This window comes from Ricinus communis, chromosome 4 (genome assembly GCF_019578655.1).
Source record: "Ricinus communis isolate WT05 ecotype wild-type chromosome 4, ASM1957865v1, whole genome shotgun sequence".
Taxonomy (NCBI): Eukaryota; Viridiplantae; Streptophyta; class Magnoliopsida; order Malpighiales; family Euphorbiaceae; genus Ricinus; species Ricinus communis.
In genome coordinates this window covers 23,105,409-23,177,497 of record NC_063259.1, presented here as the reverse complement: position 1 = coordinate 23,177,497, position 72,089 = coordinate 23,105,409, and the positions used below count along the sequence as shown (strand labels likewise).

At 28.6% G+C, this 72,089-nt stretch overlaps 6 protein-coding genes and 1 long non-coding RNA gene across 7 annotated transcripts in view; 1 reads left to right on the top strand and 6 right to left on the bottom strand.

The window, feature by feature from the left end:
* LOC8269689 (ACD11 homolog protein) overlaps positions 1-1,543 on the bottom strand; it is a 1,766-nt gene extending 223 nt beyond the window's left edge. Inside the window, exons 1-4 of the mRNA XM_002529074.4 lie at positions 912-1,543; positions 638-810; positions 380-525; positions 1-96 (exon numbers count right to left, since the gene is read on the bottom strand). The exon at positions 1-96 is cut by the window's left edge and continues 223 nt beyond it. Of these exons, the coding sequence (XP_002529120.2) occupies positions 1-96; positions 380-525; positions 638-810; positions 912-1,208 (712 nt within the window). The 5' untranslated portion in view covers positions 1,209-1,543. The remainder of the gene's footprint in view (positions 97-379; positions 526-637; positions 811-911) is intronic.
* On the top strand, positions 91-680 carry LOC125369787. The gene is made up of 2 exons (XR_007215512.1): positions 91-245; positions 329-680. It is a non-coding gene; the product is annotated as an uncharacterized LOC125369787 (long non-coding RNA).
* A 3,075-nt stretch (positions 1,544-4,618) lies between the features above and the next one.
* On the bottom strand, positions 4,619-11,317 carry LOC8269687 (protein NRT1/ PTR FAMILY 3.1). Its single transcript, XM_048372963.1, has 5 exons — positions 11,291-11,317; positions 8,444-8,565; positions 8,135-8,352; positions 7,178-7,740; positions 4,619-5,775 (listed from the first exon to the last, which is right to left on the bottom strand). The coding sequence occupies exons 1-5, from the start codon at positions 11,293-11,295 to the stop codon at positions 4,881-4,883; spliced, it is 1,803 nt and encodes a 600-aa protein (XP_048228920.1). The 5' UTR covers positions 11,296-11,317; the 3' UTR covers positions 4,619-4,880.
* A 20,849-nt stretch (positions 11,318-32,166) lies between these two features.
* On the bottom strand, positions 32,167-36,716 carry LOC8260406 (ubiquitin receptor RAD23d). Its single transcript, XM_002529069.3, has 12 exons — positions 36,374-36,716; positions 35,408-35,569; positions 35,212-35,265; positions 34,738-34,799; positions 34,505-34,642; positions 34,226-34,403; positions 33,543-33,695; positions 33,346-33,432; positions 33,210-33,257; positions 33,019-33,128; positions 32,857-32,935; positions 32,167-32,601 (listed from the first exon to the last, which is right to left on the bottom strand). Exons 1-12 carry the CDS (start codon positions 36,437-36,439, stop codon positions 32,485-32,487), a joined length of 1,254 nt encoding a protein of 417 aa, XP_002529115.2. The 5' UTR covers positions 36,440-36,716; the 3' UTR covers positions 32,167-32,484.
* Positions 36,717-43,707: 6,991 nt separating this feature from the next.
* Positions 43,708-44,753, bottom strand: LOC107262050. Its single transcript, XM_015725361.3, has 2 exons — positions 44,603-44,753; positions 43,708-44,572 (listed from the first exon to the last, which is right to left on the bottom strand). Exon 2 carries the CDS (start codon positions 44,563-44,565, stop codon positions 44,014-44,016), a length of 552 nt encoding a protein of 183 aa, XP_015580847.1. The 5' UTR covers positions 44,566-44,572; positions 44,603-44,753; the 3' UTR covers positions 43,708-44,013.
* Positions 44,754-51,428: 6,675 nt separating this feature from the next.
* LOC125369864 lies at positions 51,429-53,539 on the bottom strand. Its single transcript, XM_048373133.1, has 4 exons — positions 53,377-53,539; positions 51,975-52,346; positions 51,782-51,917; positions 51,429-51,657 (listed from the first exon to the last, which is right to left on the bottom strand). Exons 1-4 carry the CDS (start codon positions 53,537-53,539, stop codon positions 51,429-51,431), a joined length of 900 nt encoding a protein of 299 aa, XP_048229090.1.
* Positions 53,540-70,482: 16,943 nt separating this feature from the next.
* On the bottom strand, positions 70,483-71,221 carry LOC8285793. The gene has a single exon (XM_015726886.3). It carries the CDS (start codon positions 71,096-71,098, stop codon positions 70,772-70,774), a length of 327 nt encoding a protein of 108 aa, XP_015582372.1. The 5' UTR covers positions 71,099-71,221; the 3' UTR covers positions 70,483-70,771.
* Between the last annotated feature and the right edge of the window lie 868 nt (positions 71,222-72,089).

Sequence of the window (72,089 nt, the reverse complement as noted above, 5' to 3'; positions counted from 1 at the left end):
AGCTGATATTCCTGGAAATATAAAGGTTATCAATGTATTTTATAACTGGAAGTGAGGCATTGATGTATCTCCTCATTTTCTTCCCTGCAGATTGATCTGCAACAGTGTTGAGAATACAAAGTTAGAGGTCTAGAGCAGACTAATTCCAATTTTAACTCTGAACAACTTTGTCTCTGTTGAAAATCCACAGAAACGCAAGAGCACAAGCTCTTTATGTTCATTCAGTTTTCATACTAGATATACAGGTTCATGCAATCGTTTACAGCTTTAGTTGTAAATTCTAACATGCAGTAAACAGTTTAAACTTGATAAATCCATTTCATAACAGGTATTCTGCAGAAGAAAGACATATTATGTGCAACTATTGACCAAAACTCACCAGTTTCGTTGAGCCTTATCAGAAGCTGATCTCTTGAAGGGAGAGTATACATTCCGGCATAAACGGCGGTCCTGACCGCCCATGTATGGAATGGTGCACAAACTTGAGAATAAGCTGTTGTAGCTGCGTCTTTTAAAGAGTAATCACTGAAAAGAACAAATTGCAGAATATTATTAGATTGTGCAACCACAGAAATGCAATGCAAATTCAGTTAACGGATTGGTTTTTAATGTATAGGAGGTAAAGGGAGGAACATACTCAGTTGATACAAATTGTTCGAATAGAGCTCTGATGAGATCAAGACCCTGTCTGACTCTGCGTAGATTACGGGAATGGCTTCCCGGTGTTCTAACGGTGCCATTTTCAACATCCAAATCGAGCACATTTTTTAAACTATTATGCCTTTTTGATGCATCCACAAGATTGCACACCTGAAAACCCCAAACCATTGTTGAATTGTTTTATATCTTTCTTAAAGATCTATATATTACGTAATAACAGAAGACAAATCAGAAGAGAAAAGAAAATGAACCTTTGCAACATACTCAGATTCAGCAAATCTAAAAGCAAGACCAAGGCAACTAAAAAGGACAGAAACCAAAGAACATGCATCACAAAAAGTATCCAATCTAAGCTCTTCCAGGTCACCATCTCTAACACATTTTAAACCCTTTGCTAGGTCCTCAAACGCCTCTACAACCGCCGACAAGGGCGGTTGCCCTCTTGCCTCTGCTGGAGTCATGGCAGTTTCTTCGGGAACTTCTTGATGTTGCTGTGGGAATTGTGGTTCTTGATCTTGGTTGGTGGTGTTAAAGAAATACCTCTTCATTACGGGTTTGATATTCGATACCCGGAATTGTCAAATAATTGAAAAAAAAATCTGTTCCTGCTGTTCTTGAAAAGACGAAAGAAATCTGGAACAAAGAATAATAAGATGATAAAAAGGTTAATTAGCGCGTGTATTCTTGATTGTTTCTTGCGTTTCCATGTGTCAAGTGGGAGAAAAGGCAACAGAAAGGAAAAGAAAAAGAAGAAGAAAAAAGCGTTATTAGATTCAAAATTGGGAAGGTTCGCTAAAGTTGCGGTCTGCCTAAAGAACACAAATCATTTTTTGTGACTGAAACCAATGTGGATGATCCATGTTCAGGTCATTTTAAGTGTTTTTAGTTTTTTGGGAAAAGCACTTATATACGAAGCTCCTGCTATAGAATTTTGTTTCTACGGTAAAAAATATTTGATTTTTGTTTATACTAATCCTAAATTTTTAGCTCATTCCTACTAAAAATTACGTTTTCTTTCCAACACCATTGCTCTTACAAAATAAGAAATAAAATCAATAACTCTGAACAACTGACATATCCAAACTGAAATAGAAGCACAAAATTAAAAAAAAAAAAACATATTAATCTAATAACTTCACTGCAACTATCGAATTGAACAATAAAAAAGAAAATATGTTTAAATAGAAGTGGATTTAGTTTTGAACATCCAAATCAAATTACATCTCATAAGTCAGTAATAATGCAAGTATTTTTGGAGCTCAAATAATAATATTTTGAAAGAAATTTCAACATAATATATTAAAGTTGAGGTAAATACAAAACTTCAATTGAAGGTCATTATATTTGAAAATAACAAAAATATACTTTTTAATTATGAAAAAGGAACTATTATATATAACATTATAATGAAATATTGAAGAAATTCCATGCAATACTGTTTTATTTTAACTTTTAATTTTAATTTTAAAATATCACGCATCAATATATATTTTAAAATTTTATAACATTATAAGATATATTAACGATATCTTTCTAATATCTTATTCTTTGCATATTCACAATAAGGAGCACAAAGTATATCAAAAGTACCTCTTTTACATCAAAATATGTATTAACAAATAATGTTATATATATTAAATTATAATATAAAATTATGTGAAATATGTAGTAAGAAAATATATTTTAAATATCTTTATTGTACGTATTTATATAACTGAGTAATAATTTCATATATAACAACTTAATTAAAACAATCATAAATATACAACTAATAATATATCAGCAGTATTTTATTGGTACAGTGTAGTTGATTTTATTTTTATTTTTTTCAAAAATGGAAAAAATACCAATATTGCTCCAACTCAACAGAGAATGGGATGAAAATATGGAATTTATTAACTTTAAAGTTTATGGTATTTATAATTCCAAAAGAATTCAAGATTCCCTATATTAATGGATATTCTGTTAAAAACTACCAAAAAAAGTATAAAAAAATTAAATGAGAACTATATATTGTCCATGAAAATGTAGGTATAATTTAAATATATATGTATATATAGTATATCAATACTATACTTCAAATATCTTGTTACAGAAAAACAGAAATAAAATATATTTCAATAATTTATACAATGATTTTTGATATATTTGTCATATCTAAATAGTAGCTTTTTAAAATCATTATATAAAAAATACTTACTTTTAATTGTATTTATTACAATTTAAAAAACAAAATAATTTAGCTTATATAATATTTGCAGGTGAAACCATACAGTGATCAAGCGTATGATCAAGCGTATGATGTGATAAAAAATGGATTAAAAATTCAAATTGATATAGCAAAGCGAATATGCAAATGCAACATATTCCAAATTATTAAGAAACCATGTCATCATATATAAACATCAGTCATTCCAAGTTAATCTAGATGTATATGAATATTATTCACACTACTATACTGAAAAGATAATGCTAGTTGCATACGAAACAAATATTTTTATAATTGAGAATGAAAACACGTGAAATATACTAGATTAAAATCAATAAAGTACGTTTAATCAAAATTAACAATTAAAGAAACACTAAGAAAATGGAAGAAAAGAGCACAAAATAAAGAGTTTCAGTCAACAAAATGAATAACAATATACAAAAAGACAGTATAAAAAATTAAAACCGTATAAATGCAAAAATATAAAACCAACTTTGGCGCGTGTTTCGGGGTTTATAGTTGGGCTGGGCTCTTTCAAGTCCTAGAATACGGGTGGCTGACTGGCTGAACGCACCATCTACTGACAGTAACGCCTCTATTATAATTCTATTTGGGAAAATCTTACCCATACGTCCCACTTATATATATATTTATTAATTTTAAATAATAAAATATATTAATTTTTAATATAAAATATAAATCATTTTTATGTATATTATTTTTTTATTTATTATTACATGCACATGTAGAAGAAATTTTATTTCAAGATATTTCCATATTCGAAATGAATTTAGGATCTAATTAATTTTTTAATTCTTCAATGGGTTTGAACATATTAATATTATTTTATTAGTAGCACAGTTTACCATTAAATTTCTCTATCTTTATTACGTTAAAAGGTGAATTGAAGGAACTTCGTTTATACTTTAAGCCTAGAATTGGAATGCTTGAAACATGTTGACAAGTATAACCACAGCCAGCCAGGGAAACACTTGCCTGGACTATGTCTTCCAGGCTTTGAAAGACCTGGTCCAAGCAAGATTTTTCCCATAACCACATGTTAAAAACATTTTTCTTTACTATTATATTTTCATTTGTACATCCTTTACATCTACGGGGAAAAAGAAGTTTCGTTATTCTTTTCAAAGTAATGAAGACATAATTAACTTTTCTTTTTTTGTAAGTAAAGAGATTAATTTATAAATAAAAGACAAATGTAATTAAAAGAATATTCAAAAGTAATCACTCTAGATAATATGACATTATTCATCAATACAATGCAATTCATTTTTATTGAATTTGACTATGAAATTTACGTGTTCAACTATCCAAAGAAAGTCTCTTTTATATATATATATATATATATATATAGTACGCCTCTTTCTCTGTATATATATTGATTCAAACAGAAAGAAGGTTACTTGCACGAATGGGTCATGAAGAATCATGGAAGGAGCTTGTGGTATATCAGTTTGTGGCTACTGGCTCATGCTTTTTCCTTTTCTTTTTTTCTCTAGAAAAGGCAGTATTCATTTTCTCGTCTATGATGCTTCTTCTGCTTTTGACTACCAAATTTAGGCCACAAATTAACAGAATATATATGTTAATATCTTCAGAGAATTTAAAAGAAAACATAAATTATAGTCTCTTCCTTTTGGGTTTTATATCTCTATATTTCCACTCCAACTGGCCGACCACTGGACAGGACGTTCACATGCTATATAAAAGAGACAAAATAACATAAGCAGATAGGAATAATTACTTTAATTTTTGTCAAGATTTTCTCTTTAGTTGGAATAATACTTCATCTGTTAGAGGTAAGATATTTTACAGAAGAAGGGGCTTTGATTCTACATCATTATACATACCCAGTATTTGATTTATTTAGAATATCAGCTTTTCTCTGTGTGTCTATAGCTACAAGCTAATTAAGCTTCCTCACCTGGGCTGGGAAGAACCCCAACTGACAAGCCGACTAAACTATGTAAACCTAGACGGCAACTGGCTATAGCTAAACCTTGTTTGCAGTAAGCTCTACACCATCATCTTCAGGTTCACTATTTCCTTTACTATGGATCTGAATAGGCTTGAATGTGTACATCTTTGCACAAACCAAGTAGTAAACAAGATTAACAGCTTGCATCAAAGTGATCAACCAGTAAAAGTACTCCAGTTTCCCTTTATTCAAGTTATCATCAGGAAGCCAGTTTGATCCGTCAGGGCCAGCACTGAACTTGTGGACTAAAGTAACCAGCAGTGTGCTCATGTAATTCCCAACAGAAATCGCAGTCCAAAATAGTGCCATAGCTGAGCTTCTCATGCTTTCAGGAGCTTGATCATAGAAGAATTCCAAATGCCCAATTGACATGAATGCTTCTGCTATCCCATGAAGACAATACTGTGGCGCAAGCCAGAAAACTGAGATAGGAATTGGATGATGAGAATTTAGCAACCCATTTTCTGCAGCTACTTGTTTTCGCTTAATTTCTACAAATCCTGCAACTAGAGTAGCTAAGATCGATATGACAAAGCCAACTCCCATCCTATGCAAGAAGCTAATGCCGCGATCGAGCCCTGTAAATCTACGAACAAAAGGAACAAGGAGACGATCGTATATAGCTATTGTTGTGAGCATGGAGGTCATGGTGAAGACAGACATTGAACCAGCAGGTATTTGAAAGGATTTTGAGAGATGTCTGTTCATGGACTTGGCTTGTTGAAGAGAAAATGTGCTTTGTTGGGCATAGGCTGTGATTAAGAGAATTCCTGCCGCCCATATAGGTCCCATTCTGATTACAGATTTCAGTTCTTCTACTCTGTGTACAGTATTTAGTCTCCACAGATTTGGTATCTGGCCTTGTTTCAGATTGTCTTCTTCTGTTACAATCGCAGCCTTGTCAAGAAACCTGCAACATTTTTGGTAATGCATTAGCAAAAAACGAACTCATATTTTGTATTTTTGGGTTCATTCACCGGGAATCTCAACCGTAAAAACCAAATTGTAGATCGACCAGAATTTTTGCAAGCATCGAAGATTTTTCTGATTAAATTAAAGCACATCGATATCCATTGATAGACCTAAAAACATAAAGTTTAACAAACCAAATAAGCCACTCTATACACCTGTTAAATTTTACAAGAACATCAGTAAATAGTTGAAAGCCACTCCTTCATATCCCTACAATAATTCAGGACACACAACATCAAGTCATCTGCGGTCGTGTATTAACCCAACTACATAGAGCTAATCAATGGATATTTGTCTGATGAGGTTAACATTTTAATTTCTTGGATAATTAAAAGAAAAAGAGGTCTTTGTTGAGACAGGAATCGGCCCAGTTCGGCTTGGACCTAACTGATCATAGTAATGGCTTAAAAGAATTGAGTTTTGGAAGACAAAACCGGCCCGGATCTGGCTAGACGCTCATTATGATCAGTTGTAGTTAGGACATAGGTGAGCTGGGCATGCGCTGGCTTTTGTTGTTTAGCTGAAGAGATTAAACCTCAGTACTATGTACACTGCCAAATGATTATCTCATCAGTCTCCTACTTGGAAACCATGATTGCCCTCCACAGAGTCATGACGGTTGCCAGATTTTATGATCTCTATCCACTCGGAGAAAAGAAGTAACCTAGCTAGTCTGAACAAAGTTATAATACTATCCGGGGAAATTAGACTAATGATCTTGAAATTTTTATATTTAGTGTTAATTTTATTACTGAAATTCAGTTTATCTCATTTTAATTATTTAATTTTGATCAATTTAGTAGATCCCTACTCTGTCACATATTTTGCTATTTGAATGAGATGGAAGATGATGCGGTGGAGGTGATTAATATTTTATTAATATTAAATTGAATAATTAAAATAAATTAAATTAAATTAAATTGAATATTCAAAAACTATGATGAGATTAACCCTAATAAACATATATGTATTCTAGCTATATTATTATTATGGGCGGAGGAAATTATATATGAAAATTGATTTAAAATGAAGAAGATAATAGACACTAGTTTGATTAGATATAAAGACAAGATAACACTAGTTAGTGATTTTGTATTCGGCTATAAAGTAACAATAATGGCATATTCATATATTCGGATTAAAAAATAAATGCATTTTTTATAAGTTTAATCTGCTAATAGATATATGCCGATAATCTAATAATAGTATATATATTTTATTTTTATTAAAAATATAAATTCGAATTCTATTGCAATTTAATTTTATAAAATAAAAACGAAAAAAGAAGAAAAGAAAAGAAAAGATAGATATATATGCAAGAAAGGAGGAAAGAGAGTTACTTCATATGCTTGGTGTGGACAAGGTTTTCACCAATAGAAATAGGAGCATCGAGTTCATCATTCTGGTACAGTAACTTAGGATCCGAAACCACGGACAGCTTCCTCTTCTTAAAAGCAGCTACACACACTTGTAACAACCGGGTAAAAGGACTCCCAGCCGGATCCAAGTTGCGGTAAAGTGGGTATCCAACAATAAAAGCAATAATTGAGAGAAACATAGCAATGGTTGGTATTCCAAGGCCCCATCCCCATCCAATATTGTCTTGTACATAGACAAGCACTGTCACAGCCAGTAATATGGACACCCCCATCACAAAATAATACCAATTGAAGTACCTCCATGTCTTTGTTGTCTGCTTTGGGTCCGTCTCGTCGAACTGATCCGCCCCGAATGCCACCACACAGGGTCGGATGCCCCCTGATCCTAAAGCTCCTAGTAGAAGAGATACGTACAGAATTGCTAGTTGACCTGCATCTGCTTCTTGGCAAACTTCATCACCTAATTTACATGGCGGTGGCCTTAAATTTGGAAGCACTGCTGATAGTGTTAAGCTTGTCATGCCCTGAGTAGAAAATAAAGAAAGAAAGTTGAAAAAGATAACAAAATTTTCAGGTTCCCAACTTGACTAGAATCTCAGATTCTAATGGCATATCTACTACGTTATTCTTCTCATGCATATTTATGAGCTATACTAAAATCATCATGAGTAGGCTTTATATCTTATTTCTGCTTTTATAAAATATTTGTTAATTAATTATAACATGTCATCTTACATAATCTCAAGGGAAGCTTCTTAATGTTTTTTAATTGTGTTCCCAATAACTTTAATTTATGAATTATGAGTAGTCTTGTTTTCTAAAACACTGAAAACACTAAAAAGAGGTAATGGTCCTTAAGAACATTCTTGGTAGTAAGAGAGAGAGAGAGAGAGGGAGAGAGAGGAACTGGGTGATTACGAGTTGATAGATAATGGAAGCAACAGTGATGGTCCAGAAGCGGCCGGCGTAGGAGTCGGCGAGGAAGGCACCGAGGAGAGGAGTCAAGCTTGAAGTGCCACTGAAGTTGGTGAGAGTATTAGCTGCTTTAGTTAATGGCATGTGAAGCTGCGTTGTTAAGTAGCTAATCATATTGGTGTTAAATCCCACCACTGCAAGCTTCTCACAGGCCTCATTTGCTGCAAAAACAAAAGATCGAAACAGTGAATATATATATGTATAAATCATCACTGAACCATGCAAAAATGGAAAAAGAAAAAAACATTTTACCAAATATAAAGGGCATTGTAATCATTCCACCCTTTTGCCCTTTGGCATCAAAACCTTTCTCCTCCATCTTCTCCATTGTCTGATGATGTTTTAATGGCCTTCCGTCGATTCTATTTATAGACCTGTGATTGTAAGGTTCTTATCTCAGGAATAATCCCTGTTGTTTTTATTTATTTATTTCGTTTTTTTAGAAGGCCGCTTAAGCTGCCGAATACATCATTATGTCCAAATCAATTATAATAACGTAGTTATTCTTGTTAATTTTAATATTAATTTCAAGATTTCTTCACATTATTATTGAAACTGTTTTAACTAATAATAATATTTATAGAAAGACTATAAATTGAAGCGTGACAGGTATGGACAAGGAGATTTTGTAAGTTTCAGCTTTAGTTTCGGTAGTATGTGAAGTGCTTTTGTTTTGGTGATATTGGATTTTTCTTCATAATTATATATAGGGTAAGCCTTACCCTATTATATTCATTTACTTTAGATTATTACTTTTTTCTATATGATCTTCATTTACAGAATTGAACTCCTAAAAACTCTATTAGACACTCACCGGTTTGAATAATAATAGGTATTATGTCCCAAGTTTCCTTTCTCTTATTTGTAATTAAAAAATATATATGAGTAGTTAACTAGTTTTATTTAAATGCTTTACATAGCTAATGAGTTTATATACTTTTTTCTTTTCTCTTTTATCTTAACTATTTAATTTTTTTTAATATTTACCCTATACTTGCATAGATCATAGAAACTAAGAAAATAGTTCATGTATTATATATACATATACGTAAAATGTTACAGAAATACAACAAATAAAAGTGAAACAACAACAAATGGTGGGACATATAACCAATCTGTACCAAAACTCACCTCATATATAGTTGAATTTATCTTTGTTTTAACTATACAAATGAAAATGGATGGAGCTTAGAAATTTACTATATTTTTAAATTAAAAATTAAAAATAATAAGTATAATTTTTTTAATTATCACAAAAAATCCATTAAAACTATTAAAATCAACTCGTACCGCCACCTTTCAACCACTACCACCAATATCTTTTTAAGTTAAAAATCACCAACATTATCACCATAAAATAATAAAAATTTACAATCTAATACCACCATCGTTACTTCTTATCTCTACCCATTAATTAAAAAAGAAATGCACAATCACCATCAACACTCACAAATACATCAATCATTTACTATAAAAGAAGGAATACAATCTAAGAAATTAAAGTCATTCCACACATCAACACTAAAATTATACCACCATCAACTTCTTTATGTGCTTAACCATCTAATTAAAATTTTAAATATATAAAAATTAAATATATAAGTTCAAATAGATAATTAAATAAGCATAATTAAATCATAATTGATCATATGATCAAATTGACTCTAGCAAGAAACTGAGTGGCGGAATTGGGTTCTATAGCGCCTGCAAATCACTTTTTCGAAAAAAATAAAAAAATTAAACTAACTGTAGTGCGAAATTGAGGATGAATATAAAGTTTAGAGGCTAAATTGAATTTTATTGCGATAATATTTGTCAAACTAAAGAGAACGGTGTCGACTTTTGATATTTTATAATAAAAAAAAACTTCATAAAATCGGAAAAGAAAACACATGAAAACAGGTGCAAGTGTGAAATCAGCTTCTGCATTAGCATTAGTAAACAGACAAACAAAACACTTTAGTACAATGAACACAACCACATCCTCATCCTGAACCTATTGATAAAAGATTCCCATGATTGAGGAAAGGATGAAACTTATTCAGAGCAATTAAATATAAGCAAAATCATTACTCTGGAGAACAGAACTTGAGACAGCTGTTTCAAAATCAAGCTGAAAATTAATTAAGCTTAGAACCATAAAGGGAAAGGAGTGATGGGATTTATAAAGTCGTTATAATCAAATGTCTATACAAATCATAGGGAATTAACCAAAATTCATGAATTTAAATTTTATAAATTTTTAAAATTTTATCATTTAAATTAAATATAAAAACGATAGATTTTTTATTTAAAATTAAGGATGATTTTGGAATAAGATAAATTTAATAGGAACACTATTGAAATAAAAAAATTATAATAATCTATTATTGTTTAAAATGGTGAATTTTGTACTTTTCCACCTCCTGAGTAGCAATTAAAATTTAAAAAATGAAAGATTTTGGAAGATGAAGGATTTTTTCATATCCATGAACTTAGATTACTTTTTTACTTGTAAAATAATAGATTTAAGTTAAATCCTTAAATCTTATAAAATCTTTCATCTAAAATTTTTCAATTCAAACGACTCTTTAAGAAATTGGAGTATTTGACATCGTTAGTATTATTATATGAGTTTGTTTTACAAAATAAATGTATAATTATTTTTGATTGGGCTCCAATTAGAATTTGAATATAAAATTTTAAAATTTTGAAAATGATTCTAATATTACTAATTATTACGATCTCAATAAAACAAATTGAGTCAAATTTTGGCTAGTCTAAACTTAAATCATTATTATTGTACCTAGCTTGAACAAAATTCATCATATAAATTTATAGTTCACGAGTTTAAATAAATTTAATCCAGTTTAAACAAGCTTAATAAATATAAATTATAAATATGGTCAATATATAGCTATATATAATTTATAATAAATATATTAAAATTTATGATTTAATGCTAACAGATAAGTTTGAATATATATATATTTGAGGTCCAGCTTAAATAACAAGAGCGATCACTCTTGTGAGTGAGAGAAATCCTAAGTTTGAGTTATCTCTTTTGTATTAAATAAAATAAATTTTTGTCTTTAATACTGAGTGTAAGAGATTGACTACCTCATGTTATGTATTGTACGACCCGCATACCCTCTCATAAATAAAACAAATTGAATAGATATTTCTATCCATAAGAAATAACAACATGAAAATTATAAATTAGATTATCAATGCTATATTTCATTATTTAATTCAAAAATATATTAATAAATTAGCTAACAAGTCTAATGAATCAACTATTATCTAACTTCAACTTGATTCGTTTATTAAATAGTCTTATTAACCAAGAGCACGTAGATGATACAGTAACAGTTTTTTTTAATTTAGTTATAATTTTAAATTCGAACTTTAGATATGTAACTGTGTTAAAACTCTTAAAATAATATTTTGTCATACATAAGGATTCTATCCGACACGTTTTAGATTAATTCTAAATATATGTAGTTAAATAAACTCATTTGAGCTTTTATCAAAATCAGCTCTAAGTAATTTATCACCAAAGGCTTAATTAATTAGCTGGTTTTTACAAGACTTGTAACCATAACTTATGGGTAAGTTCTATCTCCATTTTCTTTGTACCAACCTTTCATTAGAACATTACTAAAAAAATTTGAATTAATGGAATTATGACAAAATAAAGAAGGGTTTTGAAAAAATAGTAAATTATAAATAAATTAGATTTATTTAAATATGTATATTTTTATAATTTTTCTTTTAATTTATGAAAAGATAAATATGCAATAATAAAAAAAAATTACACTTAGCATAAAATTTCTCACTATTAAAAACAAATACTGTTGGTATTTGAACTAGGCGTCAAAGTGTTATTGCCATAGTTACAGACCTAACCTAGTTCATATATATACGTTACAACAATTATCACTATCCACCCACTGTCGCCATTCTCCATAGCCCAGCTTCTTTGCTACTCCACTTTTTCTCGGCCATCTCTCCTCATTTCTAACTGTCTTTAATGTCCCCAACACAGCTATACGATGTCACCATTTCATTGTTATTCAGAGCATCTAGATATATATCATTGTTTTCCCACCATTGTTGACTAGAAATGACCTCCTACTACTACTACCACTACCAAATCAGTGACGGCATTATCTTACTGTCATCACAATTTTATTCTTAAAAAATTGTGTTTGATTTGTATAAATTTTAATAAGTTTTTACAGTAATTATTTGCAAATTTGTACTTTATGTATTTGATAGAAATAAAAGTTTATTTGGTTCCATTTTATTAAATATTGAAATTGAGTATATCAATTTTTAAATGAATTTTATTTTTATTTACACAATACACCAAATAAAAGATTCATTTCTAAATAAATTAATTTATTTGTTAGGATTTGAACTAAAAAAACAAGAGAAGGTTAATTTCATTTGTTTGATTTGATGATATATGTCACGATTAAAAAGGAGTGAACGTACATTAGCTACAATTTCATACCATTTAGCGTCCTGTATACCTACGCCACTTTCATCGCTATATGTTACTCGTAATCATTATCATCAACTTGGCACGTAGGATTTATGGACTTCCTACAATACTTATGCTATACAGCATAATTTTATGATACCTTATATTAGTTGGTACATAATTAACATTGATAAAATGTAATTAAAAACCCATCAACAGATTATAAGAGATAACATTTGTTAATAATTTTAATTGAAAATCCGAGACAAATTTGACTTATCTAAGAAGTTTTCACAAATATAAATTGTAAAAAAAAAAAAAGCTACCAATCTATTAATTTTATGTTTAATTTAAATAGTAAAATATTTAAAACCAGTGAATCTCACAATTTTATGAATTTAGATCTCATGAACATTGACTAAATCAGAAATCTCAGAATATTCCAATGTATCTGAACCAGGTTTGGGTGCAAGTTGATGGTCCGACTAACCTTTTTTTTTAAAAAAAACTAAATGAATTTGATTAATTTTTTCTGAAAATGAAGAAAAACATGATATGGAGATGCACTACCAAGCCGATTGACTTACCATTTTTGTATCCAATATACTAAGCAAACCTATATGATGTGAAAAGAAATTCCATGACCTCAAGAACAATCAGTGATTGAACGAAAGATGAGAATAATAACTGAAAAGAAAAAACAAAAAGATGGTCTGAGTTAACATAAATCACGTCCTTTATATCATAAGAACACATCATGCTCCCACTAATCATATAAATTCGAGATCCTAAACATATAAGTAGAGAGAAATAGTATTAAAATCAATATAGGTTGCTGAGTAAGAAAGAAAAAGCATATGTTTAGAACATTGTTTGCATATATTTATATAGATTTAATTTTTTTAAAAATAAAATAAAAATTTATTATTTTATTATATATTTTAAAAGAGCAATATGTATAATAAAATTAATATTAGTTTTTCTTTAAATATTTAAATGAGGTTATATTAGTCCGTTAAATTATATTTAACTATAAAAATTCACATAATATCTTTAAGTTACTTTTCCTATACAAGGAAAGTTGAGTTGACTACCTTTTTTGAAAGTTATTTTGATTGTAAGTAACACTTAGTGAGAAATAGAAATTTTAGTTGTATATGAAATGCATAATCAAAAGAACTCCCGAAAAAATATTCAACTCAATTTTCTTATTATAGAAAAAGTAACTTAAAGAGGCTAGGTGAATTTTTTTAGTTAAATATAACTCAACAGACTAATATAACTTCATTTAAATATCTAAAAAAAACTAATATTAATTTTATAATACATATTGCTCTTTAAAATATACAATAAAATATAATTTTTTTATCTTTATATATATATATATATATATGAAGTAATATTCTAAACATATATTTTTTCTTTATCCAACAGCCTATATTGATTTTAATACTATTTCTCTTAATTGTTATATACTAATTTTTAATTTCTAAAAGACAATTTCCTTAAAAACTCAGCTTTTTATAAAATACATTTCTTGAAAAGTACACTATTTATACCAAACGAGAGGCAGTGATACTAGCGAGAGAATAATTATTTGACGTTATGTTAAAAAATCTAAATTGCACATATATTTGTCTTTATTAATCTGTAAATGAAACTGGCAAACAATAACATGAGGCCACCTAAAATAAAAATAAAAAATAAAAAAGAAATTGCACCTGCACCAGATATATCATATAAATATTAAATTCAAGCTCAAGGTTATAACTCATTATTTGAGGCCCCATAATTTGACTAACATTGAAGTGATTCCAACGATGTTTGAAAATAATTTATTAATGTAAATACAATTGGCAATCAAAAGAAGCAAATGTGGCCATAAATATTAAATAACCAAAAATACCAACAAACACAAAACAACAAAATAATACCAAAATGATTGAAGTTACCTAAAAGATTCAATTATCAAGCGATACAAGAAGAAGATTCAATTTTGATTTTCTTTTTCTCTTTTAAATTCTTATTTTGTTTTTTTCTTGAGATGGCTAATCTCTTGGCTTTGGGTTGGCGCATGCTTCTCTTTTTGCTTATCCCTTGCCCACTTTATAGGCTTTTGACGCCAGAGATGATGCAAGCAATGGTAGAGATGTTAACTAGAATAAAAGAAAACAGTATAATTTCGATTTAGTACTTAAATTTATATTTTGTGAAAAAAAATAATAAAATAATTTTTAAATAAAATAATTTTTCACTTTCAAACCAATAATTTTAATTTTAATTTTCTCTGAATTTAAAATGCACATAGAATAAATATTACATTAGTAAAAAATAAGACCAATTGCATATTTATATTTTTCAACTTTGACAATTTAGTAAGTTTAACATCTAATTTTTTATTTAACTTAATAAATATTAATTTTTTTTTAATATTTTAATATTTTTAACATATTATTTCAATTAATACGTCATATATATTATATAAAAGTATAAGTAAACTATTTTTTCTATTTTAAATTTTTATATATTTTTTTTTTTAGCTATTTTTTTAAGCACGTAATTTGAGAATCGTGGATTCTTTAATTATATTTCTTTATTTAAATCAATTCATAAATCTCATCAAACAACTAATCATTGGATATTTCTTTCAGTAATCATCAAGAAAACAGCATCAATTAAGAAAAGAGAGACAACAAAATTGATCTTTATCTTTAAAGGGTTGCAATAACCTTACGTTCATTCTCTATTTTTTTTTTTTTTTCTTTTCCTTGTGAAATCCACAAATAAAAATGCTGGCTTAGTAACATACCCAACAGATGATTGTAGACAGAAATTGGAATTCATGATGATAATGATGAAGAAGCAGTTGATTCTTTCTCAGTTCCCAATGAAAGATAATAAAGAAAAGCCAAAGAAAGATGTTTTAATGTCCTTACGACACCTCCAGTTTCAAAATATGTAGAGCGCTCTCTCTTTTAAGATCCCAATAAATCTATAATTAGTTTTACATCTAAGAAAAAATTAAAAGGAAAATATAAAACATAATTAATGGCTTTGATCTAATATTTTATGGTGTTGTCTCTAAATATACTTCTTCTTTTTCATTGTCGCTCTTATAACTATTTTCATCTTCTCACCTTTTTTATAGTAAATTTAAAATAAAAAATATATAAAAAGAAGAAGTTAAGAAAGAAGAAAAAGATATTCATGGGTTAGAGCATTGTATTTTGGGGATTGTGGATCATTAAATATAGTGTATGAAAATTATTATTTTAAGTTATTTATTGATAAGGAAAAGAAGCCTAAAACTTTGAAAGTCAGATTTATTTAAAATTAAAATAAAACAATGTTTTCATATACTAACTAACAAAAATAACGCCTATATATGATAGGCAATGTATATACTTATCAATTTTTAATTAAATTTTAGACTTAAATTTAGCAAAAATAACAATGAGGGGTTTATTTATTAAAAAATTATTAATTTTACTTTTTTATTTCATTATATAAGTTGAGAGACTAAATTAACTCACAACATACTTAAATAATATATATTTAAATAGTATAACTGTAAATAAAGTTCATAAATTTTTTACGTATAATCTATATTAAAAATGTGAGATTGTAGATGAATTGAGTGTTAAAAAGTTAAATTTTTAATTTAATATATTAATTTTTTAAATTTTTTATAGACTATTTTTTTTAAGTTTATTTTTAAAGGAGCTCAATTTATTTATTTTTTATAAAATTAATTTTACAATTTTAAAAATAACATGACATTAAAATTGAGACAAGTAATTGAGTCACCTTCTATATGATGTCCACTCAATTTGAGGGTTGATTAAGCAGCCACTTGTCATAATATCATTAAGTCTTCCATGATTAGAATTTAATTTAGATCAGGTCATGAGTCTTTGAGTCAGGAGTGAAGACCTCCAAAGGAACTATAGCTTTCAGTGGAGCAAGTGGGTTGGTCATAGGTGGGACCATTCAGGGGACAAAGGTGGACCAAGTGGTCCTCAAGTTCAGAATCTCAGACCACGAGATGAGACCGACCCATGGATTATTTTGTCCTTGATTTTGCACCGTATTCTTGATTTTCTTTCTATAAAAAAAAAATAAATTCTTGATTTGTTTTTGAGATAATAAGAAGGCAATGTTATTTTCAAATCGCTTTTCTTATTATTTAAATAAAATCTATAACTTAAACGTACAATCCATTGAGATATGATAGTATTACACTAATTTTTTTATTATTTAATTTAATAAATATGTGTTCCATTTTTTTCTTTTTATATGTTAATATAAAAATACTATTGCAGTATTATTTTATAGTTAAAAGAAAATGTAATAATTGTAGCCAATTATATGGGAGGGAAATGCCCTTTATAAACAATAAATTAAAATATAATATATTTTTAGTTTCTTTTACTTGATGAATCTATTTTATCTATTTCTGAAGATGTTCTTTAAGATTTAGAGGTAGGTTTGATTTTTAGTTAGAGGATTATTTGGAAAGTGTTGTTTATGTAACTTGACAAATAAAATTTATTATTTTATTATATTATTTATCCATATATCATGCTTTTTGCTTCATGAGCATAACAAAATGGTACCAAAAACGACGTGCTTAGGCTTTGATAATATGATTCAATAATATATTTTATTGCATAATCAATACAATTATATTAATTTTGTGATAGAAAATCATATGTTTAGCTTTTATTTACTTTTATCTTTTCTGCTTATGTAGATTAATTAACACTATGAGAATTGCCTATTACAAATTATAAATTTGATAATTAAATGCTTAATTATAAAGGAAAATACAAGATTTGTTTTAATTCAATTGCGTTTTTCTTAAATATAGCAAGGTCATATACAATTTTTTTTGCAATTTGATTCATAAAGCTGAAATCGAGGGTATTGTTTATTAAGTATTATATTTACATTGGATAGTTTATATATATATATATATATATATATTAATTTCTGAAATATAAATTCTTTTGATATATATGTCTAATTTTTGACATATAAATTTTTTATTTTGACATGTGTACTCATTTTGACACATTAGATTTAAATTTATGTATAATTTTATGGTTTTTTATTAATTCATTGATTAATAAGTCATATTCTTAATTAAACACTTTTTCGATCATAAAAATATATTAATAATAAATTAGTTTCCTAATTAGATAATGATTAGTCTTCTAATTTAGATAATGATTATTTTAAAAATAACATATTAATTATATTTTAATATTATATTAACAAATAAATTAATTTTTAATTAAATAATAATTTTAATTATAAAAAATAATATTTTTAAATATTATATTAACTAATAAATTAATTTTTAATAATTCTTAATTCTAAAAGATAATAATATCAATTATATTGATAGTATTAATTTATACAATATTATAATTAATTAATATATATTTTTATATTTTAAAACTAGTTAGTTAGTTATTATTTTTTAAAATATTATAAATTAATATTAAATATTAAAAAATTTAATAAATTGTATCTTTAAATTTAATTTTTTTATAATCGAAATACTAATAATAGTTATACAACGCACGAATAAATGACCAGTTATTATTAATCACCAGTGACTAAAAAACAATCAACACAAATATAACAACTAATAGAACCACATCATACGTAAACTAAATTAATTGGATAGTGACATATGTATTATTTATTATGTATTATATTTATATCGATTATTTTATCTTTTACTATTAACCATTTATAATTGAACCAATAAATACAAATGCAATAACTAATAGATAATAATGTCACATATCACTATATAATTAATTTAATTTATAAAAGATATGATAGATCGAGTCTATTTAAGAATTATTCTTATACAATAAATGACCAAAATTCAGATTACTAAGTCATATAGGATCCAGGTCTTAAAAGTTGGTTTTCACTGCTGAAAGTTAAATTCATTATTTTACAAGAAAAACTAGACGTAACACATGTGGTATGTTAATTAATGGATTACTTGATTTTAGCACAAGTCTGCAAGAAAAAGTGAATACGAATCAGAATCATCATCCTAAAATGAAAACAATCACTAATCAAAATCTGAAATTGCTTTTGTTTTCTTTATTTATAATTCACAATTATAAATCAAAATCAAAACCCAAAAGAAATTGCTTTTGTTTTTTTTTTTTTATATAATAGAGGGATAAAACAAAGCTAAAACATAATAATTGAGTACAGAACAATGAAGCAAAGAACATGAATTCATTGACATAGAACAAATGCATCTCTGGAGATATCAAACACAACAACAGCTACGAAGTTATCCTAATTCCAAGCCTGCAATTGTTACCCTTAAAACTTCACGCAAAGCTTTTGAAATTGTTTTCATATGATAGTAGAATAGGTCACACTTGATCAATGCCTTCATTTACTTAACCTAAAATTGTTTCTTTGAGACCCATGTCCTTCTCTAAGTTGCTGCAGACCTCATATACGTTTCTCTAAGATTCATACATCACATCTTCTCTAAACCCTACTATTTAGGGAAAAGAAAGAAATGAAGGAAAAAGAATTATGTATTAAGCGGCTAGGGTTTTAAAGAAGATTAGAAACTCCTAGTTGTATTTTTTTCTTAAAATTTTCTTTTAAATTTGACGACATAAAATAATATGCTTATGTAAATTATTTTTAACCAATTAGAATTAACAATTCTAGTTACCAAATGTATTAAATGCAAAATTTGAATTGCGAAATATTACATCGTTAAAATTAAAAAAGATATAATAAATTATAAAAGTTTTTGTTTTTTTCACAATTAAACCTAGCTTAAAAGTAAAATTATGAAAACCAAACAAATTTAATTTGATTATATGCCATATGTGATTTTTATGATAAATTCTAAAAAGAAAAAATGACATCGAGAATTATGATTATATTTTAGCATACGCATGTACATTGGCATTTTCGTTAACATTTTAAAGAAAAAAGAGAAAAAGAAAGGTGCAGCACTGCCCATTTAATAAAATCAAAGTGTAAGATGGAGGGCATTTAAGACACGTGGAGTGTGAATCACCACATTTTAATAAAATTGGATTCTTCTTAGACGATAACACAAGGGACCTCAAAACAGTAGTACTCGACATCTTCCCCTGTGAAGGCCACGTATAAGTGCTTTAGGTCTGAGTTGTCTTGTATATAAAATGAAAATGCCTAACTAAAGTGAATCTGGTGTCTTCTCAGAAAAGAATGTAATCTTTTTGGATGTGATTCTCTTTGATTTTAGAAGAATCCCACCTATTTTAAATGTAACAAATAATACTTTTATACAATTATTTTTTAATGCATTGAGGCTAAAGGGCAGTTTTGTACAGATGTTATATCCCGCATCTCATATGTAAAAATCAAATTAAAAATATATAAATTATGTAATTTGAAAAATTTTAAAAAAATTTAAAGAATTCAATTTTGACTAGTTAATAATAATTTTTTTTTAAAAAAAATTAATATTAATTTGAAGAAATAAATATTGTTACTTTTCTTTTTCCTATTTTAAGTATATTACGTCCAAGAGTTGGATATATAGTACAGTTATGATAAGTGTAAAATTAAAAACAAAAATATCATTTATCTATTAAATTTTGTATTATTAATTCAATGAAGGAGTGAAAGGGATTGAGAATAGTTAGGTGATTCAAAAATAGAAGGGAAGGAGTATAAAACATATGCCATGAGTAGCTGTTTTTTCCCTTCTTCCTTTTCTCTTTTCCCTGATATAACAAATATATTCAATGGATTTATCAATACACATTTCCCACTTTCTCAATATATCATGAAAGCCTAATTTATGTTTTATCCATTGCATGTGTTTGGGTGTGTGATAAATCCCAGTTGCTTTCGCTGAGATTTTTATGAATAACATGTTTTTCTTTTACAGATTTAAAATCAATCTTGACGAAAAAAATTAAATTTTGGTTCAATTTAGTGGAACTTATTGCATTTTGAAAAATAAAAAAATTCATAACAGGAATAATATTATATTTAGTTTTATTTTGTTGGTCATGAAATTTTAATTTATTTTATTTTAATTTTAATTACGATTTAGTTTTTATATTAATAAAAATTCGACTCGTCACGTTTTTTTTTAATTACTCTTTTATCATTAGTTGTTTTTTTTCTATATATCAGTCTTTCATTTGTAAATTAATTAAATTAAAATTAAATAATTAAAATTAAATAAATTAAAATTTTATAATTAAAATAAAATTATATGTGACCATTTATTTCATTATCTCTTAATAAAATGTTGCATAATTAACTAAAAAAAAAAGTTTTTTTTGAAACAACAAAGGAAAAGGTTAAAAGATGAACAAAGACTCCAATTTTATAATGCTTTACAAAATCTAAAGTTGATACTATAACGTTTTAAAAATATTAATGAATTATGTTTGTTATAATCTCAAAGATAAACAAGGTAAGATCATTTTGGCGTTAAATTCAAACTTAATAAGCTAAAAAGAAAAAAAAGAATCATTTTAGGAGTCCGTTGAATTCAAACTCAATAAGCTAAAAAAAGTTGATTAGTCATCTGAAAAGAGTACACATCTTCATAAGCTAAAATCCATCCATAAAAGATCAGAAATGATCTTCATATTACCAGAATCAGACAATTTGTGAAAAAATTATGTAAACTATATTAGGTTGGGAGAACCCAAACTTTTGTACACAAGCCAGACAGTGTATATATATATGTAATGCTTGAGACAGAAAATTGATGGTCCCATGTGCTAAATATACCTGCACTAGCACTACTTAAGAACAAGAGAGCCGACAACAACAACAACAATAATAATAAGTTAAACGCATAAAAACACTGCACTATAACTTCTTTTTCACCTCTATGGTATAAAACTGTACGGCTTTGAAAGATTTTTGTTTTATTTATTTACCTATTGTTTTTATGTCTGATCTTATTGGTAATTTGTTTTATTTATTTAAGCAAATAATCCGTTTTATTATTAAAAACAAGTCATTTAACGGTCAATATTAATATTATAGAAAAATTTTAGTTAAATTTAATTCATTGCGTCATCTATAAATTAAATCAAATTGCATAGTAATATGTAATATTTTATTTATTATCATTAACCACTTACTCATAATTAAAAATTAATGAATATAAATATAAAATTTAATAAATAATATTATATATTATTATATAATTAATTTGTTCTAATATGTTAGACTAAATTATAAATTTTTTAATATTATAATCACTTTTATACAAAATATAAAAAAGAAAAAGAAAAGAAGAAGAAGAAGAAGAAGAAGAAGCAAAACATGTTGTAGGATGCCAAATAATCACGGATGAATAATGAGTGTTTCTTTTTGGAAGCTCACGGAAATTTTCACGTTGAAATGAATGAGTTTGGAGTCTGCAATTTGGATGGAATGGGCTTTGAGATAAATCAAAAAAATAAAAATTGAGCAATTGGAAGTAGCCACCCTTTTGTCTCTCATTCAAAAATCTAAGTTCGATAATTCCAAAACCAAACTATGTCTTCTTCCCCTTTGAGTTGAGGATTCCAATCTCAAAATCAAATTATATTTTAATTAATTTGTTGTTTTCAAGATGGTACATATGTTTGAAATTATGAGAGTGAATAAATGTTATTCATGCAGTAATCTTATTTATGGACTGAATGGTCCGAAGTCCATTTATTATGGACTGAAGTGTTGCAAGAGATTGTAGGCCAACAAACTGCAACATTGGAGGCGTGCTCGAGCTATTTTCGATGATGCGCTGGAACAGATAGACCAAACATTGGACCGGTTTAATCTTATTTGAATCCCACGCCAATGTCTGAAACTGCAAAATTAAAAGGAAAAACAGATTAAGTGAATCCCAATAGAAACATATGCAAACACTTAAGCCAATCTGATTAATAAGTTACATTTATAAATAAACGTTCATTCTAATCCTAAAAAATTAATATTTTAATAATAAATTAATTTTTTAATTAGATAATAATTAAATAATGATTAGTTTAATTAGATAGTAATTTATTCTAAAAAATAGCATATTAATTATAATTTAATATTATTTCTCATGAGTTAGAAATTGGCATATTTTCTATAGATTCATGTGAACGTAAGAAGAAAAGAAATACATATCTTATCTTTCCAAGATGGTTTATAACCAGCCGAGAATAAAAGAAAATATATTAGATAATGATTTTAACTATAGAATATATATTTTTAAATATTATATTCACTAATAAATTAATTTTTAATTATATAATAGTTTTTAATTTAAAAATAATAATAATATCAAATTGTATTTGATAGTATTAATTTATATAATATTATAATTAATAAATAAATATTTTAAAAATAATTTTTATATTACTGCACTAATAAAATTTTAAAAATAGTTAAAAATATTTACAAATAGTTAATTTATTATTATTTTTTAGAAAATTATAAATTAATATTAAATATTGATCAATTTATTAAATTATATCTATAATTTTGAATTTATAATCGAAATAATAATAGCAGTCATACAATGCATGGATAAACGAATAATAAAAATTAAATTCGATTTCAAAACCAAAACAACATATAAGCTATACAGGCAGGCATGTATCTCTTTAATTATGAAATCTCATTAGATGAAGTATTTGGAAGCGCACATCTTTGACTTAATTGAGCCACCCTTAAAACAAAATTAAATCTCTTAATTTTGCGATTAATATTCGCTTTCAGACACATAAATTTTGTGGAAGAATGAATATATATATATATATGAAAGAAATGTTTAAAAAAATTAATGCAAGGAAGAATTATTATGTTTGGCCCTCAATCCGCGGAGACAGTAAAGACATGGGTAACTAAACTTGTCTAATCTGAATCTCTATTTCTATCTTTAGACACACCCTCCCTCCTGTTCTTTCTATGGTGATTGAAGAGACATAAAGGTGTAGTATTTTGTACAAACTAAGTAAATATAAATGGAAAATTCTCCAATTTCCCCCTTTTCAAATTATAAACAGGATTGCAACTTGATCGAGCTGAATCGGCCGTCGGAAACAGTGCAGTAGCTGTGCTCCTCATGCCTTCAGGTTCCCTGATCGTAGAAAAATTCTAAATATCCAACTGCCATGGATGCCTCAGATATTCATTTCATCATCGAAGACTGTACTGTGGGTAAGCCAGAAAACTGATATGGGCAGAGTAATGCTGCTATAATTTTCAAGACCACTAGCAATTGCTACATGCTTTCTTGTCACTTCCATAAATATTCAGCAACCGAACCATTTCTTGCGAGAAGTTTACGCCTCGATCCGGTCCTGTGAATTTATGATCGTACGCATCTATTGTACAGAGCATGGAAGTCATGGTGCATACAAACATTGACCCAGCAGGGGACTTGGAAAGGCTTTGTTAATTGCTTTGTCACTGTATTGGCCTGTTCGAGTCAGGATGTGTTTTATTGTGCTGAAGCCATAGAGAAGAGGATCCCAGCTGCCATTATTGATGACAGCTTGATCACAGTTTTCAATTCTTCAACCCTCTATGAATTGTGTTTAGTCCCCAAATGAATTTGGTCTTTGCAATGGTCTGATGATGTCCTATTCTGTCATACTAGTTGCCTTGGCAAAACTAATCTGCTTGTCATTTTAGAAAATAGTATTAACATTTTTTTTCTTCATCCAAACTGTTTGTTTCAAGCTGAAACGCAGTAAACGGTAAAATTATCACCTTTAATTAAAAAACGCCTTAAGCCGCAAAATAAATTAGAGCGATGCACAATTTATAAAAATTTCTTGACTTTTGATATGTTTACGCTTAATTAATTATCAACCTTAATAATCTTTTATTTTAAAGCTCAATTATTAAACTCATTTTAATTATAAGAAAATCGAACTAAAGAACATGACAAACGGAGCCGTTAGCGTCACGAGTGTCACCACTGTCCAATTTAGAAAATCCATCCTGTAATAATGCAAATGCGTTGGATATGAAACAAACTTAAATCAAGAATCATTCCTTCCAAATATTTAAACTACTGGGCAAAATCTTAACAAGAGTTTCAATCTAAAAAGATTTAAATTGTCGATCTGTAACATGATGGACCATTCCATATGCTGTAATAGAGACAGGAAGCAGGGCTAATAGCTCTATTGATATCAAAAATTTGTAATTATATTTCTAATTGGTATTAATATTTAATTTTTTTATACTAAAATTTTAGTTTCCGTCAAAACGATAATATTTATTAGAAATTTATTTAATTTTTTATGACATGGAGGGCAGAACTCCTCATTAACATTCCACCCATTATCCACGTTTTATTGACTTTGAATAAATTGTGTCGTTGATGTCAAAACTTTGCTATTTATATCCAAATAGTATAAATTCTTTAATTTACATCTTTTTAGTATCACGCTTGTTATTTTTATTTCAATCAATGGCAGTTGATGGAGACTCGCCTAAAAATAAATTTCCATGTGAGTTAAGAACTCGTCAAATACTGGATAACCCGCCTAGACCACTAACATACTCAAGAGGTGAGCCACCATTCCACACAGCCACAAAACATTACTCATAAAAAATCCAAATTTCTAATCTTTAAGACCACGCTAGACATGAAAATAATTAGCATTTTACCTATAAATACTCATCTAACACACCAATAAAAGATATCAGAATCTCGATATATTGATGTCACCAAAAGTGTAAGGTAACAACCGTGTAACTTATTTTAAATAAAAGTTTACGGAATAATATATTAGCATTTTTTACTAATGTGGTAGCTAAAAGTTCATCTAAATATGACACTAATTAACATATCAATAAAAAATCACATAAATCTTCATAGGTACTATCAATTAAAACAGAAATAATGGTCATAGTATTAAGAAGAAATAAATTTAAGAATTAGTTATTAACCATTACAGACCAGCCATGAATTCAAATGTTTGTCTGAAAGAGCATGATGAGGACACTTTGAAGTGATAAGGTTGTTAGGAGTGATAAGGCTGCAAGTGATCCTCTTATCATATCTAAGGGATATATTTCGGTGGTTTAGTTAATTCAAGATCAGCTCAATCATGGTCAAAGTGGTTATCTCCAGGTCATCATTTAGTTACACCTGATTTTATGCAACAGATTGTATTTTTGAATTGATCTTCTTATCTAGTTAGTTGTGATAGCTTTACTATATATATTTTTAGACTTCTTCCTGTAAGAAATGCTTGCTCACGTTAATACAAAGAACAATTTCCAGTTTATCAAATTTCTTTTTGGTATCAGAGCGCCAAAGTGAGCAACAAAAAAAAAAAATCAACAAATATGAGTTCACTCTCACACAACGTCAGCAACTTCATTACCCTTAAACTCAAACCTGATAATTACCCATTATGGAGAGAATAGGTTCTGGCATTTGCAGAAAGCCAAGATCTAATTGATTATCTCACAGGTGAAATAAACAATTCAGCAACAGACTCAACTACACAAACTAAGACCACTTTAACGAATAACAAGACAGCAGACTGGAGAAAATCAGATTGGCTACTTCGTGGATGGCTGATTGGTACACTTTCAGAAGAGGCACTTGATCTTGTTATAAGCCAAGACACATCAAAAGCAGTCTGGGATGCTTTGAATGAAGCATATGCTCAAGATTCTTAAGAAAGAGAATTCACTCTACGATATCAACTCATCTATCTCTGCAAAAATGAAAGTGTCACCATTGTTGAGCACATTCAATAGTTCAAAGGGATCTATGACAGCCTCGCGGCCATTGGAAGTCCCGTTCCTGACAAGGAGAAGGTATTTTCCTTGCTCACTAGTCTTGGACCAAAATATGAATCATTTATCACAACCATGTTGAAGCCACCCAGACCATCCTACCCTAAACTCGTATCTCTGCTACAAGGTTACGAACATAGACAAAACTGGTTCACCATATAAACACTAACTCACCAACTAGCTTTCTATGGACAAAAACAAAATCCAGGCTTCACAAATCGCGTGAGCCAAAACAGCTTCAACTCGAGTGGTTAAGGCTTTCAAGCACACAACCCAAATTCCAGTAATCAAGGAAATCGCAATCAAGGTTATACAAATAGCAATAGGTAAGACCTCAGAGCCCGTAAACCACCTCCACTGGGACAAAGAAGGATAACACCAGAAGAAAGAGAGATGTATCAAAATGATACCTGCCAAATCTGTGGTGTCATAGGACATATTGCAAAGATATGTTGGCACTTAGGTAAGCATTCATCAACTACAGAAGAACTCCCTAAGGCATTGGCCGCACTCACCCTCGACAACACAGTGTATGACACCGAATGGACCACAGACACTGGAGCTTCTCAACACATGACAGGTAACTCTAAAATGCTGACAAATAAACAACTATATTTAGGCAATAACTCAGTACTCATAGGTAATGGTTCTCTGTTAGGTATTGACTCTATAGGTGATGCTAGTATTACCAATGGTGATAACATTATGCCTCTAAATGATCTCCTACATGTACCCAAACTAAAAAGGAATCTGCAATCAGTCGGCCAACTTATAGATAACTACCCTGTTAATTGTGAATTTTCTAATGATGGTTTCTGTGTCAAGGAAAGGGATACAGGTTACAAGGTGATGACAGGGCAATGCAAGGGTGATCTATACGTTATTTTTAAGTCCGTATGAGTCACATTTCTCCCGTAGGTTCAAAGTTGGCACCATCGACTTGTGGTATCAATGACTGGGACATCCTCAAATGTCCACTCTTAAGTTGTTACAACAAAAGGGTTTGATTGATGTTCAAGGCTCCAATAAGGCGCAATCTCTTTGTAATAGCTTTCAATTAGCTAAACTTAGTAAATTACCTTTTTCATCTTCTGACAATATTAGTTCTTCTGCTTTCAATAAAATACATTGTGACGGAGCCATTAGCGTCACGAGTGTCACCATTGTCCAATTTAGAAAATCTGTCTTGTAATAATTCAAATGCGTTGGATATGAAACAAACTTAAATCAAGAATCATTCCTTCCAAATATTTAAACTACTGGGCAAAATCTTAACAAGAGTTTCAACCTAAAAAGATTTAAATTGTCGATCTGTAACATGATGGACCATTCTATATGCTGTAATAGAGACAGGAAGCAGGGCTAATAGCTCTATTGATATTAAAAATTTGTAATTATAGTTCTAATTGGTATTAATATTTTAATTTTTTTTTACTAAAATTTTAGTTTCCGTCAAAATGATGATATCTATTTGAAATTCATTTAATTTTTTATGACATGGAAGGCGGAACTCTTCATTAACATTCAACCCATTGTCCACGTTTTATTGACTTTGAATAAATTATGTCGTTGATGTCAAAACTTTGCTATTTATATCCAAATAGTACAAATTCTTTAATTTATATTTTTTTAGTATCACGCTCGTTATTTTTATTTCAATCAATGGCAGCTAATGGAAACTCGCCTAAAAATAAATTTCCATGTGAGTTAAGAACTCGTCAAATACTGGATACCGCCTAGACCACTAACATACTCAAGAGGTGAACCACCATTCCACACAGCCACAAAACACTACTCATAAAAAAATCCAAATTTTTAATCTTTAGAACCACGCTAGACATTAAAATAATTAGCATTTTACATATAAATACTCATCTAACACACCAATAAAAGACTAATGCTAATATATTGTTCCTTAAACTCTTATTTAAAATAAATCACACGGTTGTTATCTTACACTCTTTGTGACATCAATTTATTGAGATTCTGATATTTTTTACTAATGTGGTAGCTAAAAGTTCATCTAAACATGATATTAATTAACATATCAATAAAAAATCACATAAATCTTCATAGGTACCATCAATTAAAACAGAAATAATGCTTATAGTATTAAAAAGAAATAAATTAAATAATTAGTACTATTTAAATAATGTGGCAAGATTTTGACATCTAGGGGGCAATTTACTCAAAATCAAGTGTGATGAGGACGGTGAATAAAATACTGATGTAGAGCTTCATATATCAAAAATTGAATAAATTCTTAATAGATATCATCAATAACGGAAATTAAAGGTTTGATATAAAAAAAATTAAAATATTGATACTAATTAAAAATTAAAATACTATCGGAGCTATTTAGCCCGTGAAGCGCCTCATATCTAAATAAAGAATAAGAATCAGAACTAATGGATACCATTGTGATAGAGTCAGTAAAACATCCTGTATATGGGCTACCAGCAGGCTCCAGAATTCTATACGGAGGGTAGCCAACAACAAATATGAGTACTGTTGATAGAAGCATAGCAATGGGAGGAAAACTCCAAAGCCCCAATCCCGTCCAACATAAAATTGAACATTAAGAATCAATGCCCTCATAACGAAACAGTACCAATTAAATTAGAGACGGTCATGTTTTCATTTCTTTGCATAGAATCTGCCTTGTCAAACTGGTATGCCCCGGAAGCCGCCACGCAGAGCCAGATTCCTCCGGATCTAAATGATGTCAGTTGAAGAGAAAGAATTTGTTAGCTGACCTGTATTGGCTTTTTGGCAAACTTGAATTGCTTGATAGGGGTGTGGCCTTAACTCTGGTAGTGGTAGGGTTAAGCTCATAAATTCTTGATCAGATAATACATTTACTTTGTCTTAATCTATTTTCATTTTCGCAGTAAGGAACATTTTAAGCGCCATTATTTTTGTTATGGAGTGAGCACCAAATGAAAATGATGAGTCTAATGTAATTTACACGAGTAACCCTTCATCAGAAAACCAAGTAATTTTCTTTTACATGATGGGTCCAATGAACTTCTAAGAGTTCCTCAGTTTTCTTTCTATTAGATTTGGATCCAGAAATGGAAAGCATTGAGCAAAATAAAGTGTATATGTTTCTTAACTGTTTAGACGTACGGTGGATGCAACAGTAATAGTCAAAATGAATCGGCAATGAAGGCCCTAGGCAATGGAGTCAACCTTGCAGTTCCATTGAAATTGATGAGTAATAGCTGCCAGTTTTGTTAAGTAGTTTAGCATACGCTGGCACCTCATCCTACAATTGCCAGCTTCTCATTTACCACTTTGCGACACCAGATAGGAAAAAAAAAATTAAAGAAAAAGTTAACAGAAGAAACATCCATAAATCAGAATTCTCGGTACCCAATAGAAGGAGCTAGAAGAAAGAAAAGGTGCTATGATTGAGCTCTAGAAGATCTTACACAAGATAAATAGTAATGATGCCACCCTTACCGTCCTTGGCATGATTGCTCATTACATGGCTGTCCTTGACTCGCATATATATTTTATTTTACAATGCCTCCATCATCATGTTGCTCTTTGACTGATTCATTAGCTAGATACAAGTCTTGAAATGGCTTCATACCAATCTCACTGTACATGCACCCCCTAATGTTTAAAACAGTACAACCAATTATGCAATATTGAATCAAGAAAGCAGAATACGGCCATGAATTCCTTGACCCATCTGTTTCTTGATAATCAATCAATCGACAGTCTGCGATCATAAGCTAAGTATTTTCCGTGATTTGTTTGTCAGTGAGAATCATGGTTTTAAGACTCTCATTGCGGATAATTAAATGATTGCTAGAGAAAGGTCTCTTTCATTTTTAGATGTTTGTCTAAATGAACTAATATACCTTGTTGTAGAAGCAATCCACTCAGTGACCTTCATGTGTGTAAACAGATAAAGAATACTTCTTATTTTTATAAATAAAAAATTGTATTTGTCTAAAATAATGAACCCACTCGCAGTTTTCTGAAAGTATTCATGGTTCTTTCTTTTATGGAAGTATCTTGGAATCCCAAACTAGGATTAATCTGTTCTTCTCGAATTTGATGTTAAAACAATCAACAAAATTTACTTATAATTTAATATAACCATGAGCGGAACCTTTCTTAAATCGCAAATATATACAATCAACCAACTTCATTTTTCTTTAGTTAGTTGAAATTAATAAATTAATAATTTTATATCCATTAAATATATTAATTATAAGATGGTTGATTGTATCATATCAACACCATTGCTAAATATTAAAGTGAAGTCTCTTTTTACAAAAGAATTATTTGTAGCTACTTTTTGTTTTTTAATTATTAGTATCAAAATGTACTTACAAATATCCATAAATGAAAAAGAACAAAAAATATCGGTTACTAAAAATTCGAAAATATGCCAAAGAAAATACATAAAAAAATAAATTCATTTTTGAAATAAAAATAAAAAATAAATTGAAGGTCAATGTGTTCTAAGAGTAGCATCCTATCTATAAAGAAAACTAAAGCTATGATATCACAAGTTTCACAATAAAAACTCAAAATTTTAAAATTCCAATTTCAGTTGAAAGGTATTCTTACAATAAGATTTAAAAATTATGTAAAATAGAATGAACGATACTTGATGCCAACTATGGCAGTATTAAAGATAAAAGGGACACCATCGTTCTGTGAATTCTAGCTGTTAAATTGTTTTAAAGACCGGCAACAGTGGGAACAATAACATTATTTATTTTAGATATGAATATAATATTAGATTAATATATAAAAGCCTCGGAATCATAAAAGTTGATTTCTCTATTCGGCTCGTCCCAAAATTTTAGGTCTCACATCAGTATGAAAATATCTACTTGTTTTAACAATGGAAGTATATAAGTGGGTCTTTCTTCGGGTGCTTTAATTATTATGCAGGTTGTGGCGGTGGAAGGTCCTACATCGCAATCAACGATTAACACAAACATTAAACAGTTAAGCAAACAGACAGCGGCTTCCAACGGTGTTTCCTACTGCATCGATCGGTCAACAAAGCTAGACAATGAAGAGAGCACGCCAACTGTAGGATTTTGTAAGTTTGATTTTTGTAAAAATAAAGGAAAAATTAAATCATCTTATTGTGGATATGTGAAAGTGAAGGAAGGATTTTGATGGGTTTGAAAAGTTAAAAGAGGAGAAGATCAAGTTATTAAGAGAGAGAAAGAGAGGGCAAGGTGAATAAGCGAGAATGTATCCGTTAAAATTATGTGTAATTCTTTTATTTTAATAAATAATCTTTATTTGACAGGTATCATTTTCCTCTTACAGTATTTAATGGATAATTAAGGTTAGAAGTTTTACGATGTTAAAATCAAATTCAAAGATCAGTGATACTAAAATTAGGGACTCGTAGTGATATTAAAATTCAGAGCCGGTGAGGGTAATTTAGCCGCTATTGCGAACCAATCCAACAACGCACACAGACTTTCACCTCCCCTTATCTTGACAAGGAACAGAAAGCCTAATTGAACATGTCTAAATCCCCCATCATTTGTCCACCTTTTTTCCCCCAAGGGTCGAATGAACATTAGAGGACTATACCAAAGTTATTAGGCACCTCGAGAAAGATTCATCTCATCTTGCACATTCTTTGTCGTGCAAAGTTTAATGAACTCACCTCAGAACCAAGTCATACATGCCAGAATTCTGTTAAATCTCAGTGAAATCAATTCATGGCTTCACCAGTCCAAGCAGTAGTCCGATATACACAAAGAAACAGATTACTGAGACAATCATGTATATAGAAAATATCAAAGATCCTAACAAGGCAGAAGCACGAGGGGGAGGAATGTTACAGCTTGTTCCTTGTCTAGAAACTTCAAATTATAAAACTCCAAGACTCCAAACTTGATTATAAAATTAAGTCGAGGAGAATAGAAAAAGAAACAATAATAAAACAAAAAGAGCCATTTTCCTTTCTCCTGAGCATTGGGCAGAAGGATTCAGCATATTTCCCCTAAAATCAATCCTCAAACTCATGCATGTGATCTAAAAGGTAGTTCGCAGCCAACTCCTCATTCTTGTTGCAGGCAAAGAACACCTCTAATACAAGTCCGCGATCAAAACCCATTGCTTCAAGCTGAAAGTGAAATACAAGGGAACAAAACAAAAGGCAGCGGCAATCAATAATTCATTATGACAGATACAAGTTCAAGCACAATAAAAATCAATCTCCAACTTTCCCCAAAGCCATGCCAGCATCTCTACTAACATAATCAATAAGTCAACTGGAAGGTAGGGAGTAACATTATCATCCCCATCTAATCTATCTTCAATATTGTTCAAATGCCCAAAAAGTTAAAACAAAACATACTTAAGATGCAGCAAAGCATACCCGTTCTATGGCTTCACGCTCTTCAGGTGTGACAGTTACTGCCTGTGGCATTGCTGCAGCTAGCTGCCCCATGATGTTCCTATAGCACATTACTAACAAGTGAGATGAAAATGCATGCTTTATTATCTTAAAAAAAAAAAAAAAAAGTTATGTCTTGCTTACCCCTCTCCACCTTCAACTGGTTCATTGATGAGGCGAAGAAAGTCTGTCTGATGCTCTTGAATAAGTCTCACTAGATTTGGATTTTGCTTCCCCAACTCTTGAAGCATAGGCTGCAAAACAGGTGGTCACAACTAAGCATTCTTACAAAAATGAAACAGGTTGTCATTGGAATAGGTTGAGGGCTCATTAACCTGCAGTATCTGTGGGTTAGCCTGTACCATAGCTCTCAATGCTTGGAACTGACAATGAATAGCACAAATAAGATTTAGTATAAAATGTGAATAAGAGCACACAAATAGATGTACACAAAAGAAATGAAAATGAGACCTGTTGACTGTTCCGTAAAAAGTCCAGAGTTCCAGCACCAGCACCAGCACCAGCACCAGCACCACCTGAACCCATGTTGGGGAGGCCCTAAAACACAACCAGAAAAGAAGATTAAACAAATAAAGGGGGCAAAAGCAGCAGCTTATATCCATATTTGAGACATTATCTTCAATCAATATACAATAATGCATAAATACTTGTGGGAAAAGATCTAGAGGATTAGCATTGGGTCCTCCAGAAGGAACAGCTGCTGGTTGCGCTGGCTGCTGAGGTTGGGCTGGTTGATTTGCAGCTTGCCCACTCAAAGAGACAGGGGCCACAGGTGGAACCTCAGCTTGCTCAGGAATGCCCTGTTAAGTGAAATATCAGAGCCAAAACACACACACACAGAGAAACTTATGCAGGAAGTTAAAGAAGAAACAACGCAAACCAAGATATTACAGTCCGTATCAGCATGACTTCTTAGACTAGAATTTAAGTTATAAAGGATTTAGTGGCCTTGCAGCCTAACTCTTTCTTAACTTGTAAGCCTAAATGGAGTGCAATGAAAGAAACAAATCCTCCCAGCCAACCCAAATAGTTTAAAGTTAAGGATACCTAAACGAAGTTGAGTTAATCCAATGCAAACAACATGTGTGAACAAAGTAGAGTTACATAATACAGCATTGAACCATCAGATTGGATGTAAGATAAATATCAAATGATCATGTACCAACCTAATATTCAATAAGGCAGAAGCTTGAATCTGTATTCTCACCATAAAATAAGCAAACCATAGGTTGTGTGTAGATGTACATATGTCTGAGTGTTCTTCCTCTCTAATATAAGCTCCAAAGCAAGCTTAAGAACTAAAAGACTAGAACAAAAAGAATATACTTACAGAATATAAATATTCAACAGCCCTCTCAGGATTATTGTAAGCAGCACGAAGAGCACGAACAACAGTATCCCTATCCCAAGTTCCTCCACCCATATCAAGAATTTGCTGGATTGCACCCTCCAAGTTATTTCCTGCGACCAGATTAGATGCCGCCTGGCCATAAACATCGCCCTGTTGCCTGATATAGCAAACAATTTAAAATTTTAGGAAGGAAAACAATAGAAATTGATTGTTTCTATGGGAGCCAAAAGTAGAAGAAAGAGGGGGGAAGGTACACACGCAGCTATAGCCGAGGGAGCAGGAGCAGGAGCAGGAGCAGGGGCAGCTGCAGGGGTAGGAGCAGGTGCAGGCGCAGCTGCAGGAGCAGGTGCAGGTGCAGGCGCAGCTGCAGGAGTAGGAGCAGGTGCTGGTGCAGGCCTGTGAAATTGAGTAACAGACAAAAAAATGCTTAATGTCTAATAAGATCAAAAAATTTGTTTTCATTTAACAATGGTACAGGCGCTTAGACTTACAGTGCCGAGGTTGGCACAGGAGCTGGAGGTGCTATTGTTGCTGGGATAATTGTCTGAGGTGCCTGCATAACAAGTTTAACTCATACTATTCTGCAACACATGATGAGAGAAAAATAAAGAGGAAAAGAAATATACCAACTAGTATTTGTGACCTACAAGGGAAACATTCAGACAATGGCAAAGCTATGTGCAAACAACCATGAATTTTATATTGAAGTCCCAAGAACCATTCACAACAGTGGTTATACCATCAAAGTACTAAGCAGGATTAGAATTTTTTTAAGTTTACTTAATTCTTTTCATAAACTGACAAACTTGCGAAAAATCGATTTTACCTCTTCTTTCAAAAGCAGTTTTCAGAACTCAGGAAAAAAATAATAAGTTACGAAAAGATGGTTTGCGAAATGCAATCCTAAAGACAGCCTTATTAGGGTGGCAAATTGTGAAATCATAGTACAACTACCCTACTGTTACCTTAGTTGTAGAAGCAGTCGATGCAGTGGAACCCTCCCCAGTTGAGCTCTTATTCTATCATTGTCAAATCATGAAAAGGAAACGATTACAACCAAAGCAACTATTACAATTGCAATAACCAATATGGTAATGTGAATAAAATGTGAAATATATAAAGAGAAAAATAGCTCTTCAAAGCTTAAAAAGCAGATCATACCTTTGTCAACATGATCACAACAAAACTATTTTCAGCGACTTTATTTTCATCAATTGTCGTATTATCTTTAAGGACTTTCCCCTGATATATAAGCATCTGTTGTCCAGCAGGATAAACATCGGCCCCTTGTGTAGTTTCTATACTTTTTTTAACATCCGCAATCTGGCCAAAACAGTTATATAAACAAACTGCCTTAACAAATTAAATTAAATAATAAGGAGAAAAAATGTTCATAACCAATAAAAAACAATATAAATCAAAGATCAGCAACAATTAACGACACTTGTACCAACAAAGATCAAACAACATATAATTCAAACAACCTTGCACCATCTTTAGATTCACGAAGGAAACCTAATTTCACAAGTAAGCATTATTGAATGATTAAATCAACTCCAACTTAAAAGCAGACGAAGTTCTAGAGTTATATCTCTCAGTTTCAAAAAACCATAACAATGTATAAAGTATAAAGCATAAAGCATATGCCACCATCCACCAATGTATATATTGCATCAACTGATATGCATATAACACCCACGATTACCAATCACGCACATTCAAGATAATAAAAGCACTTTTTTTTTTGCTTCATCATGACATGATTACCACTTAACACATATAAAATTAGATTGTCTGTGCAATTATTGCAACGTAATTCAAATTCAATAGATTAATTTTATCAACCCCAGAACTCTCTAGGTTGATCAACAATTACAAAACCCTAGGCACTCCCCAAACCCTAATTCCGCATCAATTCCCGAAATATCCCCAAACATACAAAATTCAACAAGCAAAGCAACAATTCGATTTCAATTAAAGCAAACAGTCACGAATCTCAATCTAATTCCAGAAATTTCAAACTCAATTACTCAACAAAAATCAACTACTAAAAACACTAAAAGCCCCAGTTAACAACAATCAACGAAAATATCATAAACAGAATTAAGAAAAAGAAAAGATGCATACAGTATCTTCAGGTTTCACTTCAACATCGAAAGTAGTGCCTTTCAAAGTCTTAACAAAAATCTTCATCTTCTTTCTTTTTCCACTATGCGATCTCTGCGCCCGTACTCTCGATTTCTTGGTCGCTCGACCCTTTTATTATTCCTTAATAATCACTCGATCCGCAAGGGTTTCTACAATTTCTTGCTCGCTCTACTTTTTTTATTTTTATTATTTTTTTAATCACTCGATCCGCAAGGGGTTCTATAATTTCTTTTATTTCTAAATATAATAAATTAGCAAAATAAATCGTTCTATATATTTATCCAAAAAAAAAAGGATCTTATTATATTAAAGGAATCCCATCGAGAGAAAAAGAGTTAAAAGAAAAAAAGAAATTGAGAATATTAAAGGCAGAATGCAACAAGGAAAGAATATCTGAGGGTGTAATTGTCAATTTGTGTTAAAGTGTGCCGTTTTGTCTTTTTATTTGTTTGCCAACAAAGGATTAGGAGTTTTTGAATGGGATATGACTACGGGACATTGTGTTTATCATATGAAATCGGTGATGATATTGCAATCTTACTGGGTAGGCAACATTTAAATACACGTGGCACTATCTGTTCGTTCATAATTATAACTGAGTCGGTTTTTACATTGAAATGCCAAAAAAATTATAATATGGATCGAATTATTCATGGAACATATTGATGCATATTAACCATACAATAAGGTATTGATATTGATATGTCAAAATCTAAATAGTTATATGGGTAGTTAAACTTTTATTGTTTAGTAAATAATTTGTGGTTAGTTTCTTTAACTACTTTATTAAATCTTTTATTATATATTTAATTTTTTTATGAAATAAAATCTTGATATACAAAGTCCGATCTTAATATAATTACTCTATTGATAAAAAAAACTATTTTTTTATTTATTTGAAAGTATAATCTATATATAATATTAATTTTTAAAAATTTAAATTTTTTAAAATATATATTTAATTTTTAACACATAAAATTATTATTTTAATATAGTCACAGTATATATATATATATATATATATTCTTGGATCAAAATCCAAAGTAAACATAAAGGAATTATTTTCTACTTACAATTTGGGAGGACGGCGAAACCTTAGTTGTCCTTTTTGGCCATCCTTAAAGAATGGACATGTCATGCTAATATTTCCTCATCGGTGTGTTGAACTCAAAATCCTACGTATAAAGTAATATTTAACCTTGTCAATCTAGGAAGCAATTTAGCTTTGCAGTAAGGAGAGAGGATACTGAGTCCATCTTCGAGGATGACAACAACCCTGTCATGGAGACACCCCAAAGGCTTAGTGAACCCCTTTGTAGACTGTCAACCCATTTTCGAATATATTATTTTGTCGTGGGTTAACCATTTCATTACTATTAGTTTTTTAGTTGGGTTAAAAAGAATGCCAATTGGCCAGCCACTAATTTGGCTATAACAGTCCAATATAATTATAGTTTGTTATTTCCTCAATCGTGATAAACGAGTTACTAAATATTTAAACTGTCAGGGGTCCTTGCTTTTAATCCTTTAAAGATGTCAGAAATTCTTGCTGATACGAATTAAACACATTTTAAGCTTTTATTTTAGATTTTTTTTTTTTGAACCATTACAATTGAGGAAATGGGAAATGGGGGCTCAAACTGGAGAGCTATTCTGAAAATTTTGAAGATATTTTTAGATCCTTAAAAGGATCGGATTATGCAGATTTAGAATACTAACGAGTGTGTATTTAATTAAGATTTTCATAGACTTTTTTAGATGAATTACTTTTAAAGAGTTATAGAGTTTATGATTTAATAAATGATTTTCACATACTTTACTTAAAAATACATTTATAGACTTTTATTAATTTTCACTCTCTTATTTATCTATTATTTAAAAATAATTTTAATCATTTAATTTTTATTATTTTTTTCATTCTTTTCCATTTACTTTAAACATTATTCTACATAATGTTATATGTAAAATAATAGGCTTCATTTCATTGTTGTATTAAATTCATAACAGTTTTAAATTTTTTTATCTCACAATATGAATATCATTTTTTTATTAAGATAATAATTTTTTAAAATAAAACTATCATATTATATTTTATCTCCAATTAAACCACCAAATTCATGTCATACTAGTTATATTTTAGTTATTACTTATTTGATAAATACTTAAACCGACAATTATGCTTGTTAACAGAAAAAATTATCCAAATAATCTTCCTAATAAAATCTAGAAATCTATATATGGTGGGGTCGTTTGTTCAAAACAATTTATTAAATGTTTCATTTTAAATTCATATTTTTTATGAGATCCTTTTACAATTTAATTAAGAACTTTTAATTAATTTTTTTGTATGTATGAGTACGAAAAAATATTATTAGTAAATAATTCTTAACTTTTAAAGTTTCATTATTTCTTATACCTTTCAAAATGGATAATATAGTAAAGAAAAATAAAGATGATAATTTATAAAAATTTAAAAATAAAAAAAATGAGTTTAAAAACAAAATCTATTAAAATCTTGATAAAGAGTGAGAGAGAAATATTGAGAATTTTTATTTATAACAATACATAAAAAATCATTAAAAGTATATTAAAGTTTATGTCTATAAAAATCAATAACTTATTAAATACTAGCTTACTTTTAAAAAATTTATAAAAATTATAATTAAATATCCTTAAAAGGTCTATATTGAACACATCATTACTTATACAAAGTTTTTCAAAGTCATAATTAAATATATATTAATTTTTAAATTCTATCAAAATCTTTAAAAAAATTAATTAAATACACCTTTCTAAGAGTTAAATACTTGAACAATGCCTATCCTAAATAGATCCAATATTTACAAAATTATCCAAATGGGTTTCGCCCGAGAATCAATAGAAGGAATAAGCTCATATGTAAGCTGGAAGCCTCTCGTACTTGATATGGAACATTCATAGATAAATTTAAAAATTTATTTTGAATTGCAGACCCCAACTTATTAGCATGAAAATTCTAAAAATCACTTGCTAGTTTTGATTCGTATAAGTATTTGTAGAATAGTTAGCATCTTTGAATTACTTGATGGGTTTCGCCAATGTACATTATATTTATATGTACATAAATTTGTGTTTTAACTTTTTGGTTGCTGGTGTTTGATTTCCCTAAGTTTTAATGCGAGCGTCTGCCGTCCAAGTTGAAAAGAACAAACTTCATATCATTAATTGTTTACTTAATGTGGCAAAAATATTGTGGATCCTAGCCCATAAACGACTGAACCAGGCTGGGTAGCCACTGTGATTTCTGTGTACTTAGCTTCGTCCCGTAAAACACAGCCCAATACTAACTGGAGTTTTCATATTAGATCATCACTCGGGTTTGTGAGGGCATGTGTACTTTAAAAAAAAAAAAAATTGATATAGTTTTCAAATGAAAATAAAAAATAAAATTCTGTATTTATTTTTACTATTTTTATAAAATAAAAATAGAAAATTATTTTTTATATTTTCAAAATTATAACTAAATTTTGAAAAGATTTTGAAAACATGTTTTCCATATCTTTCTTTATATAAGAAGGTATTTGTTTTAAAATGAAAATAATGAATTTTTACTTTATTTATTTCAAATATATTCTTTACACTTAAAATATTATCTAAATAGAAAATAAAATATCTTTACAAAGCAAACATATTTTACAAATCTTATATTTTTTTCTATAAAAATAAAAATTTTTAATTTTTCTTTAAGAGTTAGAAAATAAAAAAAAAATTATTGTCTGCAAATAAATAGACACATAAATTTTAACTTTTAACATCAAATTCAATAGTTAGATGTTTTTTTTTTCCTTTTTTATTTTTTATTTTCCTAGTTGTACTCTTCTTTTTAAGTATTGGGAGTAACTTAGTTTTGGCAAGATTGAATCAAAATAGAGTTTTATTTTAGCACCTCAACTATTTCATGAGTTAAAGAATTCAGTATGTAAGCATTGGTTGTCACTTTTTATGAATATTTTGTATTGTCGTTTCTATCATTTTCTTATTTTTGATAGAAATAATGATTGATTCTATTGTTAGCTAAGGGAGCTGATCATGTTTTGTATTTCATTTTTGTATTCTGTTAATACCTTACCAATTGATTACCCATAATCATTTAATACGACTAATACATGAATATGACTCACAATTGCGCTGGCTTAATTGTTCGTATTATTATTTTATTCTTAATAAATATGACCAAATTGTCAGTCAAGCCCCAACTTAGTATACTCGAATATGATTACACTTTTGAAAAACTCAATTGATTTGAATTAAGCTTGTAGACGATGTCAAACTCCTAACTAATTAATATTGCATCTAGTCAAGCAAGAAAATAAAAAATAAAAAAATTAATATCATTCGAATTTTCTGATTTTATTGAGAGGGAATTGCTTTTATTGGATTTATAAATTAATAAATGAAAGAGTCAACGTGATATATCCGGATAACTATTTCAATACTTAATATAACATTTGAGTGGAAGTATAATTTTAAAAAAGTATATATTTATTTTTGAATATGTTTTAACGATTAGATTATAAATCCCGTAAAACTCGTGTTTGAATAAACTAAAATAGTAAAATGATTGTCTCTTGTATTAAAAGGGATGGTGGACAAATTACCATCTATAATTTCACTGAGGTGATGATGCAGCAATACTCATGAATTGAATTTGGAGTTTCTAGTATTTAAACCAAATTACAGTGTTAAAATCGAGTTTTATACTATATTCACTAAAGCCCTTATTCATCAAATGTTAATGAATTGAGACCAGAGTTTTACAAAGAATTTGACTGTTGCCTTCAGCCCAGTTGAGCCCCACCCAATCAACCCAAGAAAAATAGTGATCCAATTAACATATAGATTTGAAATTTCGTCTCTCTAAAGTGCAAACTCGTTTTGAGTGATTGAATTGATCCAAGAAAAGATCTATTAGGATGGCCAATTTGTCTTAGAAAGTGAAAACATTTCTAGCGACAGGCTTTGCCTTTATGACTAATTTAATAAATTTAGAGTAACATCAATTCATCGTCTAAGGAGAAAGAATGTAATTGTTTTGCGTGTGAAACATCCATAAAAATCCCATGCTAATCATGTGCCGGACACTCGGCATAATGCATATTTATTTTTCTCATCTGCCTTCTATTATTTTTGTACCAAAAGAAAAGGAAGGAAAATTATGTAGTTTATCCTTTTCTTATGGTAGTAACCAACTTCACCCAAAAAAGAAAAACAAGAAAAAACCCTTTCTTTAGAAATAAACTTTCTGTTTCTAGAAAGTTCATTTATTTTACCATTACTAAAACTTTACTTGGGATCTCTTCCGATAATACATATTTTTTGAAGTTATTATGACGCCAATGTAACCAATCAGTGGAGCAGATGCCCGTTCAAGCATTGATGTAAGCCTCCTTCTGGTGGAAGCAGATGTCTCATCGGGCAATCTCGACTTTTTCTCACATTGATTTAGGCCTATGGGCCAACTATTGCTCGGGCTTGAATTTGTCAACCCTTTAAAAGTGTTGTTTCATTGAGCTTTAAAATATTTATGTGCATGTGTTTTAGTTTTTTATTAAATTTATGGTGTTAGTTTATTTATGTTTATTATATTAAAATATTAAAAATATAATTTTTAATTTTTTTTAAGATTATGGTTTTGATTGTCTTTAGTTTTTCTATTATTATTTTATAAAATTACTAAAAAACAACCGTATCATATTTTTAAAAAGACCTAATTATACATTAAATTTTATATTTTATATTTTCTAATAATTTTATTTAATTATTTAAACTTTTTAAATAAATATATATTCTTTTAATTTATTTTTAATATTATCTTTTGATGATATTTTTTAAGTTTCACAATAAAAAATGTTGTAGGAAGTCAATTGCGTTTTTAAAATAATAATTATGAATCAGTAAAAATATTTTATCTTAAACTTAATTTGTATCCAGAAAATGCTTGAAATATTACAACAAGACTTATTTGAATACACCCTTAAAATTATTTAAAGACTTAAATTTACATAATGTTTGGTTGAACTCCATAAAATTTATAAAATTTATATGCTTTAAATAGAGCAACACTATATTTAATTGAAATCTATAGAAAAACTCATTTTATTGGAGAAACTACATGAGAAAAAAATAAAATAGAATTGATAAAGTTGAAAGAAATATTTTTTGTGTTATAGAATATATTGACTTATTAATATAGAATTTATATGAATATTCTACCTATCTTGTTAGAGCTTAGTATAGTTATAACAAATTTCACACAAATTTAAATATATGAAATACTAAATTAATTTCACTCAATTCAATATATATAAATATTAGATTTACAAATGAATTCCGTAAATTTTATGAATTTCAATCAACCACTGCATAAAAATCAATTTAATATTCTATTTAATTAAAATTATATGGAATTGGTTATAGTTAAACTAAATTTTAACAAAATAGATAGAATTTTTAAATAGATTTTATATTAATATATCAATATATCCCATAACACTAAAATATTTTCTAGTTAATATATCATTTTAAATAATTTTTTTATTTTATACAATTTCTATTAATATAGATTATTAATAAATTTATGTATAATTTTTAATTTTTTATATTATTAAGTACCACTAGTTAATTCTCAAAATAAATAAAAAATTAATAAATAAAAATAACTTATTTAGTTGATAATAATTAAATATTATATATGATTGACTAATTGAATATTTAATTATATTAAAAATATTAAAAATTAAAATAACATAAATATATATTGGCTTATATGATATGGTGAATCTATAAGACTTTAATATAATGTTGAAATCTATAAAAAAAATTATTTCATTTAGAAGAAATAGGAAAAAAATAGAAAAATTCCTTAAATTTAACACTTACAAGCGGTTTAGTGAAATATATTTTTCCATTACCCTTTTAATACAACGAGGCAGTACCTAAGAAAAATATTATTCTGTAATTTATATTTATTTTTTATTCTATAATTAACTTAAATCATAACCTGTTTGAAATATTTTAAATTAGTTAATATGAAAATATTATGTATAAGACTATAACTGTTTATAAGTACAGGTAAATTATCTTTTTGGTAGAATAAATAAAAACTTTTAGATTTCTTTCTTTTGTTATTTTAATTTTAAAATCCTGGTCCTGGTCCTCCAAAAACAAATCAACCGTGTTTCTACTCAAGAATCGGCAGGCCTCAACAATTAAATTTTTTATTAAGAGCATTTCCAGAGAAGAAAAAAAAAGAAGAAGAAGCAAAGCGTAGCAAATTAAGCTAAAAAAGTATTAAATTATAATTTTCTTAAACAGTATTAGCAAGAACAGACTCGTGAATAATCTCTTGTGTAATAATCCAAGCATTTGAAAAAACGAACCAATCTCTCGCTTTGAGCCACAGCATCTTCTTTTCAATCCTATTCCTACATTTATATTTCTCCTTTAATTCCTTTTTTAAAAAATAAAAATAAAAAACGAATTTACAGATAAAAAATTTAAGGAGGAAAATAAGGTGGGGAGGACGGTAAAGGGCAACGTCTCATATCACTGTTAGCCGAAACGTATATGAAGCGTTTCGTTTACTCAGCAGGCATAGTTCCAAGCCGCCATGAGTAATCAGAATAATCAAAACAAACACCCGAATACTCGAAGAGTCCATCATCAAACGCCGCATACTCAGTATTGTAACTTTCACCGATCCCCAACTCGAATGAGTCGTAATTCGGTATGTGCTCCTCAAACCCCCAAAATCCGGTATTTTCAGCTGAGTCGGCCGAGTCGACTCGTACCAACTCAGTCACTTCATTTTTTATTTCCTGATCCTTAGAACTAGCGGACGAAGAAGGAGGCAAGCCGAGCTCATCATCAGAAGCTCCTAGAAGGTAACCAAGTTCCGGTTGAGACTCGCCGGAATCAGAGGTCAGGTCAACGACAACGACGCCGCCAGAGGATATCTCCTCCTCAAAACTCTTCATAACTGAGTCAAGATCCTGATTTGCCGGGTCAGGATCCGATTCGTCAAGAATACCTAACAAATCGTCTCTTATTCTTTTAACCTCCGGTAAGTCTAGCTCGTACGATTCGTCTTCCCTGACCCGTTTCTTGTTGCTACTGTAATCTGCCATCACCATAATAATAACGACGATATAAAAATACCAGTAATAAAACTAGGGTTAGAGTTAGGGTTTTGGTTTTGCTTTGTGCGTAGAAGAGGCAGTTAGAGAAAGAAGCTGTGATGTGGTGTGGTGGTGGCAAAGGGAAAGATTGGAGATTATATACAAGCGATGATAGAGAGAGAAAATGTAGAGAGAGACAGAGAAGGAGAGAGTAATGATGTTGACAGGCAGGCGCGTGGACCAAATAAAAAAAGAAAAGGCTTTACTTAGGCCATCACGGAGGTCTTGCGTTTTCTTTTTGTTATTTTTTCTTTTTTTAATTTGTATATTTATTTTATTGGTCTCGTCTCTCGGGGTTTCTAATTTTCACCATTATTAATTAGTTTGAAATCTGTGTTCAAGTCCGGTCTGAAATGGGACCCGCAAGCCTAGTCAATCACGGCCCTTTTTGGCTTTTCTGTCTCTTTAAATGTATTCGGCTCAGCTCGGCTTTGCTGAGCTGAGATTACAGTGAGTGGTGCGGTGCTGTTATGGGTGGTTGCTTGAATGCTTGGTTTGATGATTGAACAAGTTAGGGGCAAGTTTGAAGGGTATTTTGGTAAGAAAATGAGATTATTAAGAATTTGGATTATATTGAAGTAGAGGTGGAATTGACTAGGTGGTGAAATGGACTTTTTCTTTTTTCTTTTTTTAAATAAAAATAAAATAAACACATTTGAAAGATTTGGATGGAGGATCAGGAAAGTAAGAGGGAAAGATGGGGCATTTGTTGGGGAAGTTTTTGTTCAAGACTTATAATGTGCAAGTGATAATGATGGGCACTGCATATAAAATTTTATAAAAAAAAAAAAGAGAATCACACTTTGTCTACCAATTTAAACACCACATTTAAAACCTTTCTAAACTCTACCAAGTCTTATCAGAGATGTTCCACATTATGTTTTTGTTTCGCATATTTTCTTTTTTATATAATAATAACAATGCTGCCTGCATCTCCTTGTGAAATGACATAAATTAGGCCTTCAATAATTTTGCCTTGCGTGATCAATTTTTCTCTCTAACTGCGTGTGTTTAATTTATTATGGTGCGAGTTGTGAATGAAATTGAGTATATGTTCTGGATGATGTGATCCAATACTTCATCAACTTCTCATAAGAATAAGAATGTGGAGAAAATAGTAAAGGAAGACAAAGTATGGCTTATTTTTCTTTATTTATTTTTTCTCTAAAATAGATAGAAAATAAAAGAATTAAGACAGAAAATCTTTTTTTTTTTTTTGTTTTATATCAAAATTTACCGTCTTATTTTTTATGTCATGAATTTCATAAATTGAATAACTAAAGAAAAGAATATCTTATTCCATTTCTTCTTTTAACTTCTAGTTTGTTTTTTTAATTCTTTGATTTTTGTTTCTTTCAAATAAACACTTTTTAAAATATTTTTCTAAAGGATAATAAATAAAATATATTTCCCCTGTTTTGGGGATAAGATGTCATTGTTGGAAGCTCCAACTGATCTTTGTGTCTCCTTTTACATAACAAAGTTTTAGTGGTATCCCTTTCTTTCATAATATCATTGCATTAACAAATTAAACTACTACTCCATGAAGCACCAACTTTTTCGGTGGAGGACAGATATTGTATTTACACTATTACAGATACGAGAAGGACATTGCCTATGGAACTCATACACTTTACTCTTCTTTTCGATAATTATCATACAATTACATTAATGTTCATAATATACTCAACTAATAAGTATATACTCTTCTCACAGTATTGGTTATGATTTAACTAAAAATCATTAAATAACTCTTTTTTCTTTTTAGTTATAACCTTTCTTAATGGAATTTGAAATGTAGATGTGAATTGCATTTGCTAATGCAATGAATTTGCCTTTTTTTTTTTTTTCAAAACAGGAAAGAATTAAAGAAAGAAAGTTAGCTTATACTATTTGATCACTACCAAAATAGCAATGTGTTTATAAATATAGATCATAAGAAAGATTAAAATAAATTATTTTATTTTATCTAGTTATTATCAGAAAACATCATCATTTCTCCATCCACATAATTTCTTTGTATAGTAGAGAAAACACTTACTTAATGTATGGCCATTCATAAATTTAACTTTAAATTTTTTATTGCTAGAGTAGATCTTTAAGTTGTGTTTGGTTTGCAAATAATTTATTTATTTATATTCGTTATATAATATAAATTTATTTAATATAACAAGTTAAATTTAGAAAATTTATTTTAAAAAATAAAATCTTTTACTATTTGAATTAGACCACATATTGAGAATATTTTACTATGATGAGTAATGATTTTTTAATAATAATATTGTTTCATTTTAATTTTAGCAATTGAAATTACTATTTATTGTGTCATTTTTATTTATTCAATTGATAAAATAAATTAATTGACAGGTAATTGGAACTAAGAGAGATATTTATTGAAAAGACAAATAAGTAATGCTTATTTTTGGTAAATAGAAACTTCAAAAGAATAAAATAAAACGAAAAGAGACTTATCCTGGGCGTAGAATATTTCACTTATTTTTAAAGGGAGGTTAGGTTTCTTTCTTTTTTAAAGGGAAGGTGAAAGGTCGGTTGGCCAAAACGTAAAAATAAATAAATATAAAATTGCAGTTTTTTTTAAAGGCGGTAAGCAGTGATGGCATGCATAGCACGTGATAATGAAGTAAAAGGCAACAACTGTATATACAAAAGAAATAAAAAATAAAATTATAATTAAAAGCCAATAATAATGCACTTGCCAATTGCCAACTCAACTACTAATGGTTTCAATTCTTTTGTTATTATTCATTCTTTTGTTGGTTTCAATTTTTTAATTAATATGTGATGATTACTACCATACAAATGAAATAAAAATAATAGTCGTTCTTCACATTAGTCATATGGGATATTAAGTAGTTAATTACTGTTAGCATAATCACGAATCAAATAATAAAATTTATTTATTTACTTACCAATTATTTTTATATATAAAATAAATTAAAAAATCCAATTACTACTAATGACGTGCACCATTTGCTGTTGTTGAAATTCTTTGGGTTGGGATTGGACAAATTATTTTATCGACCGCTAGATGATGTGATGAGGAAAAAGAAAATTAAAATCAGACATCAGTTGTTGTCGTTGAGAGAGAGAGAGCGGTGGAGAAGCATACATCCTATCCAACCCTTTAAAATTGTCGAAACCGGGACAAACCCAAATCCCATGACCATAATGACCAATCCAAAACTGGTCCCCACCACCAATTCCTGGTCCATGTCTTCTTCATCATAATCATTATCACGCCCCCATGTCCTTTGCCTCCAATCCAATCCCTATAAAGTAGTAATTTTTATTATTATTAATAATTATATAATATTATTTAAATTAATTGAATAAAGTATTACAAGCAATTGGAAAAAATATTAAAGTTAGAGGTTTGCTTTTTTCTTTTCTTTTCTTCCAAAAGGTTTGCGTTTTTCAATTCAAATGACATCTCGGAGTCTAATGTTACGGTGTGATTGTTTCATCTTCAACGTGTCTGCTTTGGCAGCTGCCGTCTCAGCTTGTTTCCGCACCTCCTTAATTATCAACTTTTCCTTCCACGTGGCTTCTCATCTCTCGAAAGTCTTTCCTCTTCAATTTAATTTCAGTCAATTTATCCTATCAATTATCTTTACCCCTCAAAATTTTTAGAGATAATTTATTTAGAATTGATATTTATATTTATTTAATATTAGACTAATAAGTAATTGATGTGTCTTTTTTAGTACTCGCAAGTGCACAAACCGTTTCTATAGTAAGAGTAAGTTCACCACGAGATCGATCTCTCAAGAAACTATGAGACCACTTATTATAAAGACTAATTATCAACACAAAATAATAAAAGTAAATCTAAACACTCTAAATCATTTGTTTGAGAGGATAATGGAAATAAAGTAAAGTAACTAAACAATAAATAAATATGCAATGCAAATGCAAATACTTATGATCGTTCTCTCTAGAGATGAGTATACTAATATAAGTCTATCTAAGAGATAAGACTTAAAGTATCTTAATCTCCACCAAATACTATTCCATAAATAACTCTTAATATAAATCCTAATAATTATACAAAATGATTAAAATATCCCTTGGTCCTTATAATTAGCAGTCCATGCATCTTAATCTTGAGCCTTGGCACATATATGTCCCATTAAGCTTCTTTTAGCTCCACATTTTTCTCTTTTTGCTAATATTCCTGAAAATAGACAATTAAGCTTAAGTGAGTCAAAAGCACATATTTTCACCATTTTATATATAGAAATATATCATTAAAGCTTTAAAATACTCTTAAATATCTATACATAATTTGGACCAATCAAATACCCCCACACTTAAACTTTTACTTGTCCTCAAGTAAATAGCAACTGAGAATTAACTTTTGCAAAAATCATGAAAAACATCCCTACTCAGCTTAAAGATATTATTCAAAAGAATTTCATTAATGCAAAAATCATGTCAACCCAAGAACATTTGAGTCATAATAATTTTTTTTAAAAATATAAACTCAATCATTGTTAATCAAAAGACTCAAGCATCCAATCCTTCACACCTGTTTCACAACAAATAGTCTAATTCATCTTCAAATGATACAACTATGATGCATAATCCAAATTATTATAGGCATTTATTATAGGCATAATCCAAATTATTATAGGCAAAACCATCATTCAAAAACAAGAGATCAATAGGCATTTATTACTTGCTTTTGAAGCTCTTATACTTTTTTTTTCTTTATACCTCTTGGATTTTAATTTTTGATATTTAGGATATTTCTTTCTTTCTTAAGATGTTATGCCTTTTTACGCAAATACAAACATGGATAATGAATGCACCTGGTTACTCAACAAAACATACTTCAAGATACTTTGCATACTCATAATCTCAATTGCCTTTTTACGCGAAAATCGACATTGGTCATGAAGATCCCTGGTTACTAAGCAACTAAAATTAGCGGAGTAGAGTTATTAAACTTAGAGCTTTAAACTTGCCCATATAATATCTCACAAACTTAGGCAAGCCAATTTAATAACAAGAAAATTATAATCTAAATCATACACTTCTAATCATACCCATGTCAAATGTTGTTAAACTATTCATCATGTCCATATACAAAAGATGAACACTTGATCATTTAAGTGCAAATAACTCATGAGTTCATATTTATACATGTTAAAACTAACTCAAGAGTTCAAGAATCTTAACATAATAGCATTCTTTCATCGACTCTTACATAGAACAATAAGAAAAAGCTGAGTGGAAAAATTTAAAATATTGCAAAGATTAACCAAAGTTGCTAATTCTCATGGCATATGACGTATAAAGTTTAATCGAAGAAATATTCTATTTCCCTCCCCCATACTTAAATTTGACATCGCCCTCAATCTCATTGCATATAGAAAAATAAAGAATAAAAAGAGAGGAAAAAGATAAAATACTCCCCTGGAATTTTGCAATGCATAGTAAGCCATAAACTTGAATTCCAATCTCCACCATCCAAACTTTAGAAGCACACTTGAACACACATCATTGATAATTATAAAAGAAAGAAAGAAAGAAAAATTTAAAAATAATGAAGATTTAAAAATAATAAACTATACTAGAAAGATTAAATCCTAAGATAATTAAAAGTTAGATCCTAATAAATAAATATAAATTCTAGAATAAAATTTAAAATAAAGTCCTAGATCAATAATATGACTATTTATGTGGAGGAGATAGATATATATTTAATTTTAAAAGAGAGTATTTTAACTAAAAATAATTCATAACTAAACCCAATTTCTTGGATTTAATTATTTTAATTTTTGCTCAATTTTTATTTTTACAGCCGCGTCAAGGCTGCGCCCGCTGCGAGCCCGTTCGTTCACGCTGCGTGCCTACACTGCGAGCCCGTTCGTTCACGCTGCGTGCCTATGCTGTGGGCCCGTTAGTGTCTGCCGATGCCGCGGGCGTGCGTTGCCGCCGCCTCTGCGGGCCGTGGATGCACGCCGCCGCTCTGCTGTGGGCATGTGGCCTGCCGCTTCTTCTGCCGCCGGCCAGCGGCCCTCCACGCCTCGGCCAGCGTCCGCGCTCTGCGGGCGGTGTGAAAATTAGTTCGCCAACATGGCTCGCTCAATGTTTTTTTTGAAGGAGCTTTAATTGCTTCAAATGGAGACATATTGCCTTTTGGGGATCAAATACAAGCCTACAAGATAAACATAAAATAAAAAAAAATTAAAAAAATAAAAATAATAATAATAATAACTTAAATACATAAAAATAAAAATACAATTGCTAAGTTTATTGTCTATAGCTAGACATTCCTGATTATGCTCATGGTGGGCGTTCATCTGCGTACTCCACCTCTTCGTCATAAGCCATTCCTTTTAAGTATGGCTTTATACTTTTAATGCGAACATCTAAAGTGTCACGAAAACTCTTGTCAATTAAGAATGGAATATCATCATATAATTGTTCATAAACAAGAGAATTTAAATAATTATATGAACACTTATCAATAGTAGATTTAGGAGATAAAGTTAGAAAATCAAACAATTTAAATTCCACAGTTTCTCCTAAAACTGTCATGATAAGTTTTCCATCATGCATATCAATCACAGTTCTAGTAGTTGCCATGAAAGGTCTACCAAGGAGTATGGTTTGCTCTTTATCCCTTGTTGGTGTATTTTCCATGTCAAGTACTACAATATCAACTGGAATTATTAACTTACCTACTTGCACTAGCAAGTCTTCCACTATACCTTTAGGGTATTTTATCGATATGTTTGCAACTTGTAGAGCCATAGTGGTAGGCTTCAACTCTCCCAAGCCAAGTCATTCTACATCGTATAAGGCATCAAGTTGATGCTTGCTTCCAAATCTAACATGGCTTTTGTATGTTTTTTATCACCTATTGTAATATAAATGGTGAAGCTACCAGGATCCTTCATTTTAAGGGGCAATTGATGTTGAAGCATTACACTTGCTACTTGTACTTTTTCGTTGTTCGTATATCGCCTTTTATTGGTGTTCAACTCTTCAAAGAATTTTGCATGAGCTGGTTTATTCCTGATAACATCCAACAAAGGTAAGTTAGTATTAACTTTAGAGAGCATCTCAATACTTTCAAAAAAAATCATCATTTTTGCTCTCTTTGGGTTGGTTTAGAAAAGGAATAGAGGGTCTATAAGACTGAGCTGCCTTATGAAATTCAGATCCAGAAAATGCTTCCTTTTCTTTCTTCTCCAGCCTAAGATTAGGCTCTACTTTTTCTTCCTTTTGTATACTTTCCTCATTGCTTTGCACTAATCCATCATTTTTAGGTGTACCTGTATAAGAAGAAAAATTCCTTTAAGTTTCCATGGTAATATTATCGACAACCTCACCTCTTCTAATAGTAATAATGGAATTGGCTTGTTCAGATTGACTTGATAGTTCCTCTTTATTGAGCTCTTCAACAATTTGTTCCATTTGAGCTTCTAAACGTTTTAGTGAAGCCTCAATGGAATCTGTCTTTTTCTCATTCCTCTCCATCCTATCATGAGAAGCTATCATAAATGATTGAAGTGTTTCTTCCAAACTTGGCTTCCTTTGTTCATTAGATCGAAGAGTTTGTTCTTGATCTTGAAAGAAAGGATTGGAGTCCCTTTGGAATTGAGAATATTGGTCTTGGTAATGAGGTTGATTTTGATTTCTCAATAATTGTGGTGGGTTTTGGTCATTGTATTTCCAAGAAAATTTTGGATGGTTTCTCCAACCTGTATTATATGTATTGGAATAAGGGTCATTCATAGAATGCATAGGTTGGTAAGAATCCATCAAATTTGTTTGATCATTCCAGAAAATGTCTCATCAGAATAATAAACTAATGTGTTTCCCTTCATAAGATGCACATGCAATCGTATGAAACTAATGAATGAAAATTAAACAGAAATTTATACTATATTTCTTATAATCACTCTATATGTTTTACAAGATATTGTTCATTTAATCAATCCTGTTGCCTACATTCTTTTTAGGCCAAAAGGCCAAATTGGTCCTTCATTTTGGGTGGATTAATTGAACCCTTATTTTAAAAAATGTTGTCTTAAATTCTTTAGAAATCCCACCAAGAAAACTGCATAAGCATACAAAAGCACAACGTATAGTTCCATGTCTTTTGAGCACGCAACCATGTTTATTCTTCGGAGCTTCCTTTAGTGCCATGATATTGGTCCTCCTGGTCGTCCCCCGGTGATAACGTAAGAGCTTGAATCTTGGCGTAGAACTTCCGATGGGTTCCTAACCCTCCTTCCTGTTTCAAAGTAGTGAGTTAAAATGGAAAATTGTATTCAGCCAATATCTATATTTACAAATTTCTGATTTGGAAATTAACAGGGAATCAATCCATGTATATGTCTTCCTCTCATCTAATGTGCACCATTCTCGTTCACCAAATTCGTGCACGAATTCTCATGCTGGAAAGCAGCAGTAGATCCAATCTCATAAATCTAATGCTAGTACATAGCCAACCCAAAACGTTATTCAAGATTTTAGCAGGAAATCTCACCTCTTAATTCTTTGGTCTTTTGCTGTGAGTAAAATCTACTCATAAACTTTTGATAAATTTCATTCCAATTTCTCAAAGAATTAGGAGGCAAGGTCATTAACCAAGCCTTTGCTCTTTCTTTCAATGAATAAGGGAAACACCTCATTCTTAGTTGATCCTTATTACGTCCAGATAATGGGAAAGTATGAACTATGCATAAAATTCTTTAATGAATGTTAATGCATCCTCACTAAGCATACCATAAAATGAAGGAAACATATTAAAATGAATGCTCTTAAGTTCATAATTCCTAAATGTATCATCTAGAACTATGCATGAAGTAGTGTTACCAATTGTAGGCATTGCATAATCTTTCATAGTCATTCGCCTTTCAGCTTCTACTTCTCTTGGTGGGTTTGTCATGATATCAAGTTCTTCTGTTGATTCTTCTTCTAGTTGTTTCCTGCTAAGTATACAAAACAAAAGAAAATTTCAGATTAAAAATAAAATTTTAAAACAAAACAAAAACACATAAACAAAATAAAAAATAAAATACAAAACAAACAAACAAAACAAAGACACATAAACAAAATAAATCACAAAACACAAAACAAACTAACAAACACAAGATACTTTGGATAATCAATCAATATAATAAATTTGGACACAGTTCCCCGGCAACGACGCCAAAACTTGATGTGTCTTTTTTAGTACTCGCAAGTGCACGAACCGTTCCTATAGTAAGAGTAAGTTCACCACGAGGTCGATCTCTCAAGGAACTATGAGGCCACTTATTATAAAGACTAATTATCAACACAAAACAATAAAAGTAAATCTAAACACTCTAAATCATTTGTTTGAGAGGATAATGGTCATAAAGTAAAGTAACTAAACAATAAATAAATATGCAATGCAAATGCAAATGCTTATGATCTAAACCTATATGCTAAAAATAGTATTTAATCTAGCCATTTACTCAGTAATTTTCTTGTTTTATTTTAAGCCTAGATCTAATGAATGAGACGGTGATGTGTCTTTTCCCTAAATCACTCAAGCTAATGATGCAACTTAGGTTTCTTATACCAACATAGATTAAAGTAAAGATGATGTTTCTAATACTTTTAAACCTAAAGATTTTCATAACAATTACTATTGCTAAATTAATATGATGGTTAACTAACAATAATAACTGAAACTAATAAAGATATGAAGGTAAAGAAATCATTCATTAAAAAAATAAATAACAAGGTTCATACAAAAACAGAAAGACTAAACTAAATACTTATAAAAACTAGCTTAACATATTTAACCTAATAATCATGGTATTAAATAGAAAGACAAAAATAAGAAAGTAAAAAGCTCCCTCAAGATCCAGAATTTCTTCAAGTAGGAAGAAGCTTGGTCCTCAGTCTCCACTTCTTGAAAAGCTCATTAGATTCTAAAAGAACAATGAAAGCTAAAACTAAAGTGTTTATGCAGAACTGTAGAGAATTATGGAGAGAATAATGATGGCAGGTGTAGAGAGCAGGTAGGAGAAAACTCACCTCCTTCCTTCTTCCTTCCTTGTTCCTTGTAGAGATTTATATAGAGGAGAGTCCTCCTATAAATAAATCTCTCTAGAGATGAGTATACTAATATAAGTCTATCTAAGATATAAGACTTAAAATATCTTAATCTCCATCAAATACTATTTCATAAATAACTCTTAATATAAATCCTAATAATTATACAAAATGACGAAAATATCCCTTGAGCCTTATAATTAGCAGTCCATGCATCTTAATCTTGGGCCTTGGCACGAATATATCCCATTAAACTTCTTTTAGCTCCATATTTTCCTCTTTTTGCTAATATTCCTGAAAATAGACAATTAAGTTTAAGTGAGGCAAAAGCACATATTTTCACCATTTTATATATAGAAATATATCATTAAAGCTTTAAAATATTCTTAAATATCTATACATAATTTGGACCGATCAGTAATTAATATATATATGTATATATATATATTTATTAAATTTAGATAATAAAATATTTATTATTTATAAATATTCAAATTTTATTTTATTAAATTTTTAAATTTTTATTTTATTTTAATTAAAAATATAGTATTTTTAATAAACATAAAAATAAAAAGTACAATAACTCTATAATATAAACAATAATCTCATAAGACATGCAAAAAAGATTTAATCCAAACAAAAGAAATACTATGGTCCTCATACAATAAAATAAAAATTTAAATGCTCAACGTAATGAAGATAAAAGAAATAAAAATTATATACACTTTTCATTACAATTATCATTTTCAAAATAAAAGAATTTCAATAATTTTTTATTTCTATATTTAAAAAACTATTAATTTCTAAGATTTTATATTATGAATTCATAGAAGAATATAATTTTAAAAATATATAAAATATAATATCATTTAATTTGTTATTTCTTGTAATTAAATTTATTAAATTATTTTTAATTTAAATAAAATACTATAAAACGTTCATTAATATGAAATAAAAGATTATATATATATATATATATATATTTTAAGATAATTGTGAATGATTCTCGTACTATTTTTACATCTTTACATAAAAAAGAAAAAAGAAAAAAAAGAGAGTAATAACTAATTAATTTTATTTAAGATACCTTCCCTCGTAAGAAAGACTTGCTATCTTGGAGTCATTGTCTTTTTTATGCATATTTGTTTCTCATACTGAATATGTTCTGTTGTTTCCTTCTTACTAACTTTACTTCTCTGTCAGTATAATTAAAGAACAGTAAAGCCAAACTCTTACGATAGTAAAATTTTATTTCTTTTTAAAATATTTATAAGCTTTCAAAATATACAATCAAATTTTTTACAAAACATTTTCTTTTGAAAAGATATAATTAAATATAATACAGCATAATTAAAAGAAAGGACAAATCAAACAAAAATGTTATGAATCTTCTAGATTGAATTACACCTTTTTCTTCTTTTGTTTTTCCTGTGCGTTTTGGTTGTAGAGAAAGGGGAAATTCATAGTCTCTCAGTTTTAAAATTATAATAATTTTCCTGAATTTCCAAAAGTTATGTACTGCCACCACCTTCATATGCAAATTCCCCCCTTTAATTCCTATTCATGTCTCCTCTATTTTCTTTGTTTAGTTTTAATGATTTTATAAAACTGGGTGACAAGGAGACAGACATCCGTTTGAATTGTGTGGTGAAAATAATTGGTACATGAAAATAACAGTGGTGGAGATTGAAAAATGGGTAATGCTTGAGCTCATATAGAAGAGGAAGAGGAGAGAAATAATAGAGATTGAGGAAGAAGATGAACAGGTGAAAAAAAAGATAAGAGATTGATGAAGAAGATGGACAGGTGAAGGCAATGAAAAAGAAGAAATTGCGAAAGATTGAAGGAGATGGACACGTTTCCTATTCATTTTAGGTCTGTAGTATTAAATTTTTTTCTCATTTACCATTCTTAAAGCTTTCAATAATAATAAATTAATAAAATATTTACAGATATGTTAGTAAAATAAAATAAGATTTAAAACATATACTTAATTTGATTTTAAACTGAAATTAAAAAAATTAGTGTAACAGTGAAATTCAAAAGATAAACAATATTGATTTGAAATAATACAACTAATAAATCTCAAAAGATAAATAGTATATAGAATAATATCTCAAAAATAAATAATATTGAGAGTAAATAGTATAATTAATTAATCTCAAAAGATATTTAGTGTTTCAAAAAATAATTATGGAGTAACCGAAAAAAAAAAAAAAAAAGGAAAGAAGAGATGCAGAAATGGCCTAAACCACCTCTTAGAGAAACCCTAGGCAAGAATATAAAGAAGACTTGTCAGATTGCAGATTTGAAGTTTAAATTTGACCTGATTTCCAAAAAAGAGAAATTGACGAATTTTTTTTTATTTCAATTCAATTACTTACATTTTTACATATTTAATGTAATATTATTTTTTATTTATTTATTATATTAGAATAAATGTAATAATTTAAAATATTTAGATAAAAAGTAATTGGTTTAGGGTGATAAAATAGAAGCCGACAGCTTATTAAATGGTTGTCTTGTTTACACATGTGACGAGTAATCTGGTGATGTGTGCAGATCCTACGGTTGTGAAGTGGTATCAACTTTACCCACTCGTTATTTTTTTTTATTTTCTTTAGGTAATCAAATAAACTTTTTGACACTAATGAAATAGCACGGCTATGAAGAACACTAACTCTAGATTTATACGTAAATAAATTGATTCCATGATATATGTTTTATATCATTATCTGAAATAGTATTCCGAAATTAAAGTAATATGTGAAAGAAATAAATTCAAAATATTGTATATTACTTGCTAATAAATTATTTTAATTAAATTATAAATCTAAATTTTAAAATTACCGAGATAATTATATAAAAACTCTGTAAAATAAAAAATAAACTTACGATGTGGAGTACAAATTTTGTCTTTTTTATCTCCCAGCTCAACGCACTATTATATACATATCCATCTATTATCAAAAAATTAATTTTTACAATATAATTCAATAAATACTAATGCATAAAAAAATTAATAAACTGTTAAAAACTAACTATTAATGAGAAATTGCTGTTTTATTTTTAAACTAGTCCAAGGTATAGGTTAATTTTTTATTTAATTATGAATCTAATTTATTATATATATATATATATATATTTTTTATAGTGCAAGGTAAATACTAACATACACAAATCTGATTTTAGAATTTTTATACTTATTTAACCTTGAGAAACTCTACAGATCTGACCATTTCATAGCCGTACATGGATATCAGATCCAAGGTGCAGCTTCCAACGAATAAATATATATTTTCTGGCAGGAACACGTTAGAAGCTGTCATGGTACGTTAAAATTAAGAAAGAGCAGTCGTTTCAGACATTTATATTTGAATAATTAAAGTATTTTTATATTAAATAAATAATATGTATTTTATTTTTCAAATTTTTTATATATATTTAAATAATTTTTTTTTTTAAACAATGATAATAAAAATACATAATACCCTTTTAATATGAAAATTATCTCCATTCCTTATTATCTTTCTTTAAGTTTACCCTTCAACGTATTTAATGCATCAAATAAAGGATTCATCCTTCTTTTTTGAAAATTTGATAGGGACAAGTAAAAATAATTATATATGGTTTCCTCTTTTATAATTTTATAATTTTAGATAAAAAATAATATATAATTATAAATACAGTAAAAATTTAAAAATTTTATATTTATAATGATTCAACATCTATACTGTGATCAACTGCTGTTACTGCATTATTTATATCTAATAATATTAATTTAAAGTAATAATTTATTATATTATTCTTTAATTATCATATAAATTTCATCAAATTAGTAGCATTTATACTCTAATATAATGGTTAAAAAATTAAGAGTTAAACTCATATTATTAGATATAAATAATATGATAATGATAATTAATTAAAATTAAAAAAATAAAAATCTTTCAAATTAAAATTTTTCAACAATAACTTATTTATTTTTAATGTTATAATGCATATATTTTTTATGTAGAAAAAATAAAATATTTGAAATTATGATAATATAAAATATTATATATTTTTTTATATTTTTTTTAAGTGCAAAGGTTTTCTATGGCCAGATAGAAATTAGCTCTCTAATGCAAAGACAGAAGGGAGCTTGATTGCAAGATCCACCTCTCGGCCTTAATGATCTGACGGTTATGAATGGAACGGTGCGATGCTCAACAGATAAAATTTACTCTAGAAATAACAGAGTGGTCATCCCTTTTTATCATTTGTTTTTCTTTCCACTATGCTGCTCATGCGGGGTTACTTTTCCATTAATATTAGGGATTTATAATTATTTATTATCTATAAAATTGTATATTTAAATTATAAAATATTAAAACCATAGATATTTTATAGATTTTTCTAATATTATAAGAAAAATTCGATTTGCTATAATAAAATTTGAGTAACTCAACATCTATTTAATGCACATCCAAAAAGATGATAGCGCATAAGGGCCACCGGGGAATATTGAATTCCACTGGTTGATTTCGAAGAGAGAGAGAGAAAAAAGAATGGCTGCTTTCTGTTCTCTTTCGCTTTAATTTGTCAACATTTGCAAAACATTTAGTTTCTTAATTAAAATAATGAAATAATTTAAGTTGAATTCCAATGAAGACTGTTATTGCAAATGAATCAAGCCACTCCCAAGATACTCAGACTTCGGCTCGATAAAAACTTGTTTGAATTTATTTATTAAAATAAACGAGTCGAGCTCGAGTTCATTTTCGAGCTCGTTTAATAAACGAGCCTAGCTCAAGCTTAGTAATATTCAGCTCGTTTGAGCTTGCGAGCTGGCTCGTTAAAGAGTTTGCGAGCTAACTCGTTAAGGAGTTTAATAAATAAATAATTAACTAAAAAAATAACATATTCTAATTAAAAATAAATAAATAAATAAATCATAAAAATTCAATTTGTATTATATTAAAATAACAATATATAATAATAAATTAAATTTTAATTGTAAATTCTCTAATTGAATAATTTTAGTATTACTTAATCAAGTGTTAGATTAATAATATTATTAATTAAGTTGGTATTTAATTATGTAAATTTAATTATTATTAACATCTTATTAATTTATTTTTTATCCTAAATTGATTAAAGTAAAATAATAAAATAAAAACTATGTATAAAAACAATGTAGTTTTGGTGTATAATATAAATAACTTAAATAAACTTAAACTATGTTGTCTTACTGTAAACTATGTAATTTTAGTGTTGAATGAACAAATATATATTATTTAAATACTTAAAAATATTTAAAAAATTATAGTCTATATATTTGTAAATTAATAAGACATTAGTAAATATTTTTATAATATATTTAATATGAAGCTTATAGATAGAGTAAAAACTATTATAAATTATCATTATTTTTAGTTGTTTTTATAAATTATATTATTTTTAGTATTTTTTGTAAAAATACGGCGCTTTTAGAATTTCAGATCATTGGAGGTTATATTATATCATTTTTGTTATGATATGTTTGTTAAACTTTTATTTTTATAAAGAATTTGATTTAATATGTGAAATGAAGAAGCACGTTTTTCTCATTTGAAAACTGTGGCAATATTCTCGACTTGTTTATTCTGTAATTGATAATTATTAATAAAAAATGTTAGGACAAAAGATTTGTATTTGTGGAATTCAAGTTGTGGGTTTCAATTGGTTCGATTTAGTTTATATTTATAAAAGAATTGATATAATAATATTATTGTATATCTAGTTTGTTAGCAGCCCTTAGTTTCTAGTTTCAACTATAAAATGTTAATAGATAGTACTTCAACCAAAACTACGTCTTTATAATGTCAATTTCGCATCTCAATTAAAAATTTCACAGAAATTAGGTCAAATTACTTGAATTTATAGCAAATATAAAATTAACATATAGTTTCTTTTTAAGAAAAAAAAAAAAAAGAAGAAGAAGTAATAGTAAGACTTTAGGTAACTGTCATCAAAGACTAAAAGGTATGTGAAGAACAAGATCAAAATATATAGTGTGCTACTAGACAAATGGTTTGTGCTTTGAATATAATATTGCTGACGAATTCCAATTTATAAGTGTTGGATGACTTTTTTGTATGAAGTTCTCTCAGTCGCATGAGTCTAAATACAAAAACCATTAATATTATAATTATTAAAAGATCTCACAATTATTTAAAATAACAAATAATATTATCAATTTTTAATTTATGATAAAATAAAATTGTAATTAAATTTTTGTTTATGCCAAACAAATAGAGTATAATCTACAAATGAATTCTCTAAGAATTTATGAAATTTATATATTTCAAATACAATGTAAATATTGAATTAAATTCTTAATAAAATATTTTATGTTGGGTATAGTTTATTTACTTCCAAAACTGCACATTTTTTTTATTTGAAAGATTTGACGTTTGGAGATTAAATTACTTTAAATATGAGAATTGATTTCTGTTTGTATAATATTTGGCTCTTCATATATGCTAGTATTGTGAGCATGTCAAAGGTGAATTGCTTTAAAGTTAAAGTATTTAATAAAAAATAAATTGATTCGGTCAATATAATTTTTATACTGTACGAATTTAAGGGAGCTAAGATTTTATGGGTTCTTAACTTTACTCCTAAGAGCTTTGTAAAATCTAAGTGAAATTATTGTTTTAATATAAAGACATGCAACTAAAAGCTGACAAAATAAACTAATAAAATTAAAAGCTTTATGAATACTAAAATAAATCTAATCTAAGGGAATTAAGGAACATAAAGAAAATTTGAATGAGTAAAAAACTACAATACTATAGAGAAAATATTGCTAAGTACTGTTGATTTGTTGGATATGATTTTTGTTGAAATGATTATTGATAATTCTGAAGTGAGTTCTTCAATTTATAGACTTACTCAGCTTAGTGATCATGTCTCTAATAACTGCTTCAACCAACATCCTTAATGAAGTAATTTATTGAAATAATTAAGCACGTGAAGCTATCTCTAAGAAAATGGTGCCATCAACTCTCCCACTTTCTAAAAAGTTGAACATGAAGTTGTTATATAGAAGGTGGTGCAGTAGCCCTCCTACATGACAATTTTTATCTATACTTTATTCTAAAACATCTCTCCACTATTTTTAGCTTTTCAAACCAAATAATCCATTCTTATTCTCTACTATATTTTATGCGCGGTGATTCAATAAAATTTTTATACCAAGGTTCTTTATTGCATTGCTTTAAGTATTTAAAAAGATTACTGCACCGCCTCAATTATACAATTTAGTAAAATAAATACTACATCGCTTCAAATAGTTGAGCCAATATAATAAATATTATGGTCTCAACAACATCCATACATAATGGCTCCACTGTATCACTTTACATATTAGAGTCAGTAAAATAATTAAAAGTGTCTAAATCAATACAATAATTATTATTTTATATGCCTCAATTAGGTAAGTCAGTAAAATAATGATTGCACCACCTCAAATGCCTAAATCAGTATAATAATTATTATTTTGTTCTGCCTGAACTAGCTATAGTGAAATAATTATTACATCACTTTAAGTATGATATAACGAGTTTAGACATTTTTTATATGTTTTATTAGTTAGAAATATTGTGTTAGTGCTTCTCAATATATTTATTTAAAAATTAAAGTGTCAATCTCTAGGTAATATTTTGATATTATTAATCGTTGAATTATAAAATAAAAATGCTTTATTACTGTTGTTGAAAATGATATATTACTGTTCATGTTATGCATGTATTTTTATTTTAATTACTGAATAATTTCTTTTCATAGTTTTCCATGATTAGGCGGCTTTTGCATAATTAATCTCCTTCCAGAAAGTATGCGTTTAAAAACAAAGTTATATCATAGTCCATTAAGTTAGAATTTGAGCACACGGTTCACAAGGTTAGATACCCAATTCAAAACAGCAATCCAATTTCCTTTATTTTTTAATGGGTCTCCCGCACTCACTTTAACAGGTTCTCTTATTTTAACACCAATTGAATTTCTTTTCATTGACTTTTTCTTATACATTGAAATTGACATTTCATTCTTTTGATAAATTAGAAAAGAAAAAAAAAACAATTAGTGGTAGCAGTTTTGTTGGATGTAATTATTATAAAATATTTATAAAATCATAATTAGTTTCGAAATCAGATATAAAAAGAAATCCACTCAAATTGTAGATCTAATTTTCTTAGAAGAATATCTCAAGCAACTATTTCTTTAGAAATCGAATTCAGATTCTTAAGCGGCTTAGTCAAAATTATTGAATCACCAGACAACAAATTGAGATTTCCATATATAACTAGAAATGGGTCAAGGATTCATATTTTGTACACGATTTGTTTTACCTTTCCAGGAAATAAGAATCACATCTAACTTGGAAAAAGAAAAAAGGAGAAACAGCATTTTATTGCCCCAGGATTTGGGTTTCTTTTGGTGGGCCAACAGCACTATGTATTGTCCTCTTCCAATAAAGTTTGAATATAGAAATTCCTTGAAAGCTATCCTTACCCGTTATCGTGCTCTATGCTTCTTCTAGGATTATCCTTCTCTAGATGACTTGACTTTAAGCTTCCTTCCTGATAATGCTTTTTCCACTACATTAATTCTTTGATTATCAAAGCAAACTTTGAAAGTTTCGTTCTTCACACTACTTTTCTGTGTGATTGTGGAAATCTTTTGGTCCAGGAAGCCAACAAATTAATTTACATACACATCCAACAAATATGGGCAATCATGCCATGAAGAATCCTAATTTCCATTTCCTTCCTTCAATATTTATATACGTATTAACACAAATGGGATATGTTATATTACTTCTAAATTATCGTTGACGGCTATATTAATGAGACAACTTTTGATGAGGGGTATATTAAATTCGTGTTAATGTGCAATTTTAATATCTTTTTATATCTTCTGATTTGTGATTATTAGTTATAATTAAATATTTAACTAATAAATTAATTTTATAATTTAATTATTTTAACTAAAAAATAGTATATTATCATTATTATTTTAAAGAGAAATAAGTTTATTTTTGAGAATTCTTTTATAAGAAATTCTAAAATTTGGAATTGATGCTAGTAGTTTTAACTGGGTTTTCTTTATTATATATATAAATATTTAGTTTATTAATAATTATTTTTGAAATAAAAAGTATAGTATTTATTTTTTATTCAGAAAGATTATAATCGGATACAACCCACAAATAGATAGATATGAGGGAAGAATCTTTCATTTTTTGGGTGATCACTTTTTTGTAGAATATTTTTCAAGAAGAACTCTTAATTGAAAAGGAAAAGAGTATATTTTTCCATACCAAGTGGATTTTACACTTCCAGGAGTGGTTGTTTGCCAAATAGTACCAAGTTGTCTTATTAGTCGGCAGATTCATTTTTGAGGACCACCAAAGAAGATTAAATGCCAGTTTCATTTATCTTTATCAATTCTTTCCCTGCCAAGATTTCTTTTCTCCAAAATTAATATTTTGGTTGGGTTGAGGAATGTTACCTTTGAATTTTCATGTTAAAAGCTTGGACCCTCTCATCTATATAGTTGGAGACTTTATTCTTTTCTATTGAAATCTAAACAAGGATTTTTTTTAAAATATATAATATACAACTTAATTTGATGTTTATTTAACCGGATATTTTGATTGTTCTGCAATATTCTATCATAAGATGAGTAACATCAAATATAAAGTATTTAAAAATACATCTCATTCATTTAATAATTAAATATACTACATCAAAAATAGTCAAAAGATTTCTGATCTAAATTATAGAGCGAACAACGTAAACCATAATTTCTCATTCTAAAAAAAAATAAAAATGGAAAAGGTAGATAGTCAGCATCGAGGAGCTTTGCAAAATAAATGTGAAACCTAAAGAAAAGGCAAATGGCCTAATTTAATAAAATCATATTCAATACCATGTGAATGATAGACATCACCCACTAGCCACAAAGGAAGGAAGTAAACCTAATATCTAATATATATGGAAGAAAGATAAGATAAACATGGCATGAAGGGTGTATCTAGCTAGCTAGTCCCCACTCCAACAAAGGAACATCACATGGGCAGACAATTTTAAGCACCTTAAACATTGTCTTTGTTAGGTAGCCAAATATGTGAAATTAGATTTTTTAATATATATACGTGTGTGTGTGTTAATTTAGGTGGTAGCTCTGCCTTCAATTTTTTTGTCGGTGAGATTAGCTCCTAAGTTTCCTTTCGATGGTGTTGATTAATTGATTCGTACTATATTTATTATAATCTACAGTTGGGACAAAAACATCATTTGGTCATTTGTTTTTGTTTGATGGTCTTTTTGTCCCATCTTTCATAAGCTTGCTTTATTATTCTAACAATTGTTTTAGTGAAGCATAAGACAATATGTCTTGACAGAATTTTCTGTATCCCACTCTGCAGATATTGGTTGGATCTTTTTACTTGGATTTATCTCCATATATAATATTTGTTTGGTTTCTGAGAAAGATTCCAAGAAATTTTGGCAATATTTTCAACCGTCAGGACAACAAAATAGAATTTTTCGTATAGTTAGCCGAACAATTAATTCATTCCACTTTGGCAGCTTTTATTTGACAAATGTTTCATTAGTTCTCTATAGAATTATTTATTTGGTTGATTTGTAATAGTCTTTATAATAAATTTTACATATATGGTTAGAAGGATTCAATTTAAAAGGACTCAGAGTTATAATGGACATAAATTTAATTTTCAAAGAATACATAAGATCCATATAATTTTCAAGCGGATTAAGTTTGAAGTTTGAGTAGAGAAAAAGAAGAAAGAGACAGAAGGATGATTTCAAACAGAACAACTAAAACAGCATTAGAGAATATCTGTGAAGTAACTTTCCAGGATATTGGCAACTCATAATTGAACCTAGAAGAATATAACGCTGCCCCCTTTTCTTTTTCCAAAGTGGATTAAAGAATATTTTCACTCATCTTTATGCCTGTAAAATTTTAAAAGAATAAATATTCTTTTCAGCATTTTTTATTATAAAAATAATGTCAAAATACAGCAACCAATAATAGGAGTGGTTCGCTGTCGCACGTAAGTGTGCGAATCCTTAGTAATTTAGGTATTGGTTTTCGAATTTTCTTGCTTAGCCATTAACACTTTTGTTACAGAAATACTAATTAAAATTTACTAGTCAATATTATTTTAAATAGTTTATTTATTTTATATATCTTTTATAATTATATATTATTAATAAAAATTTAATTATTTATATAAATTATAAATAAATCTATAAAATAACACTTATCAAATATCAAAAATAAATAAAAAATATATCTAGTTGATAAATAATTAAACACTATATATAATTGACTAATTTAATATATAATTATATTTATAAATTAATAAAATAAAATAAAAATAAATGTTATTGATTTGTATGATATCTTACACAATTTATTGAGAATGATTGCTATTTGCTTCATTTTCTTTTGTTTGAAAGCTCAAGTTGTTATTAGCTATTTGTTTATATCAATAAGTTTTAAGTTGATAATTTCTTTCTTTTCTTTTTTTTACTTTTTCTATTTTTGTAATCGAGAAAACAAACATGATAAATGAGTTTAAAGAATATCTTCATATTCAATTTCTTTTTACTATTTATATAAGTAGAGTTATAAAATTTAGAAAAACATATTTATTATTATTATAAATATATCATGCATCAAACAACTAGATTGATAATAGCTAGAAGTGGCAAGTTTACTTTATCTATTGTCCATCCATACCCACTCTCTGAAAAAAGGTATGGGTCATAGATTTAAATGGGAAATAAATAGGTTATATCCATCTAATTTTTAAATATAGATAATACAACGGTTGTATATGAATACTCATTCAAGTTGATTAACTACAAAATTATTATCAATATACAATTTTTAAAATTTCAAAAATTATTTAATTTATTGATCGAATTTTAATAATTTTTAGCTGAATTTGAAATTTTTTAGAAAATATAAATAAATAACAATAGCTCATAAAAAAATTAGTAACTTTTAGAAAATTTTAAAAATATCATGAACCTGAGTCCATATATCTATATAAAATAATGTCATAAATGTAGATACTGTAACTATTGAAAAGAGTATATTTAAATAGGGAAGAAAGGTATTTGGAGGTCTATTCATCCGGACCTACTAAGAAATATCTAATCATAAAAGTAATAATAAATTGCATTTACTTATTCAATAAACTTTTTATTTTATAATAGATTTAACTGTTAATTCTTATATTTTTAACTTATCTTTAAATCTAACACGTAACTTTTTTTTATTAAATTTAGTAATATATTCTAATATTATTTTTAATTTTAGTTTTTGATACAATTATCAAATAAAATTTATTGATATAATAATAATAATAATAATAATAACAATAATAAAGTATTAGAATTATCGAGTCATCTCATAATTATACTGTAACATAATAAAATATTAATTCTGAACGAGTTATATACTTAGTATAACTTCAAGAACTAAGTTATAATTTTAATTTTTCAATATAATCTCTTGACTGTATTGATTTTGATGGACGATTTAGTATTTAGTTTTATAAAAAAATAAAGAAACTTTAAAATATAACAAAAACTATACATGGGACAACTTTTATATTGAAGCAGAAATCAAGAAATACAAAATGGGTGATTTATTTAATAATTATACCTTTATAATATTTTAGATTTTAATTATCCTTTCACCAAACACTAGTAATCAATCAACAACGAAAATTAATTAGAAAGAAAAGTAGAAACAGGAAAGCAGTATCATGTGATTAATAAGCCATAGACAGTTGAAGATATAGTGATACAGCTGAAAGTTGGGCGATTAAAGTATTGAATCTCACAAAATTGAAGTTGTTGCAGTGATACATATATTTAGTTGCCCGTTCTGCAAGGTAGGTTAGGTGGGAAGTTCTTGCTGCAAAATACATGAAACTGAAAATGAGGAAGGAAGGGTAGATGAGGTCCTAAATGGATAAACATGTAATACAGGAAATGTTGATATATATGAAGTCTGATTAAAGTAAGTTGGTATAGCTCATGTCAATTAAGGAAGGAAGAAAATTGTACATCTTGTCCATAATAGTTTTTCTCAGCTGTTCTAGATAATAATAATAATAATAATAATAATAATAATTATAATAATAACTAATTACCCCTTAAAAAGAAAATAATATATAAAATATCTTTATAATTATATATTTGAAATCAAATAAAATTTATAATTCGAAAAAATTATAGCATAAAGAGTCCTTGATTATTAAAAAGATTTTTCTTTTAGCTTAATATTTAATTTTATTAATAAAATAATAACATATCAAAATAAAATATATTAATAACTTACTATATTATATAAATAAAAATAAAATAATAAAATAATAATATAGTAAGATAAAATATTACTATTATATATATATTTCTAATATATATATTATATTATTATTATTAAATAGAAGAATATTTTTTTTAAGACGAGAGTTAAAAGTTTTACAATTTATTATAACATAAATTGCAGGGATATCTTTTATGGGCTTTAATCCTTTAGCCCATAGTATAGCTTGTCATGGGTTTGTAACTTTTAACCAAGAGTCTTGTCGAACTAACCCACCACCAACTACCACCCCACTCGCCAACCGATATGCTTTTACTCAAATCATTTTTCATTAAATCCACCTTTTTTGATTGAAAGGAAATTCCTGATTTTGGTGTTGGTGTTGGTGGTGAGGAGGCAAGGGGGTGTCGTCTTGTTTTGCTTCTAAGCTTCGGCTGGTGTTCTTGAGCATTATTGGGTTTGTCTACATGGATAATCATTTCAACCTGAAACTTTTATATCAGACGGGTGCTTATTACCGGTTTCTAACTTCTGCAGTGGGTCGTTGAGGGCTCGCAACATGTTTTGTCGTAAATAACATGTTACAAATAGGTCTGTGGGCTAAACGAGGCTCACATTAAACAGCAAACCCCTTTCTGGCTAATAATAGACTGCAAAATGCTTTCATGATTTGAGGTTGGAACGGCCCACTTACCTCAATAATATTAACAACCAGCTACGCAGACACCAACTATGGATCATGAATATGAAACTACAACATCCATTTTTCCTTTGTTTCTATACTCTTTACAATCTGTATATTATATATTATTTGGGACTGAAACTGTTTTTGGGCATGACGTGCAACATTCAAGCTTGGAGGAGCATACAGTATCATTAAAAATTCAATTAATTAAAAAGGCGCAATTGCAAGAGTATAAAAAAGATATTGCTAAATCGTTCATAGCATTTTAAAAATCATTAATTAAAAAGAATAGTAATAAAACAATTGCAGTACTTGAGTAGAACTTTAGGGCTACATTAACTAGTTTAGAACTACACGGATTGTTGTTATTATATCCTTATTTGATGATAGGCCGAACACATAGACATCTAAATTTTGATCATTTTTTCATTTTAATATCATAACTTTTAATGTAATTTATAAGAAAGCTCAACTCTTTTTTATTTATTTATGAATATTTAATATTTTTTGATAATACAGTTTTATTCAATACGTTTGTGTATACAACATACAAGTATTTAAATGTTATTAAAAGAAATAAAGTGCGAGTGAATATTAGGTTAAATTGAAAATTAAATATGAAATTATAAAAATTAAATTTAAATGTTTATTAAATTAAATTAAATTAAAATTTGATAATATGAATAAGATTTATATATTTAGACATGCATTCCTCCTCTGATGGTATATTACGAAGAGAGTAACATACTGCTTTGACAATGTAGGCAAAATTCAAAATTAGCCCTTAGACTTTATTACTTATTGTTTTTTAATTAGTCCTCCAAATAGTATATTTTCATTTGATAAAACTTTTAATTGAATGAAAGCTAATAATCAAAATTTTGTTGTTTTGTTTTTATAAATAAGATAACAAGACCGTAGACTGAGGGACATGAACTAGAGGAATTAATAATCACCAAAAAGAAAAAACATATTTCGTGCGTATTAGTTTCTTAAATAATAGATTATAAATAGAGAGCAATATATAGTTTTGGTATGTTATATATATATAAACAAGTTAGTATATTCTTTATTGAGATTAAAGTATTCTAGAAATACAAAATGAATAATTCACTAGATTATCAATAATTAGTGTATAACTATACCTGTAACTTAAAACATTATAAAGTTAAAAACTCAAATTTTACAACTATCTCAAAGATATTTCTATAAAATAACTATAACATATATAGTGAAAAAAGACTTTTTTAAGAATATGAATATTTCATTTAAAGAGATAAATAGTATATCTTAGCATGAAAAATAAAAAATTAAGAAATATATAATAAAATTTTTTCTATTAATCGTCAGTTTGTAATAAGTGATTTTATAAAATCACAAATCGACTTTAGAAATATCTCTAAACGGATCCAATTGATTAAAGAAAATCCAATTTGTTGATGAGAATAAAGGTTTTAGAGAGAAAGAGAGGCCTGAGCTACTATCTCAATACGTTAAAAAGGAAAAGGAAATGCTTACATAGTACAAACTTTTAATTGAAATGCTCAATAGTAAAAGAATTAGAAGTCAAATTATTAGCTTTATTGAATGAGTTCCAGTAATAATTAAATCTCCCTAAACACCGATAGAAAGAAATAAGGGAGAAAATTATGGGTTTTACCAATTTAAATTACACATTCGAATGATCAGTTTTCTATTCGTAAAAATAAAATAAGAAATACTAAATTCAGAATAACATTAAATCTGCTAAAGAAAATAATGTTCGATATAGAGCACAATAATTCTTCTGTTTACATCCAAATTCAGAACACTCATTAGTCAGTGGTGGATTCAGCCATGTGCTCGTACATATAATTTATTGACATAATTATGAATTCTTTTCTTTTTCGAAAGGACATAATTATGGATTCTCGTAAGCAGCAAAATAGTTGTCAAAGAAAAAGGAAGAGGAAAAAGGAAATAAAAGGTTGCAGAAAGTGTTTAAGGTTGTTGACAGCTGTAAAACAGTTAAGCGGAGTTATCTTCAGATGGTGGAGGATCCGAGTTGAGATCCAAACCCGTATTCTCACCAACAAAACTCTCCTCCTTCTCCTTCCTCCATCGTAGCTCAACGCGGCCACTATTGACATCCTCAATTACCTCTTTCTCAAACGACCTCGTTTTCCATCTCTTGCAATTGTTTTTACTGCTCCTATTATTATTATTCTCAAAGTACTTGACTGCCACGTGTATTCTCCTTAAAATCGTGAAGAACTCCTCCACTTCATCGTCGTCCACCGGAGCACCAACTACTTCCTTGCCGTCAGTCTCCCGCTTTCTCTTCTCCGCCTTCATGGATAAGTTAAAAGATAGTGTCGTACTGTTGAAGAAAAAAAAAAGAATAATTTAGAAGTTTCAGAATTATGGGATTGAATGGTGTTTTTTTTTTCTTTTGCTTTTTCTTTGGGGGGAGGTGCATCCGGTTTTATTCTAGGGATGTAGTGGACGGCGGTGAGGGAGAGAGTGACGTTGGAGTCGGTAAGCGTAGTGTCGTCACAGTAGTGACGTGAAAAACGTGGAGCAGCCAGGAAGATGGAAAAAAAAGGGTTGATTTAGTTGCAGTCGTCTATTAAGAATTAGGCTCGTGGTACACGTTGCCACTTGCTCCACTAGTTTTACTTGTATCTAATGGCTTCATTTCTATTTAAATTTCAATTATTTTCTACTTCCATCGTATTTATTTAACATAAGTGAAAGAGTTTATGTAGTGGTGGATGTAGAAAGCACAATTTCATCAAGTGAAAAGAAAAAGAAACAATTCTTTATCTACTGCAAATATTAAATGCATCTTTAAGAGTTAAAGGAACGTACAGAATAAGAACTTAAAGTACTAATGGTTTATTTAAAAAAAAAAACATTTTTTTTTCTACTGCAAATATTAATGAATATTTAAGAGTTAAAAGAACGTACAGAATAATAACTTAAAATACCAATGGTTAATTTTCAAAAAAGGAAGAAGTACCAATGGTTTGTTTGAGTTGGGTTTGGGCCAGTTTCAGACAGGCGTAATAATATCAACCAAAACTGGCCCAGTTTATTACAAATTGGACAGTCCAAAACAACAACCCACACATTAGGAACAAATAGAAACTAATTACAGACACGTTTGGGTTTGACGGTTGAGACCATCAATTTTCATGCATTTGCTTCGAAGCTACCTCTGAAAGATCTGTTGTTGTTCGATGACTAAACTCTGCATACATTATCAACAAAAAGGAAAAGCAAAGTCTGCATTCCCAATTGCACTTTTTCTTTTTACCTGCCTTTAGTTCCCCTCCAATAATCA

Coding starts and splice junctions, on each gene's coding strand:
- LOC8285793 (XM_015726886.3), bottom strand. CDS start 71,098: ATGAAGGCGGAGAAGAGAAAGCGGGAGACTGACGGCAAGGAAGTAGTT.
- LOC107262050 (XM_015725361.3), bottom strand. CDS start 44,565: ATGGTGATGGCAGATTACAGTAGCAACAAGAAACGGGTCAGGGAAGAC.
- LOC8269687 (XM_048372963.1), bottom strand. Junction 8,353..8,443: donor TACAATGCCCTTTATATTTG/GTAAAATGTTTT, acceptor TTGTTTTTGCAG/CAAATGAGGCCTGTGAGAAG. Junction 7,741..8,134: donor CTTCCATTATCTATCAACTC/GTAATCACCCAG, acceptor TTTTCTACTCAG/GGCATGACAAGCTTAACACT.
- LOC8260406 (XM_002529069.3), bottom strand. CDS start 36,439: ATGAAGATTTTTGTTAAGACTTTGAAAGGCACTACTTTCGATGTTGAA. Junction 34,404..34,504: donor GCTCCCTCGGCTATAGCTGC/GTGTGTACCTTC, acceptor TTGCTATATCAG/GCAACAGGGCGATGTTTATG. Junction 32,936..33,018: donor CCAGTTGAAGGTGGAGAGGG/GTAAGCAAGACA, acceptor AATGTGCTATAG/GAACATCATGGGGCAGCTAG.
- LOC125369864 (XM_048373133.1), bottom strand. CDS start 53,539: ATGACAAACCCACCAAGAGAAGTAGAAGCTGAAAGGCGAATGACTATG. Junction 52,347..53,376: donor TATGTTTCCTTCATTTTATG/GTATGCTTAGTG, acceptor CATATAATACAG/GTTGGAGAAACCATCCAAAA. Junction 51,658..51,781: donor GAATTTCATAAGGCAGCTCA/GTCTTATAGACC, acceptor GGATGTTATCAG/GAATAAACCAGCTCATGCAA.